At 35.1% G+C, this 72,089-nt stretch overlaps 3 protein-coding genes across 4 annotated transcripts; 2 read left to right on the forward strand and 1 right to left on the reverse strand.

The window, feature by feature from the left end:
* The first annotated feature begins 8,824 nt into the window (after nt 1–8,824).
* On the forward strand, nt 8,825–11,550 carry LOC112757685 (uncharacterized). Its single transcript, XM_025806242.1, has 3 exons — nt 8,825–9,262; nt 10,152–11,088; nt 11,399–11,550. The coding sequence occupies exons 1-3, from the start codon at nt 8,825–8,827 to the stop codon at nt 11,548–11,550; spliced, it is 1,527 nt and encodes a 508-aa protein (XP_025662027.1).
* Nucleotides 11,551–24,916: 13,366 nt separating this feature from the next.
* On the forward strand, nt 24,917–26,416 carry LOC140180282 (protein FAR-RED IMPAIRED RESPONSE 1-like). The gene is made up of 3 exons (XM_072220740.1): nt 24,917–25,190; nt 25,279–26,213; nt 26,300–26,416. Exons 1-3 carry the CDS (start codon nt 24,917–24,919, stop codon nt 26,414–26,416), a joined length of 1,326 nt encoding a protein of 441 aa, XP_072076841.1.
* Nucleotides 26,417–26,819: 403 nt separating this feature from the next.
* Nucleotides 26,820–32,653, reverse strand: LOC112754083 (uncharacterized). 2 transcript variants are annotated; one of them, XM_072221312.1, is made up of 21 exons: nt 32,352–32,653; nt 31,341–31,616; nt 30,725–31,227; nt 30,429–30,652; nt 30,245–30,322; nt 30,092–30,157; nt 29,945–30,013; nt 29,795–29,869; nt 29,668–29,721; nt 29,425–29,511; nt 29,276–29,344; nt 29,129–29,194; nt 28,951–29,046; nt 28,762–28,827; nt 28,194–28,677; nt 28,020–28,106; nt 27,777–27,905; nt 27,552–27,686; nt 27,304–27,416; nt 27,140–27,233; nt 26,820–27,054 (listed from the first exon to the last, which is right to left on the reverse strand). In XM_072221312.1, the coding sequence occupies exons 1-21, from the start codon at nt 32,536–32,538 to the stop codon at nt 26,881–26,883; spliced, it is 3,132 nt and encodes a 1,043-aa protein (XP_072077413.1). In that variant the 5' UTR covers nt 32,539–32,653; the 3' UTR covers nt 26,820–26,880. The 2 variants fall into 2 exon arrangements, with proteins under 2 accessions (XP_072077413.1, XP_025657464.2); XM_025801679.3 differs by lacking the exon at nt 29,276–29,344.
* Nucleotides 32,654–72,089: the final 39,436 nt, after the last annotated feature.

Below are 72,089 nucleotides of genomic sequence, written 5' to 3' on the forward strand. Positions count from 1 at the left end.
ATGATGCTACCGGTGACCTCCCCACACTTAAGACCAAGCATCGTCCTCGATGCTAAACCGGAGGATCAGCGGAAGGTACAACGGTAGCTGCTGAATCAGTCTGAGGCTGTGGAACCGGCTCCTCATGGGTCTGTGGGATCTCTGTAGTGTTAGGAGCAGTTGGAGGTGCATCCCGCTGAAGTGGCTCATCCGCATCCTCCTCCTGATGATCCTGCTCATCGGAGGTCGGAGAGTCTGGAAGCGGAGGTAACTCAGCGCCAAGGGAGATGAGTGCCTGATCCATCCGATCCAGTCGGCGTCTGACATGGAGCCTCTCGCGCTCCAAGAACCGAAACAGACGCTGAACCAGTAGGTAAGTGGGCTCGGGTGCTGAAGGAGGTGGGGCTGCTGTCAAAGAAGATGGTATAGCTGCCTCGACTGCCGCTCTAGCTCGAGAACGGCGGCTAGTCGGGGGCCTCTCGTGCACCCACACACCCCAGGGAATAGTAACTTCCTTGTCGTCGTCATCTGGAGGTGGTGGTGTCACGTCATTGTCCTCCCACGGGACATCAGCCAGCTCAGCTAAGCTAGTAACCAGTGTCGGAAACGGTAACAAGCCGCGAATATGAGCTCTCCACATGCTATGCCTAATCAGTCGGGGAAAATATACTTCCTTCCCCTCCATGACACACCCAATCAAGACTAGCATATCCATGGGAACCTCTGAAAAGTGAGTGGTAGGGAAGACATAGTGGGCAAATATTTGTTGCCAAGTCCTAGCCTCCCTAGTCAGATATGCAAATAGCATGCCCTTGGGCTTTGTGTTGCTCGAATCCATTACCCAAGAAGCATCTGGTGTAGCAATCACGTGCCTAAGCGCCTCATAGTTGAAAGTCATGAAGAGGAGAGCTACCTCTGCCTGCTGGTAGGCACAAGTCTCAGGAGTACCAACTCTGCAGAGCAGTGCATCCCTCAAGGCATCCTCAGTGATCATAATCTCTCTACCCCTCAAGTATACTAAATCCAAGCTTGGTCGAAAGAAATTGCAGTAAAATTCCTTGACCCACGAGATGTTAATCCGTCCCAAGTCCCTATCGACGAAATCCAAGCCCAGCTCAGAAATACGGGCGTTTATGGCACGCCTCACATCATTGGGAAGATTCAGCTTCTTCTCAATATTCAGATTTTTCTTTGCATAACGGGAAAGGCGTAGCTCGCAGTAGAGATTTGGAAATTTGGTTGGATCAGTGGACGGGAGTAACTGATTTTCTTTCTCCTCCTCATTCAGCGGATTCCTCGCATAGTTAGCAGATGGTGGGGGTGTAGAGGTCTTGGAGCGCTTCCTTTTTTTGGAAGCAGTGGCGATAGCTTTTCCTTTATCCGACATCCTGAAAACATAGATAATATAACATTAGCCTATAGCCAAGTAGATACAAAACGCTCAAAGCAAAGCATATTCATGAAGTGAATAAAGGAAGAAGGTTTCTTGAAATGCAAGCAACAGAATACAAAATTCAAATCGAACTTCAAACCAAGAATGCAAACCATGTCTTGCACATTATTCATTAATTGAGCTCGGAAAGCACCATATCCAAAAGAACGACATAAAGAGTTAGGAGGAAAACCAAAAGGAGTTAGTTGGTTGAACGAGTTAGACTTAGAAATCAGTTTGAAAATTAGTGATATGGTAATTACTATCTCAATTTGAAATGAGTGAACAAAACAATGCTGTAAGCACGTTCACAATCATGAATTGCAACAAGTCATTGATGATGAAATATGATATTGCTAGAAAGCAACTAATATGAAACAAAACATCAATCAATGTGAAGGATCACTAGTAATGTATAACTTCCAGAGAACTACAAGCAATGGTCAATCGAAAAGCTTATTCAACCATGCAATGCATAGAAGCAAATCAACATGAATAACAAGCAGGAATATGGAAACATGACCAAAGAACTTGTTCCTGAGGAGTTTTCAAAAACCATGTAGGCAATAGAGCACTAATTGAACAGAATTCATCAACTAGGGCTGTTACATTCATCAAATAAGTTCAATATAAAAACTGTGGTTAATGAAAATCCGGCAGCATTTCAGCAGCAAATTGGCTAATCCCCAAAATTAAACGGTCGCACAAATTCCATACGGATTCATTAAGGAATCAGAAACACAGAAATCAGGTTTTGAATTCATGTGAATGGGCGAACAAGCCAGTAATGCAGCACAAACAGCAATGAAACAGAGCAACTCCACAGTGACAGGAAAGCAAACAATGCCTAAATCCACTACTCAGCCCAGATTCGCTAACCACCTAAATCAAACTAAACTAATTAACTAACCTAATTCTAACTACATTAACAAAAATAAGAAGAAGCAGGAAAGGGAAACAGAACAGGGGGGTATGGAACCTGGGGTGCTGAAAACTGAGCGGAGCAAAAGGGAAGGAAGGTGAAGCGGAGTGGTGAAAAGAAGAACTGGCCGGAGCAGCGCGGTTGAACTTGCGCCGGCGGCAGCGGCGGTCGCGGCGAGTGGCGCTGGGCGGCACTGGGACGCTGAGAGGCAGATGGGTAGAGACAGAGAGGAAAGGTGAGTGGAAGAGAGGGGGCGATGAAGGAAGAAGGGCGAGGCAATGATGGCGGCGGCGGTCGCGGCGAGTGGCGCTGGGCGGAGGTTGCTGGGAGTTGAGTGGTGGGAGAAGAGAAATGGAACGTTAGAGGGGAAGAAGTGTGGTGCGCGAATGCGCTAGGGTTCGCGTCTCTGGGGTAAGTGAAAATTCGAATCCGCGCGCGCGCGCACTGTGCGCGTTCGCGTGAGTGGAAGGAATGAAAGAATGGCGCGGAAGCGCCAGACGCGCAGGCGCGTATGTGAAGGAATCGGGATGGGCGCGGGCGCGCAAGGTGCGCATCGGCGCGGATGTGCTGGGCTGGAGGCTTAAAAGAGGCCCAGAGTTGGCACAACTCTCGGGTCCTTTGGCCCTGGGTGATGCTAATACGCATCGACGCGCACGCGCACTGTGCGCGTTCGCGTGAGCTGCTTAATCTTATTGGATGGGTGCGGAGGCGTGAAGTACGCCAACGCGTGAATCAGCGAAACAGAGAGGGGTGCGGACGCGTACAGCGTGCGTTCGCGTGAGTTGAGTTGAGCTGGGGGCTTAAAGTTGGCCCAGATCCAGCGCAACTCTCTGGATATTGGCCCAGAAGTTCTAGCAGCGGGTCGACGCGTACGCGGCAGATGCGCGTACGCGTGCGTTTCCTTATAGCTGTATGGACGCGCACGCACGTAGTGCACGTCAGCGTGGAAGGAATTGGGCTTGGGGCATAACGCCGGCCTAAGAGAGGCCCAACTCTCTGGAAAATGGGTGATGAGGCGTCCGCTCAGGGGCGCGTGTGCGTATGGTGTGCGCACGCGTCCTTCCCACCCTTCTTCTCTCTTTTTTTTTTTTTTCAAGGAGAAAAATTATGCCCAGGAGCTCCCTAGACTACTTACAACTCTTTATTCAACCAACCATCATACAATTCACAAAAATGCAATTTGATATTATTCATCTACTACGAAACACAACATACATGTGACTAGGCTAACAATTAAGTTGTACAAACAAATTATGTGAAACATCTACCTACAATGGTAACTCAAATCACTTATTAGGCAAATTTAAAAGAGAATGGAAAGAGTTTACCATGGTGGGGTGTCTCCCACCTAGCACTTTTAGTTTAAGTCCTTAAGTTGGACATTTTGAGAAGCCTATTGTCATGGTGGCTTGTGTTTGTACTCGTCCTTGAATCTCCAAGGATCTTTGCTTCTCAATTGGTTGATAGAATTTCCAACCATGTTCATCAAGCTTGGGCACAGTTCTACCCAAGATATGAGTCCCCATAGTTGGTCTTCACATAGCGAACCGGGATCCCATATCTTGTCTTCACACCCATCCGTTAGTTGAGTTTCATGGTTTTGTCGGATGAGCGGTTGACATAAAGGTGATTGACACATAGAATTCTCTTTACTCCACCAATGCTTCCTCCTAGATCCGTATAAAGTAATCCTTGTCCCAACATCATCCCTATACCTTGAGGCCTTGGCCTTGATAAGCTTAACACCTACTTTCCAACCACTACACAACTCATTTTTACTTTTAATTCCACAAAGAGTTCTAAGTTGACCATCATTTTCAATCAAACCATATTCAAGTGAGAGATTAAAGCTCAGGGATAGAGATTTTACCCACTTAAATGTTGTATTGGATGGTAATTTGGGGAGAGAGGCTTCCCCACACTTAAACCATGCAAGGTCCACTTTCTTGTGCTTCTCTTTAGTTGTTTCCACCTCTTCACAATTCTCTTCACTTTCAACCTCATCCTCTTTGTTACGTGGCTTGGTGTTATCTTCAAGAACTTCATCTTGTTTAATGAGAGGCGATTCAATTTTGGATAGAAATTCATTGATGAACGAGGTCATCTCTTGATCAACCTCTTCATATTCTTCAATTTCAATATACACCATGCCCTTCTCATCTTCCTTGGGAGGTTGTGCACACTCTTCTATAATTTCAACTCCATGTCCAACGGGTGAGGATTCCATTGTAGAGAGCAATTCATCTATGATTGAATCCATTTCTTGATAAACCTCTTCCAAGTCTCCAACGATGATATGTCTTGGAGATTGCGCACCCTCCTCAACATCAATATCAAGCTTCTTGGAAGAGTTCTCCATGATGCTACATTCCCATGGACTTTCAACATCTCCGAGATCTTCAACCACTTCTCCCCTTTCTTCAATGATCATAGGCTTCTCCAATTGTTCCAACACAAAATTTGACTCCTCCTTCTCCACCGAATTTTCCAATTTCTCCTTCATGCTTTGCTCTTCTTTTGACTTTTCACGTGTGGTCACGGAAGTACCTTGAGTATTCAAGCATTGGTGGGCTAAAATGTGCACCACCTTGGTCAAATTGGTCACAAACTCAAGTGTATCCCGCTTCATGGCTTCTTGTCCTTGGAGTAACAAAGTGAGAGAATCGTCTATTGGGGCTTGTGGTGGGTAGGAAGGTTCGTCGTTTTGGAGAGAGAGAGTTCATAATAGGAAGGTGGTTCTTTTTGGTAAGGTTGTGGAGATTGTGTGTATTGAGGTGGTTCTTGGTAGTAATCTTGATAGGGTGGTGGTTCTAAGGGCTCTTGCTCATGATGGTCATAAGAATATGGTAGGGGTGGTTGGTTATATGAGGGGTAGGGATCATAGGAAGGTGCTTGGTATGGGAAGGCTTGTGAGAATGGTTGAGGTTCATGTTGAGGGTGAGAGTCATAGGCATATGGTGGCGGTGCTTGGAGGTCACAAGGTGATTCACCATAGCCATTGGATTGGTATGCATCATAGAATGACTCTTCTTCATAGTGCATTGGTGGAGGTTGTTGCCATGAAGATTGATCATATGCATATGGCTCCTCCCACCTTTGGTCATCCCATTCTTGATACACATCTTCATTATAGTCCTCATTTCCTACAACATGTTGATAACCAAACTCATAGCCAAGGTGAGAATTCATGATAGCAAGAAGAAAATGAAAACAAAATCAAATAAGAAGCAAGAAAATTAAATCCTAAAACTAGCAAGAGCTAACAAAAGCAAACATATTCACACTATTCACATATATACAATAACCAATAACATAACACCATTGCAATTCCCCGGCAACGGCGCCATTTTGACGAATGGATTTTTGACGGTTTAGAAATTCACTAATAAAATCTCGTTGTAAAGTATAGTTTCTAAACCAAGCAATAATCCTTTCATACAAAAAGTTGTTTGTCACTAGTACAAACCCCTAAAATTTATAAACCGAAGTATTGGACCTCGGGTCGTTCTCCCTAGGAATTACAATAAAGTGTCTCGTTATTGGTTGTGAGTTATTTTGGGGTTTTGGATAAAAGGCATGAAAAGTAAATGGTAATGAAAATAAACTAACAACTAACAAGGCTCTTGGCAAGATGTGAGAACTAGAAGTCCTATCCTAGTTATCCTTCTCAATTGTGATGAGAATTGTTCATTGCTCCCACTTAGTCAACCTCTAACCATGGAGGAAAGTCAAGTGGATGAATCAATTTGATTCCTCAAGTCCTAATCAACTCCTAAAGGAATGGCTAGCTTTAGAGGCATTCGAATCAATTAGCAACTTCTAATTATCAATCAATCAAAGGAATTAGATAACTCAAGAGTCACTAATTACTCTACCAAAGCCAAGAGGGACAAAACCTACACTAGAATCCAAACAAGCATTTTATCAAACACTTGGTAAGCATAAAAGAAAAAAAACATAGTAAATCAACAACAAGAATGAAGTCTAACAACGATTATTGGAAGGAGTTAACAACAACAATCAAAGGGAACACATTTATTATGAATTACCTTTATTGAATTGAGAGAGAGTAAAAGGAACAATACTAGATCTATAACAAAATACAAGAACAACATAAAGGAAATTGCAATAAAAGAATGGAAGAAGAATCAATGTAACTACAAGGAATTGAGATGTAGAAGTAGAAGAACATGAATCTAAATCTAGATCTAAGAACTAAACCTTATCCTAATCCTAATTCTAGAGAGAAGTGAGAGCTTCTCTCTCTAAAACTCTAAACTAAAAGTGATTATTGGTTGAAAGTGATGATGATCCCCCTTCCCCTTAATCCTTCATCCTTTTATTTCTTTTCCTTAGCAATTTGGCGCCAAAAATGGGTTCAGAAAACCTCTCAAATCACCAGGCACGTGTTGCATTAATGAGGTCATGTGCCATCATCGGCGCGTGCACGCATGGTACGCGTGCGCGTCCTTGGCCTGTTTCGCAATGTGCGCGCAAGCGCCTTGTGCGCGTGCGCGTGCATGGCTCCGATTTTGCTTCTTTGACTTTTAATGCTTCTCTCCACTTGTATGCTTCCTTCCTTGCTTCCTTTGATCCATGCCTAGCCTATTTCATCCTGAGATTACTAACAAACACATCAAGGCATCTTATGGAATCAAAGAGGAAATAAAATTCATCAAAATAAGGCTTAAAAAGCATGTTTTTACACTTAATCACAAATACGGGAGAGATAACAAAATCATGCTAATTCCTAGGCTAAATGTGACAAAAGGTTATCAAGATGCTCTAAATTCAATACAAAACAAACCGTCAAATTGGGGTTTGTCAGTGTCCCCTTCGTCGCCTTCTCTCTGCGCTGGGCCCTTGTGCGTTGTTCTTCTCTGAGGTCTTCTCCACGATTTGTCCGGCCAAGGCGTCTTCCTTCCGTCGCGGTGAAGGCCCTCGCCTGGAGTCACCGTGCTGCATGTTACCGAGCCTCCGACCACGCCTCTGCTCCATCTCCCTGCAGTCGAAGTTTCTGCAAGTAAGTGACAAAGAAAAATCCTAATTTTTTCAGTGTTAAAAGTTGATATTTATGTTATTTTTTTCAAAAAAAAAATATGGCATTGTTTGATTGTTGTTGCTGTGATGGTGGTGCTTTAAATAGATTCTACTTCTATTTTTATTAAATAGATTTTTCTTTCAATGGGAGATTTATGAAAGTGTAATGTATGCTGATGGTTTCAACTTATGATAGTCTGAACCTTTTTTTCAAATTATGTGATTGAATGGAGCTTCTATGGCATTGGATGATGAATTTTGTTTATTCTTGAATGTTGATTGTTGTGGCTGTTCCGATGTTGCTTTAAATGGATTATGTTTCTGTTTTTAATACCTGTAGGGATGGGGGACTCGGATTTTACCATAGACATACACCATGGTGGCAAGTTTCATGATTTAGGGAACATGCTAGAATATTTGGGGGGAAAGGTGTTGGAAGATATGCATTATGAGCTCGATGAATGGAGTTTGCAAGAAATAGTTAGTGAGTTGCAAAAGTTAGGGTACAAAGGGAATGCCATGATCTGGTATTGTGAACCAGGTTGTCAATTGAGCTCGGGTCTCAGAGAGTTGATGAGTGATGGAGATGCCATGAGAATGGGTAGGTTATTAGTGTCGCAAACTGTTAAGCATTGCTCGGTGTATGTTGTTGATGGCTGTAGGGAAGGTAACGGTGTTGAGATATGTTCGAATGATAAGGACTATGTGCCAACTGAAGCTGAGTACAATGAGAGTGGTTTCGTAGAAGTAGAGGTTGAATGTGAATCAGAAGCGTCTAATGAGGAGGATAGATTTGATGACAGTGCAGATAATGGAGACCACGAGGATCATTTTGGATTTGACGTTGAAGATGGAAATGATGGTGGAGTTGGAAATGCTTTTGGGGGATTTGATGGCCCTTTAAATGAACATGACAATGCTCAAACTGGTGGTGTTGATGCTGCTGTGAATGACGCCGCCGTTAGGGATGATGTTGAGGTTGGAGAGATTTTCGAGGGTTATGAAACTGAAGATATTGATAGCTATGAGGGAGATTCGGATGATATGATTAAGAAGAGAAGATATCCTAAATACAATGAGGATGAGATGAATAGGGAATATGTGTTTAAGGTGGGATTGGAGTTCAAGTCACTTGGTCAGTTTAAGGATGCTATTAGGGAGCATGCTCTATTGAATGGAAGAGATATTAGGTATATCAAGAATGATAAGGTTAGATGTAGAGTGGGCTGTAGAGGAAAGAAAGGGAAGTGTAGGTGGATGGCGTTTGCATCCAAAGTTGGTGGTTCCGATTGCTTTCGGCTGAAGACCCTTAACGGAAAGCACACTTGTGGACGAGATTACAGCGATAGGCTTGCATCAAGTAGTTGGGTGTCTCAGAAGATTGTTACCAATATTAGTAGGGGGAGGAGATGAAGATTGCAACAGTAATTCAGACCATTCAGGATAAATACATGGCTAATATTTCAGTCACAAAGGCTTATTGGGTGAGGAGAAAGGCGAGGAAAGAAGTACATGGCAGGGCTATTCTACAATATGGCAAGCTCAGAGATTACTGTGTAGAGATTATGAGGACAAATCCCGGGTCTACTACTCAGATTTTGGTTGACAGGCCTTCAATTACACACCAGCCAAGGTTTATGAGGATGTACATGTGTTTAAATTCTGTCAAGCAAGGCTTTTTGGCTGGTTGCAGGCCTATCATAGGAGTAGATGGCTGCCACTTGAAGGGTGATCATGGTCAACAACTGTTGGTGGCTGTCGGAAGAGATCCAAACGATAACTATTTTTCAATTGTTGTTGCTGCTGTAGAGGCTGAGACTAGAGACAGTTGGGGTTGGTTTATAAACCTGTTATTGGATGATATTGGAGATATCAGTAGAAGGAAGTGGGTATTCATGTCCGACCAACAAAAAGTTAGCATTTGCTATTTAAATCTGTATTAACCTGCTGTGTAAATGGTTAAGCAATCCATTATTTTTAGTTACGTGATATATAAGACCCTTTGGCCACATATACTTTCCACAAGCTTAAGGAATTACTAGTCTTATTCTTGTAGTCATTAGGTGTGTGTTCCCGTGCACATTATTTGTTATAGAATGAATGCTAACAAAATTGAACCACAAATGAAGTGTATAGTTACATAGTAGTTAATGAAAGAATGAAACACAGAAGAATATTCATATCTATAGCCAGAATGGAAATCTTCTTTGACCCCAACATGATTGTATGGTGTTAACAAGTGGCTTTTGGTTTGGATTTTGGTCTTGCAAGTTGCAAGTGGATGACTTATTAAAACAGTTTTTTATTTTTCAGAAATTATCATTGGCCACACAATAAATATTGCTATTAAAATATATCTATAGTGTAGATCTCATTAGGCACTAGAATAATGCATGTCACTTTTCTTATCAAGTTTCTTTATTTGATTTTTGAGATTATTAAAATGTTCTGTCAGTAATCATGGTGGACCCTTAAATCATAGATGTACAAGTCTCATCTCTTTTGGATCGATTCATCATTTGATTATGACTAAATTTGAAAAGTTATTATTATGGGGAAAAACAAAAACAGTGATATAAGATTTACCTTTTTTTAATTTATTTATTAATTTATTTACTTTTAATATGATATGTTGCAGCTACTGAAAATTGAAATTTAGCTCATATGTTGCTGCCTTTTATAAGTGAATTATATATGATATGTTGCAGCTTTATAAAAAGTTATTATATATGATATGATGTAGCTATATAAATCTGAATTATATATGCTGTGCTACAGGGTTTGATGCAAGTTTTTCAAGAGATGATGCCGACGTTAGAGCATCGACTATGCTTGAGACATCTGTATGCGAATTGCAAGAAAGCATATGGAGGTGGGACTGTTTTGCGGGATCTAATTTTATCAATAGCTAAAGCTACATATGTCGAGGAATGGGAGAGGAGGATGACTCAACTAATGAACATCAACCGTCAATGCTATGAAAAGTTAGCATCATTGGATCCAAAGCTCTGGTGCAAGAGCCATTTCACGTTTCTTGCTAAGAGCGACATGTTGATGAATAACATATCTGAAGCTTTCAATGGTAGGACCTTGGAGGCAAGAGACAAGCCCATACTTATTATGTTCGAGTGGATTCGGTGTTATTGGATGTCTCAGTTTGCTGAAAAAAAGAAGAAGGCCGAAAAATATGAGGGTACAATCATGCCTAAACCCAAAAAGAGGCTTGATGTCATTGCTACGCGAGCTATGGAGTGGCAAGCAAGATGGGCTGGAGGACTAAAATACGAAGTTTCTTATAAGAACCGGATGATTGTTGAGAGGTTTGTGGTTAACTTGTTGGCTGGAACGTGTAGCTGCAGATTTTGGGGTTTATGTGGAATGCCCTGTCCGCATGCTTGTTGTGCTATATTCGAGAAAAAGGACAGTCCAGAAGATTATTGCAGCAACTTCTATAGCCAAGTAGCCTATGTTGCAACTTATGGTAACTTAGTTTCTCCAATCAATGGAAAAAATATGTGGCCGAAGGTTGAGTGTGACACCATCATACCTCTCATCTTTAGGGTGAAGCCAGGAAGACCACAGATGGTGAGGATCAGAGAACCTGATGAGAACCGTTCTCAGACAAAGCTAAGGAGGACGGGTTCATCTGTTACATGTAGCAACTGCGGCCAATATGGACATAATAGAAGGCATTGTCCCAATCCAATAGTGTCAGGTATCATGCAAATCTGAACCTACAAACTGTTGTTTTACTGTTTTAAATTCGAAATTATAGGGTATTTGAGGTGTCTAGTGGATTAAGTTGTGATTAGTATAACGTATGGTGTATGAAAATTTATTATGCTGTGTTATAAATTGTTGTGAATTGATTTGGATTGCAAACAGATTATGCTGCCTTATAAATAGACTATAAGATGATTATCAATTGATTATGCTGTGTTATAAATAAATTGTAAATGGATTATAAATTCATTGAAAAAAGAGCTGAATATTCATGTTGCAATCTGCTGTTTACCTGATTTCAGAACCTGGTGTTGCTGCTGCCGCCAACGGAGAAGATCTGAATGCTACTGACACTATGCCTACTGCTGCTGCTGTTGCTGATCCTGCAGCTGCTGTTGACACTGATCCTACTGCCGACAACAGATCCGGTGTGAATATCCGCAGATCTGAGTGAATAAGGCAAACATGGGTAGGCAGGGGAAGAGGAAGGGGCAGGGGAAGGGGTAGAGCTGCATCTTCACAACCACTCCCCACCACACCTGCATCTTCCTAACAGCTACCCGCCACACCTGCTGTTGCTGTCTCCACTCAACCACCTCCCATACTTGCAACTTCAGCTTCTCAGGCTCCAACTACATCCACCGGTGCAGTGGCTCCAACCACAGCCACCTCACAACAAGCCTTACCTCTTGAAGGGCCAGCCTCCCAGCCTCTCCTAGCTGTGGTAAGTGCAAAATCTCACCAAGCACCTAAAGAATCTTCTCAACCTTTACCAAAGACAAAGGTGTTTGGTGTAAAGAGAAGTGGGCGGCTGAAGTTAGGAGTGATGAAGCAAAAAGGAGCACCTAGTCTACATATAGACCTAAGTAATGACTGAAGTCTCTTTATATTTATAGTTAGGGTTGTTGGGGTTGCTGTTAAATAGTATATCTTGTGATGAATTGTGTCTATGTGGCCACTGTTTATTATGTGGATAGGACCACTATTTTGATATTTTGTAATCAGGTTGGACCACTTTTAATTGTTGCACTTCTTGGATCTTTATTTTGGCTTAGCTATATGTGGCATATTATATGACCACTTATGTTATGATATTTTGTGTAAGTATGATTTAGAGGAACACTTAATGAAAATATATGTAGCATATTTTCTGGCCACTTCTTGCTGCAAGTTGTTGTCAATTGTGAAAATTTAAATATTCACATTGATAAAGTTGCTTCCCAACTATCATTTGTTATACACACAAAATACATCAAAGTGCAAAATTGATTCAAACTAAACTTAATTAACTTTAATTGGATTGAAGCCATACAATCTCTTATATTACAACTTCATAGCACAGATAACTCTAAACTCTTGCAAACCACATTCCAATTATTAAGACTAGCAAAAACATAAATAGCATATATTGTATTTTACATTGAATTTTCATATTGTCATCCAACCTCCCAACTTGTTCTTGGAGAATATTCAACTCATCACATAATCTACCCACACAAGCATCTATTTCTTTGGCTTCAACAATTAATCTCTCCATCTCCACGTTTAGCAGAATTTTGTGTTCCAACAACTCCAACAGCAGCAGCAGACACGTTACTTCTTGCACCAACTTCATCAACCCACTCAAAAAAGTTTGCATCTTCTGTTAGGGCAAGAAATAAATCTTCTATTAGGATTCTTTGTTGTTCCTGAAATTTGAAGACTCAGAGTGTCACCACACAAACAGTTAACCCGCCTTTCCTTTTCCTTTGGCCACTCATTCTTTGCACCGTCATCAACCTCAATCCAATCAAAATCATCAATCCACTCAAAAAAGTTGCATTTTGGTATCTTCCCACAAGTAACATACCTCCTACCATGGTTAGAAACGGCTGAGAAACGGCGGATGGTTACTGCCTCTCCACAGAAACACAGATGTCTTCTTTCCTTCGAGTACGAGCTCCTGGAAACACAGCTTTCCGAAGAGAGAATGAACGAGGTTCCTTGACTATGAGCCATAAAGTTGGAGAATATGAAAACTGAAAATGGAAAAGGGAGAAGAAGAGAAACCTCAGATACTGCAACAAGAGTGTTTATAGGGAGAAGACAGGGGTAAATAAGTCATTCCACAACTCACTAACGTTTTTTTTAACGTCAAACGTTAAAGGGACTTAATTGAAAAAAAATAAGGTACAGGGACCCAATTGAAAAGAAAAAAAGTATAGGGACCTAATTGAAAATTCGGTGAAACTATAGGGACCTGCAGAATAATTAAACCTTAATTCAACTGATTGTATTAAAGGGGTTTATCAGCAAGCTAACCTTTCTATTGAATACATCCACCGATAATGTACTGGTCCACCAAGAGTTACCTCATCAACGAGATGCACCGTGATGTGAACCATAACAGTAAAGAAGGATGGAGGGAAAATCATTTCCATCTAACATAGGTTTGCACAACATGATTCTGAAAGTCAGCAAGCTGCATAGGGTTTATGGATTTCCCATAAAATTCTCGAAAAAATGATGACAAATTTACAATCACATTGGACACTGGACTCGGAAGTGCATTCTTCACCAAAATCGGAAGTAATTGTTCCATTAGAATATGACAGTCATGATTTTTCAACTCAGACAACTTACGCTGTCGTAAATCAACACAACGAACAACATTGCTAGAGTAACCATCTGGAAAGACCATATTCTGCAGAGTCTTCAGAAATACATCCCTCTGTGAATTTGAAATCGCAAATACAGCAGAAGGATATTTACCACCTTCGTCCGGCCACAATTTAGGCCTTATGCCCATGCATTGTAAATCTCTGCGAGCTTTAAGATTGTCTTTTGATTTGCCGCTATCGTTGAAGATAGTGAATACCCCATTGTCACAGACATTTTTCTCTACATGCATCACATCAAGGTTATCACGCAACATCTGATCCTTCCAGTATAGGAGGTAAAAGAAAACACTCTTCTTTTTCCAATGAGAGTCATCTTCATCCGCATCCTAACCATTGCGTCTTTTTTTTGGATGTCACATTTGAAATCTTCCCAAATGAAATGTGCACATTAGACTGTTGCCTCAATACATCTGTTCCGGATAACTTCTTCGGTGGATCTCTACCTTCGACTTGCTCGTCAAATCTATTACGGTCTAGTCTGTATTTGTGTCCCTGATTTAAAAAGCGGCGATGGCCCATGAAACACCATTTTTGACTGTCTTTCAGCCGATGAGGCTTAGCATCCAAGTTACACTAGGACAAGCTAACCCACTGTGTGTATTCCAACCAAATAGGTTTCCCAATCCTGAAAAGTCGCTAATATTCCACATTAGTGCCGCACACATCTTGAAAATGTTTCCCTCTTTGACATCATATGTTTCAACGCCATCCCATAATTGCTTCAACTCATCTACCAAAGGCTGCAAGTAAACGTCTATGTCGTTAGCTGGCATTTTTGGCCCAGGACTAAGTGTGGATAGAATAAAAGATGTCTGTTTCATGCAAAGGCAGGGCAGAAGATTATACGAAATAAGAATCACAGGCCAGATAGAATACTTTGTGCTCATATTCCCAAAAGGATTAAATCCAACGCTTGCCAAGGCTAGGCGAACATTGCGTGAATCTTTTGAAAAGTTATTATACTTTGCATCAAACTTTTTTCATGCTTCAACCTCCCTTGGATGCCTAAACAAACCATCGTTATTACGCGCCTCTTTATGCCACAACATGTCAATTGATGTCTTGCTGCACATGAATAACCATTGCAGTCGTGGTATGAGAGGAAAGTAACGAAGAGTCTTGGCTGCTATAGGTTTTCTATTTCTCTTCACAGGTACGTTGAGCCTAGCAATAGAGCCCTTTTTAGTCTTATGGTTCCATCTTGAAGACCCACAACGCTTGCACCTGGTCAAGTTTTCAGCATCACCTCGATACAACAGACAATCATTTGGACAAGCATCTATCTTGGTGTATTCAATACCTAACTTTCTTATTGTCTTTCTGGATTCATGTACTGTCTTTGGAAGTTTTGGTTGTTCGAATGCATCCCGTAGTAAGTCAAGAATCATGGTTATTGCCTTGTCACTCACACCGCATATACACTTAATATGATAAAACTTCACTAAGAATGATAATTTGGAGTACTTTGAGCATACGGGATATAACTTCTGCTCTTCATCGAACAGTAGATCGTTAAAATCCCACGTCGTGTGACTTGGACCTTCATATAAGTACAGCAACACGTCTTCATCATCTTCGGCATGTTCGATTGTTGTTGTGTCTTCACTCCCATGTTGAAGCGTGAAATTGAATGCCTCGTTGACCATTTGGTGCATTTGATTCACTTGGGATATCAGATTTTCATTTACTCGTCCCAATCCAGATCTCTCTTCAACCGGCTTCTCACCATGATGCAGCCAAATAGTATATCCAGGGGAAAATAGTCGTAACAACAGATGGTCGTATGCATCCTTTCTTGTTTGCATAAGTTGAAACTCACATTTAGGACATGGACACTTTATCATGCCATCAGAGGATGCATTCGCAAATGCAAAGTCTAAATAACTGTTCAATCCTTACCTATATTCCACACTATTCCGTGACTTTGAAATCCAGCTTTTATCAATATCTAATATATTATCAAAATATATCGAACTAATTAATAGTGATATACGAATTATGAGAAAAAACTTGTAAAAATTTTCATCCATCAGAATGATCCCAATTTAGTTTATTGCTTTAATTAAGTTTAGCGAATTGCAGTCATTATGAAATTTACATAGGTTTTACACAATATTTAAAATGTCTTTCCTTCACTTACTACTATTTTAATGGGAATAAATGTGACAAATAATATTTAAAAAAATACAACAACCAATAGTCTTATGAAATTTTTTTTATGTTTTTAACGTTGTTATTATTTAAAATTCTGTCGATGTACGTTAAATATTTAAATGTGTACCTAATGTTTATATTAAATATTTTGTTAATTCTATTTGTTTTACATAAATTGTTTTTTACATGTCATAATACTTGGTCGTATGTATTTTTATTTTAGGTTAAGTATTATTAATTAATAATTAAATTAAACTCCAATATATTTTAAATGTCCCACTATTCATGCACCTTGATTAAAATATCTTATATTACCTTGTAGAGAAATTAATGGTACTTATTTAGGGACGACATAATAAAATTCCTAAAACAACTGACGATTATAAAAGATTTTTAGGATTTTAATTTATATGTTTCATTTGTTTAAAAACTGCATATGATAAATGTTTGATATAGGTATTATTTGGACTCGCACTAATTGACTTGGTTTTAACTTAATAAAATTATTAAGTATTTGTCAATTAAGGTAATTTTATTAGGACTAATTTATTTAAATTTTTGTTAATATTTTTGGCTGTACTTTTTTATTTCCTCATATTTGTATTGCATTTTATTTTAATATAGTTGAACTTAATATTCATTTTAATTAATCAATTATTCGGTCATATTAGCTTTTTTTTAGGATTTTTTTAAAAATAAAATAAAAAAATAATTATTTTCCAAAACCCCATTTTTTAACTTTAATTTTCTAAATGCGATTTTTTTCTATATTTAGAGCAAGTACGGCACACCGCCGACGAATTTTATAATTTTTATAGAGTTCGCCTAACTCCCGACGAACTCCACTTCAAATTCTAAAAAAAATGGCTAACTCAAATTCTTAAACTTCACAATGGACAATAGCAACCATTAATTTGTTATTATCAAAAAATAATAAATAAATTTTTAATAAATGAAATAGACCAATAACAGTATTTCCAAAATAATAAATTTAACTTTTTTATCCATAAATACATACATCTTTTAAAATTAACGTATTATTAAAACTATTCTATTCATATTTCAAATTATAGTAATTAAATTCAAAACATAATATATCTATTTTTATTTTAGAAAAAACTATAATTTCAAATCAATAAATATTATTTTACAATCCGCCATTACCTAATTTAGAATACAAGATCTAAAATGGTATCATTTGAATTTTTCAAGTATTATTTTATTATATAAAATTATATATTTTCTAATTCTATACCATTTTTAAATATAATTTAACATATGATAAATAATATAAAACAATTATTATTCATCTCTACCATTATATATAACGTCTATTCCAATTAATTTGTTGGGTAAAGATTTAATTATTACTATATAACTTAAAAAATATAGTACCGCTTAAAGAAATGAAAATATAATAAAAATATGGCCCACAACACAATAAATACACTTACTAATAAAATAATAAAAAAAATAAAACCCAAAACCCCAGCACGTCCCCTTCCCCCAAAATCCCTTCCTTTCGTGCATTTGATTCAAATTTGGTCTCGTCACCCACAAAACCTCCCTTTTCCAGAGTTGAAAAACCAAACCCTCCCCCCCAAACCCGATTGCTTCAACGTTGTCACGGCCGCCGTTCGTGGTTGTCATCTGTCTGGGGCATCGAGTTGGTCGGCATAGTCTAGTGTTGATCTTGTCGCTCGCCGTCGTCTCGCCACTCTCCACCGTTTCGCCCGGTCGCCGCCGTATCGCCGCTCGCCGCCGTATCGCCGATCGTCGTCGTCTCTGCGCTGTCATGTTCCCCGTTGAAGGTTAGTGGCATTATAGTTTTTGGGTTTTGTGTTGTTTGATGGCTGTTGGTGAAATTATTTTTGAAGATGGAGAATTTACTATGCGATTGATGTGTTTTAATTTCTATGACTTCTTTTGAAATATTTATGAAAATCAGATTTGACCATTTGTGAGTCTGCTGTTGTGAACAAGGTTTGATTTTAGAAATACGGTGCTAATATCATGCTGTTTTCAATAATGCTTCTTCAAACATTTTTCTTAGCTAATTTGGTTGCCCTAATTTATAATAAAGTCATAAAGTCATATATGTGTATCTCATACTCTCAACATTCATTCAATTGGTAATGTTTTATGCCAAATTTATTATAATAGAATTTGAGTTTTGGTCATTTGACCTAGTTGAAGTCTTACATGTTAAAGAAAAAAAATTACTATAATAGACTATAACAGTTTTCATAATTAACTTTTGGCAACAATTGAATTTAATATTATTTTAAGTTTTATTAATTTTTTAGATGAAATTTTTAGATACAAAATTAATACATTCAATAATTATTGGTGTTATACGAGGTCAAAGTTTTCATCTTTTAAGTTTCAAGCTAAATTCCAAACAATTATAATGTTATGTATTATTTATATAAAACAGGGTATCAAATAATACATACATGAGACGCAGCTAAATGTTTACTTACCTGGTTGAAGATCCATATAACTGTCTATTGGTGTGAAAATTAAGGTCTTCAAAAATATGAAAAAAAAAAAACAAATTCATCATGTGAAACCAAAACAATTTTATAAGATAAAGAAATAATTAAAGCACGAAGAAATAAACTAGTCACGGAGGTGAGGTGCATAGGGAGTGCATAGGTGAGGTGCAACCACTTGGTCAGGCATCTGGACTATTCAGTGGTTTCTTAGGGAGTTTGGGCGCCGATTATTCAAACTTTTCCATATGTGAAGAGAGTTGGAAGCATGTGAACAAATTCAAGAAGGAACATGCATACGACATGATTAAGGTACATCTTTAAGTTTTAACATATTAAGCAAATTTAGTATTCAAATTTTTTTTTTGTGTAAAAACTTTTGGATGGGTAAATTAAATTGCTGGTTAAGTTTCCATATTTTTTTTTCACATGTTTATGTCAACATATCTATATTATACGTAACTACGACTTCTTGTATTGGATTTGAGTGTTATACTTTTTTCAATTTAAAGTAGCTTGTAATGGTTGTGGATATTCTTCAAATTATCAGTATTATGCTTGTTAGTTGGTTTTAGTTAATGACAATGGAAACTAATTGCAGCGGGTCTTTCACTATGAGAACGATATCGGAGGAAAAATAAAGCGCGAAATTATGCAAAGGATAGGAAAGAACTGGAAGGATACAAGACACAACTTGTATCATAAGTGTTACAAAGAAACAAGGACTTTTGAGAAAAATCTTGAGTATCGCCCGTCAGGAATAGAAGAAAATGAATGGAAATGGTTCCTTGAATATCACCAGAAGGAAGAAACAAAGGTAAGCTTTGGTATTTTTTATTATTTCCACAAAAACATACATGTGTATACCTATTATACCCCTTAGATTTTATCTTCAACATCCCATCACTCATTTATATTTGTTCTATTATTTGTTCATAGAAAAAGTATAAACAAAACGCTTTAAATCGGAGCAAGCAACTTTACACACATACTGGGGCTCCAAAACATTGGCAAGAAAAAAGACGAAGTGGTAATAAGTAGTTATTTACATTGAGATTTTGATTAATCTTCCTGAATATGGTGTTGTTATTTATATAATTGTGTCGGTATCAATGATATAGGAGAAAGAACAAGGAAGGCCCGTAGGTAGAGAAAAGTTGTTTATCGTCACTCATAAGAAAAAAGATGGCTAGTATATCCATCCCGACTTGTTAGTGTAAGTAATGTCTGAAATTTTTAAACTTAGATTACTGTATATATCGTGCTAATTTTAAATCATGCCTTTCGAATTTCTTGTATATTTGTAGGAAGCAATTGCGAATGTTGAGAGGCAGGATGAATCCTCTAAGCACCTTTCACAAAATGATTCGTTAGCACAAGTTCTTGGAAAGGAGCACCCATGACGAGTTCGTGCCTTAGGTGCTGGACCATGTCCCACCCAAGTATTTGGTAACGCTGCTGGACAACCGTTGGGTTTTGGTGAGCCAAATCAAAAGTATGAGAGGAGGATTGCAAAATTGACTGCTAAGATAGAAGAAGAGCAGGCGAAGAAACAGTCGATAGAGAAGGTTTTGGGATATATTATCCAACAACAAGGAGGCAATTTGCCAGCTGACGTTGCTGCAGCGCTGAATGATTTGGGTAGTACACCAACCTCGTCGCGCGCAAGGCCATCTTCATCTGGCAACCATGACCCGCAACAAAAATAGTGACTTTCAATCAATGTTATTAGCCACTATTAAATTTAAGTTGGTTTAGTGGTTTATGTTTATTTTCTTCAAATTATGAAATTTTACTTTATATTGAATCATGCACTTATGACAATCTCATTATATAAGTTATGTTTGCATATATATAATTTGGTTTGTTATATTATTTAGTTGTTTTATTTGGTTGGAAATTTTTTAAATTAATCGGTAACTAATAAATTAAAGTTGAATAAACATACTATTTTAAAAGAGGCAAAATAATAAAAAAGCTAGAATTTTATTGGAAATCCTGAATTTGACGGCGGTTTCTAACCGCTACATAATAAGCATATTGTATGTTCACCGGCATTTAGCGGCGGTTTTCAACCCCGCAAAATGAACGCCATTTTCAATTCCCTGCCATTTAGCGGCGGTTAGCGACACCATTTTTGTTATGCATCGGTTATTCCAGTGGTTAGCTAGAACCGTCACTAACCGTTTACCCGCGGGCCGCAGCCTATCTTCCAGCGTCCGCCGCAATATAGCCCCAGAACCGCCACAAAATACTGGTTGTGTTGTAGTGATTAAATTGGAGGAGATAAGTTAGGCGGTATTGCTAAAATAAATTAAAATTATTTTATATATTAACTTAAACACTGATAATTATTTATATAACAATCTATTAATTAACGATAAATCTTTAAATAAATAAAATTCAGTTTTACGATGGAATAATTTTTAATCTATTCTGTTGAAAAATACTATAGAAAACCATATATGTATATCATAAATTTTATATAAAGGTTCAGGTATCAAACAATTATACTATATATGAACAACTTGTCAAAGTGGACAATCTGATATGTTCGATCTCCTCCTCCAAATGTATTCAATTCATAATATTAACTTTAATGTATTGTGATTAATTAAGTGATGATTTAAGAAATATAAGAATATTATAGCTTTGTTGCATCCCTAAAAGAAACTCCACTTTTCTTTCCCACTAAAGGATCATGAACAATTTAAAATGTTAGACAACATGCTAAAGTCACATTTTGATTAAAATTTCTACCAATATTTTAATAGAAATGAGTGATATTAAAAAGATAAAAAAAATAGTTAAAATTTATTTTATTTAATATTTATTAATTAATATAATAATTAATAAATATTAAATAAAACAAATTTTAATTATTTTTAGCTAAATTTTTTTTATTATCAAATATTTTTTAACAGAAATAATATATATTCAAGTATACATATATACATGGCTAGCCTTCTTGGAAAAACAAGTCAAATTTGAGGATATCAATTTGGGATCTAATATCAATATATAATAACACGTGGATGACCTAAATTTGCGACAAATGGATAGCATTACTATGGAAAATGTCAACTCTAAGCACTTAAAAATCTTTGGTGTTTAGGCCATGATTGGATTTGATAAGATGGGATGAAATTAGCACCACGCATATATTTTGCTAATACATTTTCCCAAGACAAAATGCTCCTAATACATTTTAAATTGCGGTCATTATAGTCTGTTTATGATATGATCTGAGGCAATTCGATGCAGACTTATAGTCTACTATATAATTATGTCGCTCTCTCTAATTATGTAATTTTAGCATCGTATCAAGATACAGTTATAGTCTGATATTGTTGTGGTGGTGGACCGCAATTTAAATAAAAATTTAATTTTTATGTCCTAATAGTGTAAAAAATTTTATATATATTATTATGTATTATTATATTATTAAAAGTAATTAACTTTTAAATATATTATTTAAAATTATTTAAATATATAAATTAAATAAATAATTATATAAAAAAATTAGTTAATATTATTTTAAAAATACTTGATAAATTTATTATTAATAAAAAATTTTAAATTTTTTATCTAATAAATATAAAATAAATATATTAAAATTTTAATTTTTTTATATTTTAATAAAAAAACTTAATTTATAATTTTAATATATATTTTTAAAATACAAAATAGATAAATTCTTAATTAGAAGTATACTATGGGCAGAGAGACATTGATGTACGTTCATCATAGCAATAATTATTTATACAGTATACAACATATTAAATTAATTAACTGAACATACGGTGGTCAATGTCTTGATTTAATCGTTTATACTTTATATATAGTTTATAATGTTCTATGTATATGTGCATTTGCATGTTCCTATGTGAATTCTGCACAAACCTAGGTAGAGAGATTCATATGTATGTAGATCGTTAGCTACATAGTCCAATGAAGTGTTTAACATGCACGTTGAAGTTATCATCGAGTGCATTTTTTCAATTTTGGATCTAGCTTAGCTAGTACATATAAATTAGTGGTGTCTAAATGGATCCCACACGTCGAATTCGTCAAAAATAACGAAGCGAATTAAAATTTAAAATCCACCAAATAAAAAAAATTCGCCAAATCCACACTACTAAATATGTAGGTTTTGCCCAAAAAAAAATTATTAAATAAAAAAATAATTAATATTATAAAATTTAATAATTATATAATTTTTAAATATTTTTTATTTTTTATTCTATTTTTAATTATTAATTTTATTTATTTTATTTTACACTTTTATATATATACTTAAATTATGTGACTTATTTTTTAAAATAAAGATAATTTTATTGACGAATATTATTTTTAACAATTTTATTGAAGTTAAAAATTTAAAAAAATATTAAAAAAATTGTATTATAATTTTATTATTTTTTATTTATATTTATTTTTTTATTTTTTATTAATTTTATTATATATTTTTTAAAAGAGTTAAACGGATTAGTCCGTTGATCTGCTAACTCGCCATAAAAACAGAATCAACTAGTATTTTGAGCTCACTTTTATAATTATTTATGTATTTTTCTATCAACTTACTTTTTTAAAAAAAATAACGGAAAAGCTCTGCATACAAGCCCTAATGGCTTGTATGCCATACAAGTTCATTAAACAATAAGATCAAAATACGCGCTGCTTCAGGTACGTTGATTACACGCGCTATATAATATCGCGCGTATATCTAACTACCAGATTTAAAATATTTCTTTCCCTTTTCGTTTTCGTTATTTTGAGATTTCGTTCTTCTTCTTCTCCCGCGTTTACCCTCCTTCTTCTCCATTGTTCTTTTCTTCTCCTTTTCTCACTAGCATCTTCTTCGTTTAGGTTACCTTTGTCTCTCTCTGCAACTCCATCTTCGTTTTCTATTTTTGATTTGTTGTTTTTCGAAATCAAAGTTTGATCTCGTTTTGAAGATAATGGATCATACAACCTCAGATTGTCATCTGAATGCAGGCGAAGTGGATTATGAGTCAGAATCTAACGAAGTCCCTGAGGTTTGATTTACATAGGATTAGTATGAAATTTCTTTCAGTAATTTGTATAGCATTGTGTAGTTGAAAAATTGCTGAACATTACTGTGAAAGTAACACGTTTACGTGAATCTGTCGATTCAATGTATTAGTTGTGATTAATTACTTGGAATTTGTAGCAGACGCTCGGGTGTAGATCAATTCTTGTTTGGGTGTACTTTAGCTAGAAGTGTGGGTGTATCTACACTTTACTGGTTTTTTGTTATTTTAATTTACTTGTTGTTGTTCAGCTGTATTATAACAGACATGATTAGGTGTGTTTTTAGAACTGTATTATATCTGCATGCTGTGTATTTACAGTTTATTGCTTTAAAAGTCATTCTGTAGTTGAGTTGTTGCGGTTAGGGTGTATCGTATTAGACATGATTGGGTGTATTTGAATCATATCTATGGGTGTATTTACAGTTCTGACACGGTGTCTTTTGCAGCCTGTCTCAGTTGTTGATGACGAGCTTGTTCCAAAGGTTGGAATGACCTTTACTACCCTTGAAGATGCTGGAAAATTTTACAGGAACTACGCCAAGGCTGCAGGTTTCTCTACAAGAGTTCGGTGCACAAATAGGAAGGGAAACGAGATTAAGAACCAACTGATTACATGTAGCAGAGAGGGAAAATGGAAATCTAAAATATCTCCGGCCGAGAAGACCAATCCGACAGCCGGTCTAAACTGTCCTGCAAGAATTTATATACACACATTGAAGGATGTCGGTGCTTGGATCATTTCAAAGGTTGTGCTGGATCATTCACACCCCTGCTGTCCAAGCAAAGCAGAGATGCTCAAACAGCACAGGGAACTAAGCATGTCCATTCGTCGTACGATAGAGAATAACGAGGAGGCCGGTATCAGACCAAGCAAAACCTACCAATCATTTGTTGCGGCTGCCGGGGGTCACCGCGAGTTAAATTTTATCGAAAAGGACGTGAGGAATTACATTACCAGGGAAGTGCGGAATGTTTCCGAACAAGAAGATGCAAAGGAATTCGGGAAATATTTGTTAAGAATGAAAGAGAAGAATCCGAATTTCTTTTTTGAGCTCCAACTCGAAGAGGATCAATCGATTAAGCTGGCTTTTTGGGCCGATGCAAGAAGCAGAGCCGCCTTTGAGTATTTCGGAGACGTCATTTCATTCGACACCACCTACAACACAAACAGGTAACAAACTGTCCCTGTTTATGATGCCAAATTAATTTATTTTTACGAATCCGCAGTAGAGGTGTATATTGGCTGTTTCATTGGGTGTATGCGAAGCATTTGTTAGGGTGTAGCTAATGATTTTGCATTCTGGACCATGGTAATTTGTTTCAGGTATAATTTGGTCTGTGGTTCTTTTGTCGGGGTGAATCACCACGGTCAATCAACACTTCTCGGATGCTCTTTGATGAAGAACGAAGAAATTGAATCATTCAAATGGTTATTTCAAAGCTGGATTCGTTGCATGGGAGGAAACGCTCCGAAAGGGTTTCTCACCGATCAGTGCGCATCCATGAAAAGGGCTTTAGAGGCCTGTATGCCAACAACAGTTCACCGCTGGTGCATTTGGCACATCATGAAGAAGATTCCAAGCAAATTAAACGGGTACAAGGGACATGCCGATATCGAACAAGAAATGAGCCAAGTTGTTTGGAACTCTCAAAGCAAAGACTCATTCGATAGGAATTGGAACGATTTTCTGCTGAATTTTGGTCTTGGGGACAACAAGTGGCTTTCAGGTAATGTCTTTTTAAAATCTGCATCAGAGGTGTAAGTTACATATTTTCTCGGGTGTATTTATAGACTGTCTTTGGGTGTATTATGCAGATCTGTACGAAGACCGTCACATATGGGTTCCTATCTATCTGGATCACCATTTCTGGGCAGGGATGAGAAGCACACAAAGGAGCGAGAGCATGCATTCATTTTTTAACAAGTATATCACCCGGAACAGCTCGCTTATTCAGTTCGTCAAACAATACGATAATTGCCTCGGAAGCAGGGAGCAAGCAGAGAGAGAATCAGATGCTGCAGATTTTCATACGGTCATACCGTGTGCAACGAAATCCTGCATTGAAGCTCAGTTTCAAGATGCATACACTCACGCAAAGTTTAGGGAAGTCCAAGCGCAATTCAGAGGAAAGGCGAATTGCATCACCAGACTGAAGAATTCCGCTCTAGGCTATTCAGTATACGAAGTCGGAGAACAAGTTTCCAGCTCAATATTCAACAAGTTCGTGGTTACTTACGACTCGGTTGCAGCCGAGGTAAAATGCCATTGCTTATTATTCGAGTCGAGAGGGATACTGTGCCGTCACGCACTAAGCGTGTTAAGCTTCGAACAAGTAAGCCAAGTGTCACCGAGATACATACTGGAACGATGGAGCAAGAAGGTAAAGAGGCGACACACACACATCAAGAGCAGCCACGACGAGCCACTAATGGAGCCAAGAAGCAAGAGGTTCGACCAATTGGTTTTTCGTTCGCAAAATATATGCGAATTTGCCTCCGAATCGGAGGAGCTGACTGCAATTCTGCACCGCGCGTACGATAACGTCATGGCCGAGATGGAAGCATTAAAAGCCAAAAGGAAGGGGACATCTTCTTTATCCCACGAAGACGCCAACTTGGAATCCGTTAACGAGCTTCAAAGCCCGCCAAGGATTCGAACAAGAGGACGTCCAAAAAACAGGCTAGGTTCAAAGCTGGAGAAACAGATCGCAAATGCCACAAAGAAGAAGAAGACGAAAGTTTTAAGCGAGGTAAAAGTAATGTTCTTTAAATTTGTGGCGATTGAGTTTATTTTTCTCGTTAATAGTTTAGGTAATGTGTGTGTGTTATATTTCAGATAAACCTGTTTGATGCTGCATCAGCGGCGCATTCAAATTGCAGCCAATATCAAGGACACGTTATGAGTTATCAGTTCAGGGTACCAGCAGCAGGGGATAACTGGTTGGGTGTATAGTTTTTCAGAATATGGGTGTAAAAGCACCGTTATTTTGGGTGTATTTTCGTTAATTCACAATTTAGATATAGACACATATATAGATATATATAAAACAAAAGCTGTAAAAATTCTCAGGTTATGGGTTTATATTTGATTTGATTTTTTTCTTCATATTTTAGTACATGTAATTCATACATTTTGAATACGGTGCAGACAGTTTGGGTGTATATTTTTATACAACCTTGGGTGTATTATTAGACTTGCGTTGGGTGTAGCAGTTTATAGTTTGTGTTTATATATGCCTTGATTTTTTCCTTCATATTTTACCACCTGTAATACAGCTTTTGAATACATCACAGACAGTTTACCAGCACAGATAATTTAACATGGAATAGAAGTTGTTGATAAATGGGAAAAAATATACATGGAATAGAAGTTGTTGATAAATGGCAAATATTTACATCATTTGTTCAATTTACAAACTACCCACTTTCTATATCAGTAGAATTAATCTGACAAAATGGACTTAATAATATAGAGGATGGCTTCGACAGCCTTATAGCACTACTCTCTCTAATTGCCTGATCTCTCTGTGTATTCATCTCACTGAATAGTATACGGGATGCGTATTCCACTCTATAGTGGTCCACCTCCTCCTACAATAAAAAAGTATATTCTGTTTAAACAGCAATATTAATTCAGTAAAGTAATACAGAGTTATATGGTTTTAAAGACAGTTACCTGTGGCCAATTATCCCATTGATACTTCCCCTTTTTGATGTTTTCTGGCTCAATTATCTCCATCCATTTCATAACGTACACAGCGCAGTCATAGCTGAAAACAAAGAATATAAATTACAAATCTCATTTACAAAAGTTTAATGTTCAGACTCACAAATTTATACCTTGTTTTTTGGCCTGATATTTTAACATATGGTGATTTAATTTCCTTCTCCCTCTCCCCTTTCTGAAGAGGTTTCCCGCCGGCATATGTTATCAATCTTGAAAATACGTATCCCTTAAATACGAAAACAAATCAGTAATACACCCGAATGAATGGACAAGATACACCCAACTGAATGGACAATATACACCCATCACAACTAACGAAATAGACCTATCTATTAAAGTAAAGAAGACAGAGGCAACTTACAGTGAATTTATTAATGGTCTTTCTCTCATCAGTGGGAGCTATTTTGTGTAGCGGGTCAAGTATTTGACATTTCCGCTTTCTTGTATTTATCAGCCATAACCACCAATGCCCGGCGTAGCAGACAGGGGCAAAAATCTGAAGGATTCCCACACATGAACAGTGTGTTATTTTATTTTGCAAATAAGTAAATAAGCGTAGTAACAAATTTAGCAAACGAAAACTTACATATGGGTGCGAAGTCAATTTTTTTCTATCTATGAAGGGAATGAAACTCGGGTAGGCTTCCACCCTGAATTCCTTTTTCGTTTTTGGTGATACGAATTCCCCGTTTGGGTGATCCGAAAGCGCCATGCACTGCAAGAATGGGAAACGAGAAATGAAACACTAAACTTACACCCAATGGAACGTGACAAATACACCCAAATCAATACAGAAAATACACCCGAAGATCGTAGAAGTAAGACTTACCACAATATCGGGGGGGAGACAGTATATTTGTTCTTGAAATCTCTTTTCATTTTTGTTGTTGAGGATGAGGCAGACGGCAGATACAATCTAGAAATATATGCCGAAATCAATTTTACATTAATAAGCATTGTAATTGACTTTGGTGTAAAAACAGTAATCTTATTCTAATATTACCTGAGATTCTATATCACTTTTTGCCTGGAGGGAAGCAAGGTGCATTCTCATCAAAATGTATTCTCCTTGGCCAATCAGAGTGCACATCTCCTCATACTCGTTAGTATTGCCATCTGCATCTTCCTTCAGTCTCGTCCCCCAGATGTAGCACTTTTGTTTCATATCATCCGTAATCTGATATAATCCCCGAGGAGTTTCAAACTTTGCAGAACTTTCTCCCCCAGTCTCCCTCTGAATTTGTGGACTTGTGTTTTTTCCCTTCGTCGCGCTGCTTGCTATTCTTTGGACCAAACTGTCCAATTGTTCTATCAAATTCGCAGCTTCTGGAGATTTTTCCATTTCTGTCTCCTGCGTTGACGCCCCCTCCTGGCTTGAATCAGTCAATCCAAGGCTGAATGATGGCACCCCTGGATCTGTTTTCGGAACATAGGAAGCTGTCCGTGCCATCATCAACAGGGCAGCAGCGTCTTCTGCGTCTGGATGACTGCGTCATCATGTATAAGAATAAGAATAAGAATAAGAATATACAGATGATAAGCAAAGATTGATTTTAGTCTGATGAACTTACACTTTAGTTGGAGCTGGGGGAACCGTGGGTGTGGTCTCTTGAAGTTGTTTGGGGGTTTCAGGAGTGCTGCACAGTTACAAAAAATTAATCACGGCATAAAAGAAACTAATCAGGAACAATATACACCCAAACTGTTAGCTAATATACACCCAAACTCCAAACAAATATACACTCAATACTATTTCTTACGTTTCTGTAGTCCCTTCAATCTGTAGCATAGGGGTTGGTTCAAAATCTGTCTCTGTGGTTGTTTGGGATGCCGGCACAAAAACCTGAATCGGGACTCTAAACAAGAAGAAAAATGAAAGGTTAACAACGCCTTTGAAAATAATAAGGTTATAAGGTTGAATATTATTGTAAAACTCACATTGCAAGCGCTTCGGACGGTGTCTGTTCCCTCACAACCATCATATTCGAATCAGACGGACTCAACCTAAAATACACCCAAAGAAATTCAAGAAATACACCCGAACAATTCAAAAATAAGACAGGCTTTGTTTTTTTGAGAACTTACATACTTGCAGTTTTTGCTTTTTTTTCCTGCCTTTTTTTTCTTGAATAAAATAATAAAGGGCTTTTTTTTCTAAAAAAAAATATATACAGAATTAGAAGTAGAAGGGTAATAGAAGAACAAAAGTAACGGTGATTTGAAAGAGAAATTACATGCTCTGTGACGGCTGGTTTACACTACTCTGTTCTGTGTTTCCTTGAGAGGAAGGAGCATCAGTTCCCAAGTTCACAGCCGGTATTCTAAGACAGATTTGATCCAAGCAACACAACAAAGTTAATATTCCAACTTATTAGACAACATACACCCAACTTGATCCACTCAATACACCCAAATGGTACCACAAGACACACCCAATTCATGATAACAAGATTTTATTAAATAATAAAGCTTCTTACGTTTCAGACGACACATAGCGACCTTCTGTCGATCGCAGGTCAGGTTGGTTCTCCCTGCAAAACAAGAAACAATTATTAGCATGCAAAACACAAAAAAATATGAAATAGACAGCCCATCAAGACATACCCCTCTGCAGCAGATTTATCAACGTTTTGCCCTAGCCATTCATCCAGTTCATCACTTGATATTTCATATGTCTCACTACATTCATAAAGGAAGATGTTAACAAAAATAATTACGACGATAGACGGTAATATAGCTTACGAGGTACTGTACCCGTCAAAGTATTGGTCTTCTTTAGGAGGTGAATCCTCCACGAGAACTTTTTTCTTTTTTGGTTGTGTTCTGGGTGGAAAAAAAAGAGTACCAATCAGAAATAAAAAATTAATTTTATCACAGAATATTATGCAAAGAAGTGCTTACTTTTTTGGTGTTGTTTTTGTTTTTTTCTTTTCCTTCTCCTTCTCTGCAGGTGATGATTCTTCACTCCTATAAGTTAATAACAGACACTTCAGTTAATACACGAAATCTTTATAATGAAGCCAAAAGAAAGGAGTAATAATTTCAGGACATTACTCATCACTTTGTTCAGATTCAGATTCTGAATCAGAATCTGGCTCCTCTTGCCTCTGCTTTCTTTTTCTGGAGTCCATTCTGGAAGGCAAACAGTGATTATTTAGAACATAATAAAATACACCCAACGTGATCAACAAGATACACCCAACTCGAAAAAGAAATTACACCCAAGTATGGTACTTACTTTTTCCCCTTTTTGATGGGGTGTTTTCTTGCTGAATCCTCCGAGTCTTGTTGACTCTCAGACTCAGAGGTAGTAGTGTCACTGTCAGTAGCTGTTTCTGTCTCCGAAGACGATGTTGGACTCGCCTTCCTTTTTTTTGTTTTTTTGATTTCTTGTGTTTTTTCTTTTTTTTCTTTTTCTTTCATTTTTTCTCTTGCTCTTGTCTCCGCCATCTTCACAATCCCCTGAAACATGAGATATTTTAGCTAGCAGCATTCAGGTAAATAAAATACAAGCAACATATTATGTTTACTTACCAAAGTTTCTTCTTTTTCTGCAGTCATTCTTTCCACCAACTTCTCCTTAGTCCAGTTGGCAATCCAAGGCTTTGGTGGTCTTTCGGCCCTCTTCTTGCCTTTGTTTTCAGAAAGATGAAAGTATATTATCATGAGGGCAAAGAGGCAGCCATCAATTGCCTTCTTCTTCTTATCCTGGTAGTCTGTGATGCCTTTGATCAAGAAGGTCAAAACATGCGCCCCCCAGTTTCTCTCCGATATGCCGTCCATCTTAAAAATTGGGGCGAGGTGCACGGGCGATATTTTGTTTATCGTCGTTGGCAAAAGGAACGCCATCTGTATGTAGAGGATGAATATCCTCTTGAACATCAGGCGTTCCTCTTCGCTGCCAACGCCGATTTCCATCATTTCATCGGTAAGACTTTTGAGGGTCTTACCCTGGAATCTTCTATAAATTATTTTGTCATCATCAGAAAGTTGCTTATAAAGTTGCTTATACTCAACTTTCTCAGGAAACAGATTTCCTACAAAAAAGAAAACAACAAAGTATCAAAATCGGTTCAAAAACACCCAAGCATCAACCTTAAATACACCCAAGCATGAACTTAATATACACCTATAATTTTGAGCTAGTTACCTGTTGCATTGATGCCAAGCGCATCACCTATTGTCTTTGGTGTTATTTGGAAAGAACCATATCCTGTCTTCAGTTTGTTCTCCCCAAGTTTGAAGTTGTTTGCCAGTTCCCTTAAGAGTTGGTGATCCACCCTTAGAGGTGGGACGTGCATCAACCCACCAAATCCGAGATCCCTGACAATTGCCTTCTTCTCCTCAGCCATGTTTCTGAACTTATCACTCAGGAGATGTGTGGCACACTTAAGGTCTTTCGTTTGGTTTCTTGCTGCCATTTTGTCTGAAACAAAAAATACACACAAATATACTCCCATTAGTAACAGTAAGATACACCCATATGTAAGAATCAGATACACCCATTGATAACAGTGAGATACACCCATTGAAATTATTCAGATACATTCATATATATCAGTCAGATATCAGTCAAACATGTTTCAATATCAAGCAACATTACAAGGTCTAATAACAGTAAGATACACCCATATGTAAGAATCCGATACACTCATTGTTAACAGGGAGATACACCCATAGATATTATTCATATAAATCCATATATATCAGTCAGTTATCACTCAAACATGCTTCAATATCAAATTAATTCAGATATCAGTAAGATACACGCATATATGAGTCAGATACACCCATTGATAAGAGTAAGATACACCCATATGTAAGAATCAGATACACCCATTGATAACAGTGAGATACACCCATTGAAATTATTCAGATACATTCATATATATCAGTGAGATATCACTCAAACATGCATCAATATCAAGTCACATTACAAGTTCAAACAGTATACAACCCCCAATCTACGGAATAAAGCCCCAAAAATCAACAACAGTAGCAAGAGAACTTAGAACAAGAATGTAGAACGACGTAAAACTTAGAAGAATGACGTAGAACTTAGAACAGTGTGACAAAGAAGCAAGAATAATAGCACAGTAAACCCTAGAGAAGAACGACGTAGAAGAAAACTAAAATTGGGAGGTTTTCTTGATGAACTTACGTTGAGTGTATTTGCTTCGTTTTCTCTTCAGATTCTTCACGTAGAGTTTGATGTTGTTTTGATGGAGGTTTCGAACAACGATTTCTATTTTTTGAACTTTGATTTTTGCTCGAAATTGGGAGCGTTTCCTTGGTTTCGAAGCGTTTTGAGAAGTGGAAGAAGTGGAGGAAGTGGAAGAGTCTGCCATACGAACCGTTTGTGTTGAGCGCGTGATTTTGACGCGCCATGTTATGCTTCCTTATGCGCGTGTCTTCGATTTGGGCTGGGCCAACTTGGAAGCTTGGATACTTGTATGTGTAGCTGGGCCCAAAAAATAATATCGTAGTATAGTATTAGAGTTTCTATGACCGAAAGATCTAGAATTCAATCTTTGTTAAATTTTAAAAGAAATAATTTAAGTATAAGATAAATATAAAAAATATATAAAAAGTAATTCAAATAAACCCAAAAGATTTTCTCGAGTTATCACTAAACCAAAAAAAAAAAAAAAAAAAAAAAAAAAACTTCTAGGACATTATTTGTAAAAGTATTGAAAGAGATGAATCGCTGAGAAAAAGAGTATGAATTGTGAATGTAACGTTGAAATTGCTATATTATTGAGTGTGTGTGATTACATATGTAGCTATCTCTCTTATATACACAATGAGTGTGAATGATGGCCACTCATAAGTAACCAACTATCAACAGATTCCATAACAGATTCTAAACTCTTAACTAACTTCCCAATGATAACTAACTCAAATAGAATTTCAAAAGGACTTTTAGAAGGTAGAATTGGTGTAGGCAATCTGTTTATTAATACACAGTAGTAATAAAGACAAAATTCCAATGTATTAGAAGTATACCAATTGTAGTTAAAAGAGAAAAATTAATTTTTGAAATATGTCTATATTTTCTTTTGATACTCTCTTATTGTTGGTGAGTATAAAGATATGATCATTTCTGAAAAATGTCATTATCTTTTTATAAATCTTGTTAAGTGAATAATGAGAGATGCGAACAATGTGAACAACAAGTTACATTTTAGGTTTACTAACCATTCAATTTTATTTTTACCCTAAACCCACCAGTTTTACTTAATTTTACTTTGACCTAATTATACCCCCTCCTAACCCAAATCCCTTTTCACCGCAGCCAACCGTCTATCACCTACCCCAGCACATAGTCCCCCTCGCCGGCGAGAAAGCTCCTAAGTGCCGCTGTCTCCCGCCATCATCAACCCCAAGTGTAGGTAAGCCGTTCCATATTAAGAATAAATATCTCATTCGTATGAAGAACAAACATTACATTCGCATAAAAAATAAACATCCTATTTGCATGAAAAATAAACATTCGCATGCACGATGGAGGCGATGGGGCAGAGGCAGTCACCGCGGTGCGATGAAGGACGAAGCTAGGCTGCTTGCAGTGGCGCGATGGAGGTGCGACGAGGCTGGGTTGCCTGCAGCGATGGGCGGGATGGAGACGTGACAAGGCTGGGAAGCCAAAATGCATGCGATGGTTCGCGAGAAATGGCGGGGGTTGTGGGGAGTAGGGGTGGGACGCAGTGTGGGTGTAGGGGAAGGGTTTGTGGTTATTGAAAGTCAAATTCAAAACAAGGATTATATCTAATTAATTCAAAATTTAATTTTTAAAATTAAATTAACTTTTTTTTAACCTATTGTTTACATTGTTTAAAAAGAAACGTTATTCTCTGTATATTCTCTTTATTAAAAATTGTGTAAAAACTTTGGACAGAAGCTCTTATCCATTATCACTCTAAAGGGCTTTAATGCTACAACAGTTTGTTTTTCAAATATAAGCTTTGTAATTTTTGAAAACTTCTAAAGCTTGACTTTTACTAACCAGAAGATATATGCAAGTAGTTTTACTATAAGCATCTAAGAAAACCAATACAGTATTTGAAACCATTAACAAAATTAAAGGGAGCAGGGTCTCAAATGTCAACGACATATACAAACTCAAGTAGCATGCTATACACTGATTCAGATGATTGAAATAGCAAATGTTGTATTTTTGCCATTGTGCAAAATTCACAGACTCTATGAGATTCATTTTTAGTTGATACACTAACCACATTCATTCATCACCAAACTTATTGTCTTTACAGTACTGTGGTCAGGCCTTTTATGCCATAGTGTAACATCACCTGAAATTTTAGTCTAAATACCAAAAGCTACAGGACAAGAGCTAGCTATGCATTTTGAATTGAAATCTTCCTTTAATTTTGCATTAACACTATTGGAAGTACCTAAAGTAAAATCAACAGAATTTAAACTCGAGATAGATAATATAGGCAAAGAATCTGATTCTAAAAAATTTCTCATTTTATTACTTGTCAAAGTATTATTGACATGATGATTATTATCAGCACTAACATATCTATTACACAGATGAATTTTTCTTAGTCTTTTGCACTATAAAGGAATCTTTATTATTTAAACTAGCAAGATTACTTTTTGAACTAAAAGGTAACAGATTAGAAGTATTATAGGTTCTTAATTAAAGTAGCAATCAACTGTATAGCTTTAGGAATAATTAGATGATCAAAGGAGTAAATTCTAAATTTATCTATGCCTTATTATAAGAGAGGTTTTTTGGTAACCTCATCACGAACCGCACAAAATTTAAGCCATAATTTAAAATAGATATGATTATCTTTTGTAAACTTTGATACACTTAGTAAATTTTGAGTAATTAAAAGAACATGAAACAAATATTGTAATATTTATTAAAAAGAACAGTAGAACTATAATGTAAAATTGGTACTCTTTGGTAATTACCCACAAATAGTTGTTCAGGAGTTTGAGAAGGGTATGAGGAGTTCAAGAAGTTGGCATGTTCAGCAGTGATATAATGGGAGGCTCCGAATTCTGCATACCATGCATTGTCATTTGCTGTTGAAGGTATGGATGTGATCATCTTCTTGGATTGGACAGTTGAGGTTTTCTTGAAAGCTCGAAGCTGAATTTTTAGGTTTTGAGTTCGAGTTCTTGATGATGTGATGAAAATATGAGTGATCATCTTTCACAATTCTGCAAAAGTTGCATATTGAACCACTTTGTTCTTGTATGTGATGTGTTGGAAATAAGTAGTACGACGACAATCTAATTTATCATGTGTCAAATAATTTGTTATTGTTATTATATTAAATGGTTAATATAATAAGGTTTTTGATTAAATTTAGAGATTTATTATTATGATAGTAATCACAATAATGAGAGATAAATCTTTTATAATTTAATCTAAATTGTTATTGGTCATAGAATTATTAAAAAGAATATTAATAATTTGGACAGATCAATGTATATATATGGTCTTTATTCACTACGAGAAACGTGGGAATTTACCACACAGGAAGATACCCATGAACGAGAAGTAGTGGCAAATCTGCATGACCGTGGTAATCGTTTGCAACGTCTTACATCTTCGTAGCCAAATTGTACGGAAATTTCCTACGTTTTTATTTGTTCGTAGCCAACTTGAGCTAGACTCTCTCAATTGCCACAGACCAAATGTTCACCGTGGCAAAGTCAAATCTTTCTACCTCCAAATTCTACGTGTTTATCAACGAGTGTTTTCTTCAATCTTTTCAAAAATTTTATAAGCAGTTTCTACTTTTTTTTTTTTTCAAATTTAAACCCTAATAATAAATTTAATTTTTTAGGATGGGTTTACTCAGTTTGCTGATAGTTAGTTTCTTCTTTCTCCTTCTTAGTGCTGCAATCTTCAATTGATAAGGTATGCATTAGTTGAAATAGTATAAAAAGAATACATGATTATAGCTCTAACTAATTGAGGATGAATGATGCAGGAGCATGTATCTTTATGTTTGTGTCATTAATTAAAGTATTCTAGTTTAACATATATTATTTTATTGTGTTATGAGTTAGTCCCACATCGCCCGAGTTATGAAAGTTTCCCCTCCCCTACTAGTATAAATATGCGTATGTACCCCTTTTGTTTATTAGTTGAATTGATTTTTATATATTGAAATAAGCTGTGTGCTTATTTTTCTCTAGGCTCTTTGAGAATAAGAGGCGCATCCTTGGTTTAGCCAATGGCTATTTTCACCATAATGTGATTATTAACCTCGCCAAGATTGGTGACCCAAGCGACGTCCTGGCATCAATGAATGTTAAAGTATAAAATTCATGTGAATTAAGCACTGAAATAGTATAAAATTCATGATTAAAAAAACACATTTTTTAATAATGTGTTCTTTCTGTCAAAATGCAGTTACAGTACCTAATTCACAATATGTATTAGTTGAAATAGTATAAAAAGAGTACTTATTTATAATTCTAACTAATCATATACAAACAATTTAACTCATTCTTTCTATTTTTTTTATTTTTATTTTTTTTACTATGCACGTCTCTTTTGTCCATAGGCAAAATGCAATTCTAATGCTTAATTCACAATATGCATTAGTTGAAATAGTACATATTTATAGTTTTAACTAATTCTATAAACTACTAATTATGATGAATTGGAATATTAACTCATTTAATTACTAATTAATAATTAAATTCATGTAGGTCTAATAGTTGAAAATAATATATTTATGTCTATTTTACATTTGTCTTTTGTTTTTAATTCATTATCCCCAGTTTTACAGATCAACCAATTAATTTCAATATTAACTTAGTTTTGATGGCTACTATTCTATGTAAAAATTATATGTTAGTATAGTTTAATTTATTTTAATAGGGAGGACGATTTGAATTGGGGTATGTGAAGTGAATCAAACTTAATGTTTTTTTATGTTTTATTTAAATTTATATATGTTTTAAATTGTTAAATGCTATAGTAGATATTATGTTATTTGGTTTGTTAACTGTTGGAGTTAATCTATAACAAGAACTTCAAAGACAAAATAACATTCTCATGTCTATTAATTTTTTAATCTTTTATTAATTTATATGAATCTGATTAATTGCCTTAATTATCAAAAAATTGACTAATTATATTTTTTATTCATAATAAATTATCTATTATGTAAAAGACAGTACTAGAAGTTCTGATGTTACTATTGGAATTCTGCTAATGGATAAAGTGACACTTCTTCGGATTAATTTGTGTGGCATCATTTTGTTTTTTATATTTTTTTTAGTCAATAATGTAAGTTAATTTTAGATCTTTTTTTTTGTTATCTCAATATGTATTCTTTCTTTTGTTGCTCGCTGTAGATAGATTCTAAACTACCAATTAATATTTTGGAAAATATTATACAACTGGCAACGGAAGGCTGCAATGCAGTTGCAAAATACATTCAAAAAGTAAGTGTTGTACCTTAATTTTTATGATCATCCTTGAAGGAGTCAAATCATGGCCTATTAATTTTTTAGCTTAATTTCTTATCTCTGTCTTGCTCATCAGATGTTATTGGAGCACACAAAAGTAACTGTGGAGTATCGACGGGGTGTATAATTTTGTGGCTGAAGTTATGTGTCTTTTTTGCTATATACATGAAAATATTTTTGTATGTGGGTTGTCTGTGTAACAAGAAATGCAGAGTTTAATAAATTCATTTTGTGTTAGTACTTTTAGGCTTTCAATTTTCTGTATCATTTTAGTAAAGTCTGATATTTGTTTTGTAATAGTTTCTTTTGGATATTTTTTTAACATTAAACCCATTTAATCTAGGATATTTGTTTTTCAATCCTAAGTATTAGTTAATTTCATATTTTTATACTATGGATAATACGTATAGGAATGTGATTTTTTTAATATTATATGATGTAATTTTATATTAAAGAGCATTTTTATTATGATATTTTTTTAATTTAACTTTTATCGTTAGCCACGGAAAAAAGTGTGGCAAAAAAGTCCGGCATGGCCAATTTTGTCACGGATAAAGTGTGGCAGAAATAATTATTTCGTTGTGCATCCTTTTATTTTTGCCACAGAAAAAAGCGTATCTAAACGTGCCAAAGTTGTGGCTAACAAAATGTTTTCACGGGGTTAAAATTATGGCTATTGGAGTAAAAAGCGTGGCTAATTAAAAATGCGTCGCCTTCTTTAGCCACGAATGTTTATTTGTTGCAAAAGCGTAATTGTCACAGTTTTTTTGGAGTTTAGTCACGGATTCTTCTGTGGCTAAACCCCTTGTTTTTTGTAGTGATTGGATGAAGATTAATAGATCTTATTTATTAAATTATATATATAGATGGTGCATGTAGATATATAGCCACTGAATTGACTCACTCTAAGAATTTCTAATGGTTATAATTATCACAAATTTGTCAATAGGATATTTTCAATATAAACATTATGGTACTAGAGTTTTTTTGACCTGCGACGATCATGGTAATTAACAATGTGTTTATCATACTTTGATTCCGGACATCTAATAGCTTTGGGTGCTAGTTGAATGGATATTGGGTATGATTTAAATATTTGTAGAATTAATGATTAATCAATATAAGAAATTCATCAACTCTCAGTAAAGAGTTTGAACTCTATGATTATAATGACGGAGATAAATAAAACTTTGGTTAAAAGAATTGAATGAATGAAAAAATAAGTTTTTTAGGTCATTCATAGTTTATTATAATAATAGTAATAAGTTAGAGTTTGACAACTAAACCATATTCTAAGGATTATCTAAGAATTGAAAAAATGAAAAGAATTATATTTTGTTTTTTTTTTTTAATTTTTAGTAAAAATATATTATCCCATATCATCGAATTGTTAAAAAATATTGTTAAATGTAAACCTTAATTAATAAATTTAGTATAACTAATTTCTTATCCGTTTCGTGTTGAGAAGATAATGAGCTAGGCAGGAAGGATGGAAAAGATCAGAATTCGGTAGTAGTGAAATGGTAGGAGCGATTCGGGTCTGAGATGGAGCTATTGCAGTGCAATCCATGTGGCGGTAATCAGAGTTCATAATTGAATGTGGAATAGAACTTTGTAGGTTGGGGTATAAAGCACAAGAAAGAATAGATGGTGTAGCAACAAGACCAACGTAGCGGAGGGATGTACGGCACCGAAGAATAGATTGGGATGATTGCTCTTGTATCTAGAGAATCCATTAAAGTGATGTTTGGGTTTATTTTAAAAACATAAAAAATTTTGTTGAAAATTACTAAATATAAAATACAGAATTATTGGGGTGAATCTATAACTATTTTTGACCGTTTTATCCGATAGAGTTCTCTATAAAAATTCTATCAAATACTTTGCTATGTATATAAACTATTTAAAAAAACAAATAAAGGCTCTCTATATATAACATTAAATATTATCATTAATTTGTTTTTCAAAAATAATATTTACTTTTTTATATTTTTTTTCAATAGTAGCAAAAATATTAATTTTAGTGACTATGATAGTGATTGTTGTGATTTGAGAGTAAAAAAAATAGAATAATAAAAGAAAAAAAAAATGATGATGATAGAAAAAAAATGTGTTTAAAAAAATTAATTTTAATTAAATGACTAAAATAAAACAAGATAAAATATTTAGATATAAAAATAAAATATTTTAAATGTTAGATAAAAAATTAGAACTTAATCAACAAAACTAAAATAATAATTTATTTTATAAATAAATTTACTGAAAACATGATACATGACAAAGCGCATGCATACGCGCACACATTATGTAAGTATGTATGCTAATAAATACTTTAAAGTTAAGAAAATGACTAAAAAGAAATAATATAAAAACACACAAAAAAAATTAAACTTTAATCGTATGCGCATTGATTGCATTTTTTAAAAAATTATGTGTACTACTATTTCTAATAATAATAATAATAATAATAATAATAATAATAATAATAATAATAGAGGATTTAATCAAAATATTAAAATTAAAATAATATTTTGCTTCGTAAATAAATTATGAACACGTACACGCGTAATCACACATATATATATGCTAATAAATACTTTAAAGAATTGGCTAACAAGAAATAATATAAAACGGGTCATTCTTAAACATTTTTTATTAAGTATAGAGTGCTGTATTTTTTGTTAATTCATCAAATTTTAATTTTTTATTTATTATATTTTATATGAATTGTGTGGATTTAAAAGATAACTTCTTAATCAAGATAACCATTTTTTTTTGTAAGTTTTGGATTTTCTTTTGTAAGTTTTAGATATTAGGCTGAAATTCAAAACAAAAAAGTATATGAATATAAAAAGCATCTGTCCAAAAAAAAAAAGCAACTGGACTTTAGAATTGAAATAAATAATACATAAAAAATAAGTTGAAAATCCATACACCAAATCCAGAAGCAGAATCTCATCACTTCGAACATCCACAACTAGCAACATCAAGTAGCAGCGGATAACATTGCTACCCAACAAGAGAGACAAGACCAGAGAGGCTCATAGGACCAAACACAGCGGCGAGAGACTCCGACACACCAAACTAGGTTTCTTAGCAACTGTTCCAATTTGGGGGAGGGTAGCGAAAGATACATGGCAAATCGATGTGTCTCTTTATCGTCGGCGGAAGTCTAATGGAGTTGGCTAACCATGGACATCGTCATTTGAGAATCAGCGCAGTCATGGCGTCTTCGAGGAGACAGGTGTTCTTCTCCAAGATCGGTTTTGTGCTTGGAGTTAGCCAGACAGCAGCGGCGACGGACAAGTGCATCTCCCTCTTCGGTGGCAGTGATTTCTTGGGTTTTAGGAGGTCATTCATGACAAAGGCAGAAAGGAGTGGATTCAAGAGCTTCTAAATCTGTAGCCACTCAGAATGATCGTCGGAGCGCTGCCAGCCAACAATAAAGATATTTGAACACTGGAGTAATAGAAGAGTTCCATCAAATCCTGCTTCGCTGGTGTAATAGTCGTTCTATATTGGACAGTGTTAAGGGTTTGTTTTTTTCTTTCTCTTTTTCTTGGTGTGTGCTTTCGTTTAGGCAATAATAATAATAATAATAATAATAATAATAATAATAATAATAAAATTTATTTAATAATCTTTGATAGTAAATTAATTTTTAAAGAGTGCTACACTCTCTATTTTATCTAAAATGTACTAGCTTTTGTCATATAAAACACCAAAAAAAATAATAAACTTTAATATTATGCGCATTAATTGCATTTTTTAAAAATTTGGTGTGAACTACTTTTTAGTATATATATATATATTTTTTTGGAAATATTTGGTTATTAATTTTTATTTTTTTTTCATTATATCACTTTTATAATTAAAAGTGGAGTTAAACTCTATTTTAATCTTTGAAATGAGCAAATTGCATTAAAATGATTTTCGACTTTTTAATTACATTACAGTAGTTATTGAGATTGAAAAAATACACTTGTAATTTCTGAAGTTGGTCCCTATCAACTTGACAGAAAAGGGGAAGGGATTGATTTGAATTGAAACTTCATTTGACCATTATTCTCTTAACGTCATTTCATTTATTTCCCTTTTTTTTATAATTTTGTGAAATATATCGCTTGTTCCACGATATATGCTCCAAAGAATCGATTATTAGTATGTTGTCGATTTTAACTGCTCTTAGATTATTGGACCTATTTGAGTCGTCCAAAACACAATAATAGGCAATGAAGAAAGCTTACAAGATTACGTCTTCTCTTTGTCTTCACTTTATCTTTTATTTTGTTGTTTTGCTTCGTTTAGGTCGACACCTTTGTGTGTTGCTACTTGCAACCAAGTAATAATGTATACGAAAAATCAACATATTGGAACTAGCTAGTGGGGTAGGGGACCGTGAATTTGTGACGATACAAAAACAATTATAGTCATAATAAAGAGGCGAGGTTGATGGATATGGGTTGGGTTTGCCAACTATACTATTTTATATTTCTTTTTCTTTAGAGGAAAGAGGGGAAATGGACGCAAAGTAATTTTTAGCCGGAAATGGATCCTCAAGCCAAATATCATTTCTCTAAATTAAACAAACTTGACCATCATTGTTATACTAACTTGGACATGGTTGCCTAGTTCCTCCAAATTAATGTGTCACCTACCTTAAAAATTGGTATCTTTTTCGCCTTGAAGCTAATCAACTTCCATATCATATGGACCATGAGTGAAGCCAACTAAGCTAATTTTTTTTTTGAAATTTAAAAAATTAGAGTAATAGGAAGTTTTTTTTTATAATGAATATTTTTTAACTAATTAGTTGAAGTTGGTTTTATGCCTAATTGGTTCTTTAGTGAAACTGTAACTAGCCAAAAAATAACAACAAAAAACTACAAAAATATTATTAGTACACTAAAATAAGCTATTAAAATTGGATTTAGATCCTCTAAATTTTAAATTTTACTTTAGAAGATAAAATGTGATCTATCACCATTTATTTCATAGGTGGGACTAAGAGAAAATATGAGAGAAAAAATATTTAATGGTGAGAGATCTCACTTTATTCTCTAAAGTGAAAATCTAAAATTTAGAGAATCCAAATTCATTAAAATTAATCACCAATGTATTTATGTATAAAGACATACGTGATTTAATTTATTTTCAATATCTATTTATATTTCAACATGTATTTTATGTTAGTAACTGACTTTGATAGCTGATTTTAGTATATACGTAGCGTAATAAAAAAAAAACTAATACTAATTAGCCATTACTCAGTGAAAGAGCTGAAGATTGATGGTTTAGAAGTTATAGTAAACTCTCGTTGCAAGTATAGTTACTAAACCAAGCAATCAACCTTTCTTACAAACGTTTTGGTTGTCACAAGTAACAAACCCTTTAAAATTGATAATCGAAGTATTTAAACCTCGGGTCGTCTTCTCAAGGAACTGCAGGGAAGTATGTTCTTATTATTGATTATGAAGATTGTAAATTGGGGTTGTGAAGATGAGGAGCAAGTAATTTAAATTGCAATTAAAATAGGTAAAAGACTGTAAAATAAATAAATAACTGTAAAATAAACTTTTGGCAAGGTATGAGAAATTGGAAGTCCTATCCTAGTTATCCTTATCAATGATGATGAAAATTGAACCTTAATTCCACTTAGTTAACATTTGCTAGAGTAGGGGAAAGTCAAGTGACTAATTAGTTAGATCTTCAAATCCTAGTTAATCCCTAAGGAAAGATTGAGATTATTGAAGTTCAATTCAATTAGCAAAGATAACAATTATCAATCATGTTGAGTTTGATAACTCTTGAGTTACTGATTTCTTAACCAAGACCAAAAAGAGAAAAAGTAAATCTACCAGAATAAAAATGTCTTCAGACTGGAAGCAACATTAATATAAATAAAAGAAACAATTGTAAACTGAAATACCTCAATTAACATTAATTCAAAGAATAATCTGTAACATAGAAGAATTCATAAGTTAAATTGAGAAGATAAATAAAAGGAATATTGAACCTGATAAAAAGAGATAATCCTGAAAGCGAATAAAATCATAAATCTAAATCCTAAAAGAGAGAGGAGAGAACCTCTCCCTCAAAAACTACATCTAAATCATGAAAAGTAACTAATTTGAGACTCTCTCTGAATGGATGCATTCTCCCACTTCATAACCTCTGATCTGTGCCTTCTGGACTTGGATTTGGGTCAAAAAGGCTTCAGAAATCACTGGGGGCGTTTTCTGTAATTTCTGGTGCGTGGCCTCTGTCACGCGTCCGCGTGGGTCACGCGGTCGCGTCATTTGGAGTTTTTCTTGCCACGCGGTCGCTTCAATCATGCGTCCGCGTCAAGCACGCGGTTAGGTCACTGCCATTTCGCGCTGGCATGCGATCGCGTCGTCCATGCGATCGCGTCGCTGCCAGTTTCTTCAAAAACTCCGTTTTATGCTTTCCTTCCAATTTTGTATGTTTCCTTTCCATCCTTTAAGTCATTCCTGCCTTAGAAGATCTGAAACTACTCAACACACGAATCACGGCATCGAATGGAAATAAAGGGTAATTAAATTAATTACTTTTTAAGCATAGGAAACATGTTTTTCACATACATCACATAATAAGGAAGGAAAAGTAAAATCATGCAATTAACATGAATAAGTGAGTGAAGGATTAAATAAATCACTTAAATTAGGCACAAAATATATCATAAAATATGGGTTTATCAACCTCCCCACATTTAAACAATAGGATATCCTCACGCTAAATTCAAGATAAAAAGAGTAAGGTAAGGTTGAAGTGGTGGAATCTCATGCAATGCAATTTATTCTAAATGCAACTACCTAAATGAATCATGCAATTCTAATTTTTATTCACTTGTATATAAAACTTACATGTAGTTGAATTAATTCACATTTCTCAAGGAATCATATATGCATAGCCAAACCTTAGATAATGATAAAGCACTTTTACAATTGAGATGGAAAAGAAAAATATTTTACAAACTTGCAAGACAATTAATAATTTAAGCACAGATATATGTTGATGAGCTATTGAACCCTGACTGAATTTTGTGTCTAGTCACTCAGTATTTATTGGGTTAATCACTCTATTCTTCTTTTTATCCTTACTTTCTATAACTTTGTTCTTCATCTAACCAATCAACAATTATAGAATATAGGCATACAAAAGTCATGAGGTCTTTAATTAAGGTTGTAATGGGGCCAAGGTAAAGGTAAGGGTATATGTATAAGGCTAAGTGAGCTAATTAAGCGAATCCTTGATTAGTCTAAGATCTCACCTAACATACATACTTTGTAAAGTAAAGCTTCTTTACCTACTTTACCCATATTTTCCCACTTTTGATGTTACATGCTCATATTTCAATTTTTTTTTATCCCATGTGCATTGCTTTATTTTTGTATTTGAGAAATTCTTTTGTATTCCCCTTTATTCAAAAAAATAAATAAATATTTTTTTTAATGCACATGATAATTCAATTATTTTGATTTCACATGAGCATGCTTCCCAAAAATTTTTATTTTGAATTATTTTATTCTTTTCAACTTTCTACCCTTTATTTTTACCATCCATGTTCCCAATAGGTTTTCCACACTTAAACAATTACACAATTTCTATCTTAAGCTAACCAAGAATTCAACTTGAAATTTTTATTTTGTTTTTCTGCTTAAGGCTAGTAATGTGGTTTGTAGAATAAGAGGGGATTTAAAGGCTGAAGGGGGCTAACAAGGGTGATGTAAAAGGTAGGCTAATTTGGGATAAGTGAGCTAAAATCAAACAATGGCCTCAATCACTCTCTTGGTATGTATTTCTATTCTATAATCGGACATATAGATTAAAACAAAGTAAAGAACACCAGAATAAATAAGAAGGGCGGAACACACAGGAATAAAAATTATGGTTTGAATGTAACCATACAATTAAGCTCGAAACTCACAGGTTGTGTATTCTCTAACTCAAAAATCATATATCAGTTATGTATGTCATGCAAGTAAAATTAAGAGTTCCCATTATTCTCAATGTAAATCTTAAGGTGGCTTTAAAGTTCTAGTGTTTCTCCTTGATGAAATGTTGTTAACTAACTAACATGGAATGCTATATATACAAGGTGTGTGGATCATTTCTATTATGTTCAAGTCTCTAGTTTACTTCCTTTTATATTTTCAATTTAAACTAAGCTATCTTATGCTAAAAAGGGTAAACTATACTAATTAATCCACATTTTCTATAACTAATAAGTTAGAATTGCAACTAAACTAACTAGCTAAAATATGAACTAAAAGTGCAACATGCAGAAATAGAGTAAAAATACATGAAAATAGTAATGTATAAGTACCGAGAAAATAAAAATAAAAATAAAAGAGAAAAATACAGAAAAAGAACAAAATAAAATAAAAAGGGTCTGTAGTGGTTCACCAAAAAGTACGCCAGAGATGGCGACCTCCCCACACTTAAAATGAAGCATCGTCCCTGATGCTCACTCAAGCAGGGTGTGAAGGGGTGTCATCACTAGAAGGGTGGGTAGTTGGGGTCTCTGTGGTGGTAGTCTGAGGATCTGCCTGCTGCAGAGGAGGTGCTGACTGAATAGGGACCTCTGGGTCTGCAGCCTGAATCTGATGCGGGGCCTCCTGATGTGAAGCAGCCTGCTCTGTGCCTGCCTGCTCAGCCTCTCTCTGTGAATAGGTCTCTGCCTCGTGATTATCCGCCTCCTCCTCAGATGGCTCTGATGGTGTGTCAGGTTCGGAGGGGATATCGCCAGATCGTATCATCAGCTTCAGGTGCTCATAGCGTCGCTTGCTGCGACGCTCAGCTCTCTCATATCGGCGCCGGTTGCGGCGCTCCATCTGGTCTAGCTGTCGAAACAGGCGGTGCACTAGGTGATAAACCGGCTCTGAGGCAGGTGGAGGTGCAGTGGTGGTAGCAGGGGTAGCTGTAGAAGAAGAGGGGCCGGCAGATGGTATGACTGTCTCATCAGTAGGAGTGAGGAATGGAGGTATGTAGCCCAAAGCCAGAAAGTTCCTGCTGTGAGGAATGATTTTCTTGCATTCTGCAGCAGGTGGCTTCTCATCAGCATCCTCCCAAGGCACGTCAGCTCGACGGCCAAGCTGTGTAATCAGATATGGAAAGGGGAGAGTGCCTCGGACGTGGACCCTGGCCATGTAGTATCGAATGAAGCATGGCAGGTACAGGTCCTTACCCTCCATCACACATTATAGGATGGTGATCATAGCGGCATGTAGCTCCGTCTCGTGAGTACTCGGCATAATAAAGTTGCTTAGGATCTGATGCCATAGCCGAGCCTCATCGTTCAAGTATGCCCGCTTGATTCCCTTAGGCATGGTGGTGTTCTGACCCATGACCCATGGAACAGTCGGGTCAAGGGCTATCCTTGCCTTGACGGCATCCCAATCAAACTTCATGAAGCGCATATCCTCCTCAGCTTTTTGATAACCATCCAACTGATCGAATTTAGGCAGAAGCTGCAGAACATCCTCTATGGCCTCTTCAGTGACCAGTATCTGCTTCCCTCTTAAGTTCACTGCATCTAGGAAAGTTTTGAAGTAATTGCAGTAGAATTCCCTTACCCAAGATGCATTAACCTCAGTCAGGTTTTTCTCCAGGAAGAACCAGCCTTTTTGTTTGATCTAATCAGAGGTGTATTACTGGAGTTCTTCTGGGATCTTCAGAGTCCGCTCCAGGTACAGGTTCCTGGAGTTTGCAAACACCGGATACTTCAGCTCGCAGTATCGGTTTGCAAACTTAATGGGATCAGTAGCAGGGAGTAGCTGGTCAGCCTTCTCCTGCGGGATTAAGTGTTTCTCCCGCCAGGAGTCATCATGCATGAGGTCCAGGATGGACATGGAGGCTTCTCCGCTCCGTGTTTACGTTTGCCAGTTGTTGCCTTTCCTTTTCCTTTTCTTTGTGTGTCTGACATCCTGAAAAATAGAAAAACCAGGATATAATAAAAACAGGAAAACAAATAGGCAATTAACAAAATAAGCACATAGTGGCAAAGGAGCAGTGGAGTAAAGAAAATGAGTTAAGTAAATGTGCATTAAAGATTGAATAGGAGGTAAAAGTCCGAGAATAAAAATTCACAATCCAAAATGTAAAAGGATTCATGTTAAGTAGGAAAAATTATCATCATGCCTTGGTTAGAAGGTTAAGGAGAATAGTGAAAAATCAAGAAGATATATTTTGAAAGTTAGGTTGGTTAGGAATGAAAAAGAGGTTAGGGAGTTAAAATTAGTGAATTAGTAAAAAGTGGATTAGAGTAAGTGGCATGATGAGCATTTCCTAAATAACGAGAATTCACAAATTAAAGCAACAGATAACTCAAATTCAAACAAGGAAGTTAAGGATGAATCAAATGAAAATAGCAAAAAGTGGAATTGAATCATCCAAGATGCAATTTATAAACCAGGAAATGAAAAAGAATAAGGAAGCTTGCCCTGTCATTCATGAATTGGTTTGGTAAAAGCTGAGTAAAGTAGAGCGCAAGTTTGCCAAAACCAAAACAGGAATGAAAATCAAAATAATTTACAGAAATTTGGGCAGCATCCCGGCTAAAATTGGATATTCCCGGAAAATAAATAGCAATCAGAATAGCTCATATGAATTAAAATATAGCTGCAATTACATAAAGGGAATATGAACATGGAAAAGCAGTGTAAAAAGCAGCATGAAATAAGAAATTACAGCATATGAACAATACTAACATCACATCAACAGCAGAATTGCGAAAATAATAAAGCAAAAAACACGAACAGCGCAATTAAACAGGCCTAAATCCACTAACCACATCCTAGGCTACCTAACAACCTAGAATCCACTACAACATGCATATCTAACTAGCCTAATGATGAACATAAACAGAAAAATATGTAATTAACTGGGAATCGAAAGAAAGGTGGCGTTTGGCGAAACCTGGAAGGCGTATAAGAGAAGGTGGGGCAGAGAGGTGGCTGGAGAATGGTGGTGGTGGCGGCTGACGCGGTGGTTGTCGGTGGTTGTGCGGCGGTGAGGGGTGGCGCGGAGACAGGGGGTTTGGGGGGTAATGTGGGTAGGGGGAAGGAAAGGAGGATGGAAGGGAAGGGGGTGTGGGTGGTGGTGGGTGGTGTGGCTGGTTGAGGGCGGCGCGGTGGGGGTGGTGGTCGCGGAGGGGGAGGGCAGTAGTGGTGGAGGGAAGAAGAGGGGAGGGGAAAAAGAAAGAGAGGGAAAAGAGAGAAGGGGGTGGCATGGCGGTGCTGTCTGGGTGGTCGTCGGTGGTGCGGCGGCGAAGGGTGGCGCGGTGGCGAAGGGAGGAGAGAGAGGGGGTGTTTGCAGGGAAGAGGAAGGAGAAAGGGTTGGGGGGCGCGATGGGTAGGGTTCGCGTGACTGGGGGGGTTAGTAAATTTGAATCCACGCGATCGCGTGGGGCACGCGGTCGCGTGGCTGGGGTGAAAATGGGGGTCGATGCGATCGCATGAGGCATTCGATCGCGTACCTGGAAATCGTGCGAAACGCATAATTCCAGCATCGTTTCAGCGCAACTCTCTGTCTCCTTTGGGGTGGTGTGCAATCCATGTGATGCGATCGCGTCGCTCACGCTGTCGCGTGGGATTGGTGTTGTGCAAGTGACACGATCGCGTCAGGGACGCAACCGCGTGGGTCGTTTTGTGCGAAACGCACAATGGCTGCAAGATTCCAGCCTAACTCTCTGGATGTTGGGGATTTACGCCGATCTCCAGATCACGCGGCCGTGTGAATGATGCGGACGCGTGGAGAGTGTTTTTCGCAACTGACGCGATCGCATGAGTGATGCGGTCGCATCGCGCACCCTCTCTTTTTTTTTTAATGCAGGTATGCAACTATGCAGTATGTAATGCGGATGAACAATATTCAGGTTCAACTGAAAAGGAAATAAAAATAAAAATAAATAAAACGAAATAAAACTGAAAAGGAAACGACCATACCATGGTGGGTTGTCTCCCACCTAGCACTTTTAGTTAAAGTCCTTAAGTTGGACATTGGATGAGCTTCCTGTTATGGTGGCTTGCGCTTAAATTCGTCCAGAAATCTCCACCAATGTTTGGAATGCCAATAGCCTCCGGAGTCCCAAACTAGGCATGTAAAGCTTCTGAGCAGCTTTAAACATATTCTCAAGCTCCTGGGGTGACGAATGTCAGAATAGATTCCAGGATCCCAAACTTTGCTTTTAAATCCGCCTTCGTCTTGATCTATATTTTTCCATCCGGGCGGTTTAGAAAGTAGATTTTTACCAAGATAACCAAACATTTTCCGAGATCCATTTGATAGATCATGATGCCAATCCGCACACTTCAAGTTGAAGCGTGGAACCTTATTGAACCTTGTGCACCAGCTCTGAGCACGAGCCATTTCCCTCTTACTCTTAAAGCCGCAGAGAGCTCTAAGCTGGCCATCTGTTTCAAGCAAACCATATTCAAGTGGAAAAGTAAAGATAAAGGTTAAGGATTGTACCCACTTGAAGCTTGTATTGGGTGGTAGTGGCCTTGGGATAGGTGTTTCCAGTGGTTTTGTGAGTTCTACTTCCTTGTGCTCTTCGGTGAATTTCTTCACTGTCTTGCAGACTTCTTCAATTGCATCTATGTCCTGATCAAAGCCTTCTATGTCTTCCTCGTCACTTAAGTCATAAACGGGAGGTTAAGAGAAATCTACCTCTGCATCGTCTTCGTATTCACTTGGGGAAGACTCTTCGATCTCAGAGAATTCACTTGCGGATGCAAGTTCATTACTAGGAGAACTTGACTTGTGACTATCATCATCAAGGAAACATGCTTCTTGGAGTATTCCGTCTAGTTCCTCATAAAAGACTTGCCTTGGGGGTTGTATACTATCCTCCTTAGCATCAATTGTAACGTCCTTGACAGAATTCTCCACAACTCTGGATTCCCATGGAGGCTTAGCGTCTCCTAAGTCTTCAACCAACTCTTCTTCTTGTATAATGACAGCTTCCTCTACGTGTTCCAGTACGAAGTCATGCCCTGTTCTGTCTACTGGAGTATCTAGTATCTCCCTCATGCTACGCTCATCATTAGATTGTCCACACGGAGTTGTGGGAGGTCCTTGAATGTTCGAACGTCTAGAAGATAATTGACTTATTGCTTGCTCCAGTTGATAAAGGGTTGTTTGAAGTTGATCTACTGTTTCCTTGAGGCGAACCTCTGATTCTCGGGGTGATGGATTTGGACGTGGCACATTGGGAAGTGGTGGTGTTTGGGAGTAATTGGATTGGAATCGGGGTAAATGAGGATCATATGGTGGCGAATGGTGAAAAGGAGCTTGTGAGTGTGGTGGTGCGAAGTTATGTTGAGAGGATGGCCTATAAGCGCAGGGTGGGGCTTGTTGGTAACCACAAGGTTGTAGAATGGTCTTTGTCCGTGATATTTTGGAGGGTGTTGTTGCCTAAAGGGTTGATCAGATTCTCTTGGCTCTATCCATCTTTGATTGCTCTAACCTTGATGCATGTTCCTGTTATAACTTTCACTCCTTTCAACAATATTAGAACCAAACTCAAAGCGAGAGGGGTGAAAATTCATAGTAGCTAATGGAAATAAAAAGAGAAAAATAAAGATAAATAAACAAGTAAAAGAAAAATATTTACAATAACCAATAATAAGGCACACGATTGCAGTTCCCCGGCAACGGCGCCATTTTGAAAGAGCTGAAGATTGATGGTTTAGAAGTTATAGTAAACTCTCGTTGCAAATATAGTTACTAAACCAAGCAATCAACCTTTCTTACAAATGTTTTGGTTGTCACAAGTAACAAACCCCTTTAAAATTGATAACCGAAGTATTTAACCTCGGGTCGTCTTCTCAAGGAACTGCAGGGAAGTATGTTCTTATTATTGATTATGAAGATTGTAAATTGGGGTTGTGAAGATGAGGAGCAAGTAATTTAAATTGCAATTAAAATAGGTAAAAGACTGTAAAATAAATAAATAAATGTAAAATAAACTTTTGGCAAGGTATGAGAAATTGGAAGTCCTATCCTAGTTATCCTTATCAATGATGATGAAAATTGAACCTTAATTCCACTTAGTTAACCTTTGCTAGAGCAAGGGAAAGTCAAGTTACTAATTAGTTAGATCCTCAAATCCTAGTTAATCCCTAAGGAAAGATTGGGATTATTGAAGTTCAATTCAATTAGCAAAGATAACAATTATCAATCATGTTGAGTTTGATAACTCCTGAGTTACTGATTTCTTAACCAAGACCAAAAAGGGAAAAAGTAAATCTACTGGAATAAAAATGTCTTCAGACTGGAAGCAACAGTAATATAAATAAAAGAAATAATTGTAAACTGAAATACCTCAATTAACATTAATTCAAAGAATAATCTGTAACATAGAAGAATTCATAAGTTAAATTGAGAAGATAAATAAAAGGAATATTGAACCTGATAAAAAGAGATAATCCTAAAAGCGAATAAAATCATAAATCTAAATCCTAAAAGAGAGAGGAGAGAACCTCTCCCTCAAAAACTACATCTAAATCATGAAAAGTAACTAATTGGAGACTCTCTCTGAATGGATGCATTCCCCCACTTCATAACCTCTGATCTGTGCCTTCTGGACTTGGATTTGGGCAAAAAAGGGCTTCAGAAATCGCTGGGAGCGTTTTCTGTAATTTCTGGTGCGTGGCCTCTGTCACGCATCCGCGTGGGTCACGCGGTCGCGTCATTTGGAGTTTTCCTTGCCACGCGGTCGCTTCAATCATGCGTCCGCGTCATATGCGTTTTGCTTAAGGCGCGCGATCGCGTCAAGCACGCGGTCGCGTCACTGCCATTTCGCGCTGGCATGCGATCGCGTCGTCCATGCGATCGCGTCGCTGCCAGTTTCTTTAAAAACTTCGTTTTATGCTTTCCTTCCAAGTTTGTATGTTTCCTTTCCATCCTTTAAGTCATTTCTGTCTTAGAAGATTTGAAACTACTCAACACACGAATCACGGCATCGAATAGAAATAAATGGTAATTAAATTAATTACTTTTTAAGCATAGGAAACATGTTTTTCACATATATCACATAATAAGAAAGGGAAAGTAAAATCATGCAATTAACATGAATAAGTGAGTGAAGGATTAAATAAATCACTTAAATTAGGCACAAAATATATCATAAAATATGGGTTTATCACTCAGCTAATAACTAACTACTTCCATTAAAACATTCAAATTTAATATCTCATTATCTCTTACACCTTCTCTCATCCATTTAAAATCAGAACCATAATTTCTTAATAATTCCATAGAATAACAGCCAAAATTCTTTTCACATTCAACTTATATTCCAAAAAAAAAATAAAAAAAATAGTAAAAAACATCCCTACTCTCACGCGCGCTCGCGCGCTTTCTCTCTCTCTTGTTCATGACTTTGGAATGTGCTAGGTAAGTTTTCTAATTTCATTCATCACTTTTGGATATGCTACACTCTCCCCATTCTTTTCCCTTGTTTCTTTTTGTTTCCCCCGATTTTGTTATATGTGTTTTGATTCTTTTCAAATGATTTTTTAGTTTTGTTTGATTGAAATAAATATTACTATTTTTTGGACGTGTTTTGATTATAAATAGAAAAAATGATGATGAAAAAAATGGTGAACTGAACCGTGATGATGAAAAAAGGAAGGGTGAATAATTACATACATTCGCACGACACATTTTGATTTATCATGCCTATCCTAACAACTTTTATTTTTTATAGGGAAGGTTACTATTTTATATATATAAGAGATATCAACACGTATATTGTTGTCATGTATACAAGGTTAACGGTCAAATAGGTTTTCGAAAGATTGGTCGATCGTTGTTTTTGTCTCTAAATAATTTTTTAATTAAATTAGTCTCTCAAAAATTTAATTTTAATCTCGTTTGTCCTTCAGTCAAATGTTTAACACATTCCATTAACAATTTTCTACATGTAGTGTTAAGTGACAACCTAACAATGATAAAACAATGTTGTTTTGTGGTATTAGTGTGTTTTGGTTAAATACAATGCCATTTCCTATTATAACTGAGATAACTCTTCATCTCCATTTAGTTATAGCTCCCAATTCTCAGTTACTCTTCTTCTTTCACTCAAAACAAACGAAACACAAAGAGAAGAGGAAGAAATCTAATCGTTGGAAGGGTAAAGGAAACAATCATCGGCGACACATAACAGACTGCAATTGCGCTTGGGTGTCTCGTTGGTCTCTAGGCCACTATTGCATCGTCGTGGTCTTCTGCTTTCAATCAAAACAAACGAAAGTCACCAAACACAAAGAGAAGGCGAAGAAGCTCCGATCACTAAAAGGGCGGAGGAACCAATCATCGGCGACGTTGTATAGAGTGTGACTGTGTTTGTTCGTCTGGGTCTCTGGGCCACCATTGCGCTGCCATAGTAGGTGGGGCGGTCTCTCGGTGAGAGGTACGAACCCTTGTGCGCGGATTTTTCTTTCCATTCTGTTGTTTTTTTTTTGGTTTTGGTGTGAATGTGTAGTTGCTGGCAGTTAGGGTTGAATGTTGGTTGTTTTGGGTTAAGATTTTTGTGCTAGACTTAGTTGTTGCTAGGATTTTGCAAGGATTCGCATGTTTTGTTGGTTGGAAAATCTGGATGCTCTTTTTTATATGGCCGAATGCAACTTTTTGTGGGTAGATGAAATTTTCGTTTTGTTTAATTTAGTTCATGTAAAGGAACTACAAGAAATGCATTGAATACTGTCGGATTAATCAAATAAATTCACCGGTAAAAAAGTTACCGTCGGATTTACCATTGTCCTTGAGTTGACGGTATAAATGTCGCCAGAAACTGCTTACCGGTGGATTTTTTGTCTGACACTAATTATCGGTGAATTTTCCGTCGGTTTTTTAATGGATTTGGCGAGATTGTGTTGATCGTTACCGTCGGATACATGTGAAGGTAACTTTGGCGCCATTTCATGTGTTTAGGCGCCAAGTTACCGTCGGATTCATCTGACCATAATATTTTTATTCTTTTATATTTTAGCACAGTTAAGCCACAATTAGTAGAATCTTGTTAACAAAATTGTTGAAAGAAATTTAAAGTTAGCAGAAATCAACAAATTACTTTATTAAAAAATAAATGGTTTGAATACAATAAAATGTTACAGATGTAGAATACAGTGAAGTAGACAAACAAAAATGCATAAAACCCTACCCTCTACAGGTTCCGATAATCTTTGTCATTGTTATTGGTGGCGTCGTGGTCACCCTGTTGAGGCGACGGAGAAGGTGCTGCCGTCGGTGCTCCACCAGCAGCGTTGCCGCTGGAACCAGCAGCGCCGCTGCCTCCAACGTGCATCTGCTGGCTGTACTCCTCCATCTGCTGTTGCAACCAATCGAGTTGCTCCAACTTCTTTGTCAGGTCTGAGCAAATGGCAACGCATGCAAGAAGGTTTCGATACCTCTGCTCAAACTGTTTCGCTTACTGGTGAAGCTTCTGTGTTAGCTTCTGCACCTCCTCCCTCAAGTCGACAACTTCCTATGAATCATCAGGGCTGGTGGCAGAGGCAGAGGAAGCCGCCAACACAGAGGAGCAGAGGCCACTGGCGAAGAACAACAACAACCCGAGGCGGCGATTCTTGTGGAGTTCAGAGACATTCTCGCGCCAAACCATATCAGGATCTACCACTGAGGTCTTGGATCCAGCTTCATTGTCCCACTAGGCGGTTGAGATTGCTGGATTGCAGCCTCCAACCTTTGCGTGTACTCCTCCTGCATCACACACGGTAATTGTGATTAGGATAATAGTTAAATAATTGACTTTAAACTAAATAAAGTTGAAAATTAGGATTAATTTAAGCTCACATAATGGCCGTAGACCGCTTGTCAGCAAATCTCTCCTTGTTTGCCTTCAAAGGATGGATATACTTAAAGGTCTCCGCCAGTGTCGCCTCATGATCCAACGACGTAGAATACAAATTAATATATCAACTAATAAAATAAACGAACAAATTAAACAATAACAGACAAATATATATGAACCAAAATACAGAAAATAGAAAAGTATATTAAATCATCATCCTTATTTATTATTATGATAATCCAAAATTCAACAACTAAGATCATCATCATATAATTCTCAAGCTATTGGCTATATATGGCTATAATAAGTATCACAACCTAATTTAACCATCCTAAATTAAAATAAACCAATATTTTTACTCAATATAAACTAGTCAAGCTGTACCAAAACCAGTTCAACTGTGAACCCATTTTATATATGGTTCAAACATTCTCTCATTATCAACCACACAAATTAACCAATTAAACCAACGAAGCAGTTCTATATTCAAAACAAGAATGCTTATAAATCAATTACATGCTTATAAAATAAATGAACAAATTAAATAACTAATTCAAGTAACAAATAAAACATTAAACAAAGTCAAGATTCTTACCAATCTGCTCTTCGTCTTCATGAAGGTCATCGACCCACCTGTATACCTCGACGACCTAGGCAAAGTCCTGTTAGCGATATTCATCAAACGGCGATGCTTGAATCCCTCGTTATCTCTAAAATAGGCCTCCCGTTCTTTCTTGATGTTTGTACATATCCATGATATTAGGTGGTCTTTTTCCTGACGAACGTTGCTCATCATCTGTTGAAGTCGTTTGGCTGCCCGGTGGTCATAGATCTTCTTGATCATGAGATTGTGTTCTGCATCCCATATGAATTTCAACTGCACAAAGTGATTCACCAAGATTAGTTAGTTGGAATAAAATACAATTTAAATACAGTTAATTAATTAAAAACAAATTGGGTTCTTACTGCCCACTTCTGAAACCATCGCTCTCTGGTTTCAGCTAGGATCTGCGTGTAGGTCGGCCACGGGTGATCATACATAGACTTAATGACCTCGGTGATCTCCTGTGTGAAAGCATTAGGATTTGGTGTAAACTTGTCAAAGAAAAAACTTCACATTAACAAACCCAAAGAAACACGTAAACTTAGGATTAAAAAATTGAATCCCCGATTGCATGCCATCAGGCCAAATCCTCAGTCGGATGACGGGCGGTGGTGGAGGGACATCCTGCTGAGGGGCACTGGAGGAATCACCCACCGCGGGCTCTATCGATGTCGTCGCTGCATCTGCAAGGGACATAGTAGAAGGAGGCACTCAGTTCGAATTTGGGACCATGATGAATTGCTGGTCCGCTGGGCCCGCCTGTGGCGTCACAAGGGTCGACGAGGTAGTCGAGGTAAAGGGCGATTACTGGGTAGTCTTAGGGGATTCGATGGAAGCCCGCCCTCTACCACGACCACGTGACCCACTCAACCTACCTCTGCTACCTCTTGTCATGTCCGTACAGTGAATATATTAATAACATAACAAACACAAATAAATAATAATATAAGAAGAAACTCAAGAAATAACAAATAATTCTAAAAGTGTTTTAATTTAGTAAATTAACCAAAAAAATTATATAGTGTTTAGTTTCAAAATAATTAAATTAAAATAAATACGTGTTTGGGTTAGTTTAGCAAACTAACAAGTGCATGTAGAGCAATGAAACACTAATTGCAAAGGAAAAAATTTTGACAAAGCATTCCCTAAAATTTGGATTTCTCCACCCTTTAAGAGGTCCATCCAAACCAAATATCCATGGGCCTTTCTCAACTTAGAATATTTTCAATCATTATTAAGGTAACATACAAATAGCTCAATCATTATTAATACAGTCAAACATTTTTCAAATAATTTCAGCAGGAGAAATCAACAAACTGCTAATTAATTCAACATTTTCCAGCAATTATCACAAATATCTATCAACCCTAAACATAATTTTAAATTTTTCAATTTCGCTAAAAATCTTATAAAAATTTCAACAGAATCTCCTTTAAAATTCGAATTTCTCCACTCTTTAAGGGTTCTATCCAAACCAAATCCATCAACCATTATCAACTCATTAATTTTTTTTAAATCATTATTAACACTACAAAAAAAGTAATATTTGTAACAAAAAAAATTGTTACAAAATATCATAATTTTGAAACTAAAAGAATTTGTAACAAAAAAAATTATTGTTGCAGTATGTCCTGTTACAAAAAATTTTTGTAACAAAAAATAAAACTGTTACAATTGAAAGTAATATTTTGTAACAAATTTTTTTGATACAAAATCAAAATTCGTTACGAAAGTGATAACAAATTTTGATCTTCAAAATATTTTTGGTGACAATATATTTTTTTCTATCGTAAAATTTTGTTACAAAATATAACTTGATTTTGTAACATTTTATTTTTTTTTAGTTACAAAAGCACAATATTTATTTTGTAACAAATTTTTTAATACAAATTACATACATAATTTACCAAATTATTTTTTTAATTAATTAATATATTAACTATTTTACTGAACAAGTCAACATTTACATAATATGTAAAAATATAGATAATTTAAATATGCTTCATTTAACTAAAATTATTTTAAAACAAAATAACATTAATGTCTACATTCATCATTAGTTCTACAAGTTATATTTCTTACATAAGTTCAACCAAAAGTTAAAGGTCTAACATAAATTAGTGTCTCTATGAATCAAAATATTTTTGAGTCATTTAGGTAGCATGTTGTCACCATTTTAGTACTCCTGTAAATGAGCGAAACAAAAAATTAGAAACAAGATATAACACCAATTATAATTTTTTCCATTAACTTCTATTCAAAATTTTTAGAAAAATTTTGGCATATCCTCTCCTAATTAAAACTTGGATATTTCCATCATCTACGGTTCCATCAATAACCACCAATTCATTACTTATTACACAACCAAAAATTTATCAAACCAAATAATAAGACATTTGTCATTTATCAACCATGACACAAGTAAAATGTAATAAATAGATCCATATATATAATTAAACTATACTAATAATATATGAATCATCTATGAATATGTATTAAAATCGTAAGCAATTTTAGAGATACCTTTAATTGTCTAGTTTCTTTCATTGTCAAAGCGCGCTACAAAAGAGTTCACAACGGCTTGTTGAGCTTCCAATTGACCTTTTACTTGAGCTAATTCTTCCTCTTGCCGTGTTAGTTGCTCTTCAAATTTTTCTTTGAGCACATCATTACACAAGAAAAATTCAAATAAAAATTTAATAAATAAATTCATTTCATTGTATCTACCAAACAAGTTAATGTATCCTCTAATTTGATCACCTTCATCTAAATTATTACATACTTAAATGATTCTGTTAGATGATTTACATGAACAAATACAGAACTTTTTTTTGTAAAATTATTTATTGATAAACAATAAATACTACTTTGCAAGGCACTCATTGCATCAATGAACATGCATTTCAACGTAAAAGAAGTCATAATGAATTTCAACTAATATCAACACATTCAAAATTGAAAAAGCTAATAATGTTACCAACAGTATACTTACATGTTTGGATGCACTTCTCTATATCCAACAGAAAGGTAAAAAATGTCTAAGATAACATCAAGAAATGTGAAAAACTGAATTAAAACTAAAGAAAAGCTCATAAAACAAAATAAGAACATAATTGTTAATAGAGTATTACAATAAACAGAAACTGAAACAAATAGTCTCACCACGAGAAACGAAGCAACAGCGATCTCTCAACAGATCAGGTGGCAGCTCTAGCAGTTACCTCCAGTAACGGCGGCTACCCGAAGCTCCGGTGGTGGATTTCCGATGACCAGAGACGCAATGACACGGTTCTAATGGAAATCAATGATAACAATATTCCCAGAAATTAAAGGAAATTGAAATCAGAGGGGAGAATTCCCTTACCGACAGTGAATTCCGGGAGGCAACGTTGTTTTCCAGTGACAGGGGATCAGTGACGCAACCCCTAACAGCGGCGACGACGGTGACTCCACGAACAGCGACTGGGCGCAGCAGCGCGAACAACGCCTCCTCCTCCTTCCTCGGTCTTCCTCTTTCTACGCGTCTGTCTCTCCTGCGTGTCCTCAGCGTCGTCCGTGATGGAAAATACGACGGCGGTGGAAGCTGGCAACGAACCGCTCGCGATGAAGACGACAACAGCAGTGGCTTCCCTCGGCGACAGCAGAACGCGAAATGACGGCGGCGACGGAAGCACAGTGGTGCTCCTTCCTCGCGCAACTCTTCCTCTCGCTCAACGTCTTCCCCTTCCGACGGCGACACGACGGCACGACGGCAGTGATGTTCGTCGGCGCCGTCCTCCCTCCTCCCCCTCTCCTTCTCTTGCTCTCTGATTCCAACTTTCCCCCTTTCTTTTTCTTTCTTTCCCTCTCCATTCTTCCCTTTCTCTTACTGTGTGATTGTGTGTTTTTGTGTTGTGTGTGTGCATTTGGGGAAAGGGGGTTAGGATAAAATTAGGGTTAGAATTTTTAGTTTGAGAATTAGGGTTTGTTTTCGAGAAAACTGTAAAATTAGAGATTTTTTGATAAATTGAGATTTGGTAATTTTAATTAAATTAGGATATAGAGTATTAAATATTTAGAAAAATTATATAAGTTTTAATTAATTTTAAACTCAAAATCTCATCACTTTAATTTTATAAAAAAATATGAAATAATATATACCATTTTTAAAAATTAATCATGTAATCTTTAATATTTTATAAAAAATAATTAATTAATACAAATAATATTTTAAAAAATTAAATTTTTAAAAGAAAATAAAACTATCTTAAAGATTTTACTATTTTAAAATAATTTTTTTTAGTTACAAAAATTCTTATATTTTGCGACAAATAAATAATTTGGTACAAATAATATTGAATTTTGTGACAAATGAATTTTTTGTTACAGAATAATTTGAGTTTTTGAAACAAATGAATATTTTGTTATAAAATATTTTGAACTTTTGCAACAACTTCATCTTTTGTTATAAAATATTATAAAATTTTGGAACAAAACATTGGTTCGTTACATAAGCCAATATAATTTGTAACAAAAAAATCAAATCGTTACAAAATAACAAAACGTTTTGTAACATTATATTGTTGTTACAAAAAAATAACTTTTTGTAACAATTTTAAATTTGTTACAAAGCTTTTGTTACAAATATTCCATTTTCTTGTAGTAACATACATACAGCTCAATCATTATTGATACAATCAATCATTTTTCAAATAATTTCAGCATTAGGAATTAGCAGACAACTCAATAATTCAATATTTTCCAACAATCTCAGAGCCTAATCTAACCTATTCTAACCACCTAAATCCACTAAAATAGAAAATTAAACTAACTAAACTCCACTAACTAATTAGTGAACTTCTAGTAACAGAATTTGAAATAAACAGAGTTCAAACAAAAAACCTTAAATGAGAAACAAGAGAAAACGAAGAAGAGCGGTGGAGGTACAGTGGCGGTAGAAGCAGAAGCAGCAAGGGCATTGCAGCAACGGCAACAGGGGTGTTTGCAACAGCGGCAGTGAGTGTTTTCGACAGCAACGGCGACGTTTGTGGCAGCGGCGGCGGAGGAGGTTGACGGAGAGGAGAGATGAGAAGGTTAGAGAGAAAGAGAGGTGAGAGGTTAGAGAGAGAGAGGGAGAGAGTGAATTCGAAATGAAGGAGGAGAGAGTTCCCGGTTCCAATTTAGCACACGGTTACCGGCGGATATTTTCGACAGTAATGCAGTACAGATCACCAAAACACAGTGTTCCATTAAACGTGTCTATTGTAGGATTCTTCCGCTGGTAATTCCAACGCTAAATTTAACACCTATTTGTTGTGTTTTCCCGCCAAAAGTTACCGACGGCTTTACCGTCGGAAGTGGCTATATGTCGGTAATTATTTAGCATGATAAATTCCACATCAAATTTGTCGTTAAATCCAATGGTAAAACTGATGCTAATGTCCGACGGTAAATCTGACAGTATTCAGTGCATTTCTTATAGTGAGGACAAAACTTGTTGAGATGGTATTCTTTTAGATTAAGACAGTGATTGGGATTTTGTTGTTGAGACATGAATAAATTGTTTACAAAAATAAAAGTAATGCTCCACGTGGATAACCATTGATAGAAACTGTTACTCCAGAAATAGAAGGGCAAATGAAATTGATGTTGAATCTTTAAAGGACTAATTTAATTAAAAAAATCATTCGAAAATGAAAATAACGATTAGTTAATTTTTCTAGGATTAATTTAACCATTAACCCCATGTATATACTTAATTGAATACTGTTACCTGCCAAAATGTGTGTGTTAGTTATGGCTAATTGCATGTTGATTTGTCATATGTTAGAATTAAGAGTAATTTGCCAATTTTAGTTGAAAATCATAAACAACATATGCATATATAATTGCTGTTCTAAAATATTTGATGTCTCTATATATAGTTTTTTTGCAAAGCACATGACATGAATGAATTGTTTCTAATTAAAATTCTGGCTCTTCTACTTGGTCATGGGATATTTCTTTGTTATATGTGCCTCAAACGACAAATATGATAACAGATCAAGTTGATAAGAATGGACGTTTTATGCCAACATTTCTTTTCGGTGATCAATAATCTTCCCAATAGGATGCCTCCTTTGTTTGAATACGAGTTGTGCTAGTTTATTTTACTTTTAGTTGTTGCGGCTTTCACTGTTTTTCCAAAAAAAAGAAAAAAAAAAAAAACATCATCATTGACATCTCGGCAACTTGGGTCTTTAGGAAATGCTTCAATCTTTGTCATGACCACATCAACTTCGATCCGAATCTACTTTTCTCCTACATTTGGTTTTTACTTTAATCTTATCGCTATCAAGTATCAAACCTTCTAACATATGGGTGTAATTGGTAAAGCATTATTAATATAAAGTCAAGTTTGCAAGTTCACACCCAGAGGCATCTATCATGGACTGATTTCATGGCACTCAATTTATATTTAAAAGGATAGATCAATCACAACTCACAACTGTATATATACTTCTATAGTAATTCCTAATTATTCCTTTTTTTTTTTCTCTTTTTAACATTGAGTAAGAGGAAGAGGCTAAATTTTTTATTATGGATTACATACCGTGTAATTTGTGTAATTTATTAAGAGAAATGTTAGGAAGTCATCCGAAATTATTTTTGACTATTACTTTATCATTAATTTAATTTTTTTAGTATAATTCTTTTAGTCTATTAATCCAACAATATATTTTATCTTATACTTTTAAATATTGATGGCTAACTAATAATCAAAAATAGTAAATTTTGATAACTCTTTAGTCTTTTTCATTCATTAATATAATTTTTTTGTTTTTTTTATTATCGAGTATATTTTCTTAAAATACTATTTAAACAAACCGTATGGTAAAATTTCTCTTCGTAATTAAAAAAATTAGAAAGAAGATTTTAAAGATTTTTGAATTATAAATCCGAAATTCCGATTTGTGTGTTGCAATTAATTTTTAAATTTAAAATTTTAAAATCGAATGGCCTGATTTTTATATTTAATATAAAAATTGTGATGGTTTTTTAAACTCTACTTATTGCACTCTTACTCTCCTTTGTAAATTTTTGATACTGAAGAAAGTGATTGCAAAGGAGTCCTTGTGAGAGAGATGAAGTAATGTTTCTCACATGCATGCAACACCTGTCTAAGAGCACAAAACAATATTTTCACCTGTCTTAAAAATTTCACCGTCTGATTTTTTATAATCTCTTACTCTATGTGATTCTATAAATGAAGTGTTATCAAAAGGATTAGAAGCAGCGCTATAATTCCTAATAGAAGAGAAAATTAAAACTATTTGGAAGAGGAGATAATATAGTGCTAATAACGAGTTACAAAAGTATAGTGGAATTGGCCAATGGTGAATTGAACAAACAACTATTAGCTGAGAGCAAAGATTTTTGAGGAACGAAACACTTGAAATAAAAATGCTTATTTCACAATTTGGAACTGATTTACAAGTGTGGCAATAATAGCTTCAAATTAAGGAATAATCAAGTGTTCGCAGAATTGAATATTACTATGGGGGAATGGTTAGTGTTTTTATTTACTTGTAACTTATGAAGGTGTTATGTAATTCTTAGGAATAGTGCGAGTAGCTATGATTCTTTCTTGTAGGTCAGCATATTGTTAGCTAAGGATTTTTTTGGATAAGTTTTTAAAAAAAATATTTTTTTTAGAAAAATAAAAATAATTTTATGTTTGGATATTTTGTGTAAAAAGATTTTTTTATTTATTAATTATGTTTGTGTATAATAATATAAAAGTATTTATTTATTTATTTATTATGTGAAAATTTTTTCTTTAAAAAAAATAGAAATTATAGTTTTTCAAAATTTTTATTTTTAAAATATTTTTACTACTAGAAATTTACCAAATATAGTAAAAAATAAAAAAAAATTATTTTTATTAAAAAAATATATTTTTCTATCAATTTAATAGCACTCAAACAAACACTAAATAAGATAAAAAGATTATCAATAGTAGGTAAAAATGTGTTTTACAATTTTTTTTTTTCAATTCTGCTAGGGAGACAATAAAAAATCTAAACAATGTGAATAATGGGTTCCGAATTTGGCCCAATACAAGGGAAAAAAAGGTAAGAAAACTCTCCAAATTATCTAAGTTAAAAAACCCAAACAGTTATTTCAAAAAATTAATCATCTCAACCCTAATTTACTAAAGGAATTCACCCAAATACCCTCTTCCGATCCCCCAAAGTCCCAAACCGTCTACCACCCCACCCTCATCAATCATCCCACCTCTCTGGCGTTAGAAGCTCCCTCACCGGCCATCATCGTCCACCCCTGTAGCCCCCCTCCTCCATCACTGTTGCGGGATCGTCATCAAATAACCATCCACGTAGATATTAAAATAATCATCTGACTACCTAGTGAAAAGACCATCCAGCATTTGTTAATTGTATATACTTAAACTGAATCGAACAAAGTATTCATCCAATTAAGAATTAAAATAACCATCTACATACCTAGTGAATTGAACATCCAGCACATTTGCGGGGTGGAGAGAGTCGACGGCGACGCATGGAGGCAAGGGAGGAATTATCGTCAGTGAATGAAGATGGGACAGTACAAAGTGGTTCAACTAAATCGGACTCCATTTACATGTATGTGAGGGGTGATGAATGTACGAAAATGCAATCGCGTATGACAATGTATGTTGATCATATCTGTTGTGAGTGGGCAACACAAAAGATGTTGTCCGGGGCTTGGCGGTGCGATCGCACGTTTGCGGAGAGGTTGTGCGGCGTCGGCTAAAGGATGGGCGGCGGTGGCCAGAGTCTGGGCGACAGCGGGCTGCTGGGGAGGCTGCACAGCCGATGGCGGGTGGGCAGCGCGAAAGAGGCTGTCCGAGACTTGTGCGACGCGATCGGACGTTTGCGGAGAAGTTGGGCGACGGCGGTGGCTGGAGTTTGGGCGGCGTCTGACCAGAAAGCGGAGAAGTAAAGCAGCAACTGAATTACTCTGTAGAACAGAGTTTACGAATAGAGGAGGGAGGTTAGCATGATAATAAGTATATCTGCATGATTTGTGATTTGGTTTAATTTAAAATTCTTATTTTTAAATTTCAAAATCTAAAATTATTAATAAAAAAATTTATCATTTTAATTATATATTTTTTTATTATTTATATTATTTATTATTCTCATTGTCTCTCTATATTTTTTTTTAAAAATTAAAGAATCTCGTATTTATGAATACCAAAGTATACGCACTTCGAAGTATTGATAGAAAATGTGAAGTACATGTTTCTAAGAACAGTAGGCAATTGAAACCCTTAATATTAGGTGACTTGAAGTCAACGGCATGTATGTTCAACTTATATATGTTCGATTACCACATTTTTCCAAGCTACATTTTCACACGGAAATATTCAGCTGACCAAAACATATACGCCAATTTTGGAATATTTCATTTGATATCTTAGTCACTAATTCCATCATCACATTCTGACTAATCAAATAATAGCTCCTCATTCATGTTTTGACGTGCACTTAGTAAGTGCTGTCAGAATCTTCTTCAGCGTAGCACGATCTTATTCTATGCCTTCACCTTTCTTAACAGAATCAATATTCCTCAACACCACTAGTCAAAAATCAAAATACATTTTGGCCCATCCAATAATTCATTCCATTAATTACATCTATATGTCAGTCACTCAATCTATACAGTAATTAAAATATATAAAGAAGATTACTCCTTTATTATATATTATAATTCTGACTATACAAGGAAATCTCAACCAGTTTAAGGTTCATAACAAAAGTTATATTCTTAAGTAAAAGAAAGCAACAACATAATACATGATTAGGCAACAATTTTAACAGTTGCCTCAAAACGAAAATGTCGTAATACATCCTCCCTGAATTTGAACTAGTGCAACACATTGCTCGGCATTTTTTTCCAAGGCCTCTTCCGTTCTTGTAAGATGAACTCCATTTAAAAATTTATCATTGACCAATAAATTAATGTATACACAAAGCATAATTCAAAATTTTGACACTTACTTAAATAGATTAATGAGCGTTCTATTAGACCAACTCAAATTGGTTGATAGCTTGACAGCTTAGTAATGGCAAAGCGCCAAAGCAAACAAATCCGGCCCCACCCACCCATTATTTAGTAAACAGTGAACATGAAAACACTCTAAGGGCATATCACCTTCTATGATCACCTCGGCAAAAATTTCAACCTCTTTAAAGATAGGGCCTTAGTCTTACCGACGAGAGGCAGCTAAGAAACGCAGCCCCACGAGAAAAAGCATAATTGAATGGCCCATTGAAGAATAGACCTATTGTATGTAAATTATTCACCAAAATATATATATTGAAATATAGATGAGTAGATTTTTCATATTTAGAATCAAATTTTTATAAGAATAAAATATTATTTTAGTTTATAAAGTTTGAGTTAAATTCTAATTTTGTCTTTAATATTTTAAACATCATATTCAATTCCAAAAAATTTTAAACAGATTTAATTTTGTCCTATCATTAAATTTGATTTGAATAATTAACGAAAAATTTTTATATTAATGATTATTGATAGATTGATTTTACTTATGTACTGAATCGACTATTATATTAATTTTTAAATATGTTAATTGTTCATATTAAATTTAACTATAAGACAACATTAAACCCGTTTAAAATTTTTTGAGATTAAAATAAGACATTTGAATCGTTAGAGACTAAATTAAAATTTGCCCCAAATGTTAAAATCAGAAGAGTACTTTATCCTTTTTATAAATATTATAATCAAAATTTATAAATTATGTAATAAAACTTAATTTACATTTAAAAGGTAAGCTCATAAATACTACAATTAAATCGATTTTCATTTATAATAAAAAAATGAATATATAAAAATATAAAAATAGAGTGGATGTTATTATGTTTTCTGTGAAAAGTTTGTCTATTGTATTGTGAAATATTTGATTATTTTGATAGCAGATCACTTTGTTAGAGAAATATATTTAGTATATATAAATATACACAAATATATATAGTACTTTATTTGTTTTGTTCATGAAGTATTTTTATTCCTAAACTACAAAGACATGTATAACGCTTAAAAAAGTTATCCATAGTATAATAATCGGCCACTATAATAATCAAATTTTTCATAACTTTAATTAATCATATCTTCATGTCATAGTAATAAAATATTTTCACAGTAGAATAATCCAACTTTTTTGTGAATAAAAAATTAGTTGTTACTATATTTTTATACTTTTATCCTTATTTTAATTATAAATATAAATCTAATTTAATTATATTATTTATGAATTTTGATTTTAAAATAAATCAAATTTGATTATATTATCTATAACGTGTGATTATTATAAATATAAATATCTAGTGTTTTTAATCTAACGTGTAGCATTATATATATACTAATTGATTAGTAATTGATTTTTAATTTTGCGAGGTGTATACATTTTTTATAATAAACACTATTGACACAAGTATTTTTTTTTTTTAATAATCAAAGACGTATTTTCTTTATTTGTTAATTAAAAAATAATTTAAATAATTAGTTAATTAATAATAACTCTGTTTTTATATAGAATATCAAGAGTGTTTAGTCTATGAGTAATATTTAATGAGAAAGTCTAGAGGGCCTGTATTTTTATTAACATTTGGCCAGTACTTAATCAGCAAACAAAGAGTGAATAATTATACACCATTAAACATAATTTCACAACATTAAAAATATTAATAAAAGTTAATTAATAGTTATAAATTACGAAACTTGCTTACCCCTAAAACTCCTCATATTTAATATTTCTCCTTGATTTTGAATATAGTAGCATATTTTCTTTTTTTCTTTTTTTTTTCTTTTTTTTTTTGGTTTTTGGTCCATAGAAATGAAATGATTGTGCGGTTATGCACTAGTATAATCCGAAAAAGGGGGTTCTAGTTGTGGGCACAAGACAAGACGAAGAACCTACTAATGAGGCTGTGTTTTATGCCGTACAGCGGGCTCTCCTTGTTGAACTAGATTCCAATTTTTTGCTAGTAAAAAGTGGGCACCAGATTCGGCTTCTCAACAATGTTACTCTGTTTCCAATTCCAATTTGATTAGGATGGTTGGATTTAGTGTCGGTCTCTACTCTCTTGGACCAATATCACGTGAGATTCAACCGTGGCAGTGCTTTTGGGGCCAACACAAGATTTGCATCATAATCACACCATAATCCACACCTTAATATAGTGGGGGTACAAAATGGGACTTCAAACATCACATGCAATTAGCTAGTCAACAACCACAAATTTGTCCATAATCAAACGGTGAAATCAAATATACCAAAAGGACGATATGCTAGATCATACTCATGTATTTATTTATTTTTCCAGATAATTAGTTCATGTCAAACTTTGGATTATTTTCATGTCAATCGTAATAGCTGGGTGTGCATGGTGGTTGGAGTAGTTTTGGAGTTTGGTGGTGCTTCTAGTGGTTGGAGGTGGCTGATGGGCACTGACAGGGATGATGATGATGATGGTGTAGTAGTGAGTTGGATAGGAGACCAGGAGAGACAAATGGGTTTGATGCACCTTGTATTATTAGGGTTTTTGGAAAGGGCTAACTTCGTAAAATCACATTTTGACTTGACGTTTTCTATTTCATGATATTTCATGGGGAAACCACTTTTCAACTTGTGTAACTAAAGTCTAAAGTTGCAATTCTCTTTCTTCAATATATACCTATGATGCACGGACACTGACACGGACACGGGACACGACACGACACGGGACACGCCGACACGCGAATTTTAAAATCTTACATGACACGGGGACACGCATACGTATAAAATATAAAGTATTTTTTAGATAAACTGTAATAATATTTTAATATTTTATTGATATTAAAATATAAATTAATTTTTTAAATTATTTTTAATGTCTTATTTTAATTATATCAAGTATTTAAAATATTTTTTATTTTAATAAATAATAATATATACTATATCTAAATTTATTTTAACAATATATATTAAGAATAAGACCGGACACGCTGACATGTGATAGTATTTAGGTGTGTCCAAGTGTGTCCGGAGAAGAATTTTTATTTTTTATTGAGACACGGTTTGGACACAGCAGACACGCGTGTCGGACGAGTGTCGGTGAGTGTCGTGTCCGAAATGTGTCCGACACGCAGACACGGCAACTCAGCAAAGTGTCCGTGCTTCATAGATATATACTACTTTTTGCCAAACTAGATAAAATACCTTAGGAAGAATCTATTAATTAAAAATAATATATTAATTCAAAATTAACGGTTAAAATCACATAAATATTGGTATTTCAAAAAAACTTTAAAATTTTTCAATACTTTATCATAGCAAGTGAGTTTTTATGAAATAATTTAATTTCTTTTTATATATTTTTGACCAACTTGTTTTCTTTCACAACATATTTACTGTAACTCTTTAACTTTTGGGCATATTTGACTTTTGACCTATATTTGAAAATTATTTCCAAATACTTTGTAAAACTGAAACGTTAGTTTAATCTCTTTAGTTTCGGCGTACGGATGTGTTTTGAGAAAGTGGATGTCCAATAGAAGTCCAGTTAATCTCCAAACTTCAGTTGCCTTTTAAATTGAAATTGTGTTTTGGTGCAGCTCAACTTGACATTTTTGGATTCTTGTCAACCCACTGTGGTGGAAGACTTTACAATATGTTACGTATACACTCATTCTTTCATCTTGACCATTTCATATTTATATACAAGTATTTTAGTTTATCTTTCTTTCTTTGACATCGTCAGTACCTTTTTGCAAGACTTTTAGTCTATCTCAATTTCCTTAGTAATATCTAGGGATCCCAATGGGTTTTTATGGGATAGAAAATTAGAAATTCTTCTCCCATCTCTCGTTTATGTTTAGTAAAATATTTTCGTCTCCATTTTATCTTTTTTACGGATCTTATTTATTTTTTTCAGGGATATCCACCGGTATCTGTAGATAATTAAATATTATTAAATTTTAATTTTTAAAAAAAAAATAACACAACCAATAAAATTTTATATAATTTAATTAAATATATTAATTTAACATAATTTAAACACAAATTTAACATAATAATATATACATAAAATTTTTAATATATAAATTAAAATAAAATAAATTAAAATTACTTATTTAACTTATATACATATAAAGATATTTAAGTAAAATTTTTTTCATAAATTCCTAAGACAGATACCTCAATCTCCACCCATCCTTATTTATTCGTGGGATAGAATCTTTTCATCGCGGATAATACCCATAGATATCCATGGATACGATTTTTTTTTCTTTTTTGTAATTCCTAATAATAACGTAGAAAACGATCTTATCATTTTCCCTTTTCTCTTAACTTAAACATATGAGAAGGTATTTGGTTTTGGTGTTCAATTTAAATTTGGCCTTATGTTGGTCCACGTGTCCTTTGCAACAAGTTTCTTTCTCATGTTAAGCACAAAATATCATTATTTAGAAAAGTTATTTAAGCAAATAGATATAAGTTAAAATTATTGTTAATTTTTGTTGTATTATTTAATTTCAATAATTTGGTTTAAATTATATTGATAAATAATTGAATGGTCCAATTTATTAATTAATACGTTCAAAAAAACTCTTCAATTGACACTAATAAGATATCAGAATCAATTTTAATTAAAATTTGAACTAAATTCTTATGAAACATGTCATAGATATCTCAAAAATATTCTCAGTTCCTCTAATATTATTGAGTAAAATTGAAAAATTTTAAGTATTTTTTAAAAATTTAAACTAAAACACATATACTCTATTTTATATTTTAATTAAAATTCTTTATTTTCATTTGTTCTTCTTTGTCTACTTGCATCTATTTTAATTTTATCTATAATATTTTTTATTTTTTTATCTTTAAATTTTACTTCTTTAATTTACATCAACACTATAATTGAAACATTAAAACACCTATAAGAGTCATTTATGCTCCCTGTACTAAGATAGTAAAACAAACTTGAAAACCGTTAATTTATTTGTTATTAACAATGAAATAAAAACTCAAATAAAAAACTAAAAAAAAAAAGAAAAAAAGTCAAAAACGTTGTACCGGCAAAAACTATAGAGAAAACCAAAACTAAGAATCTCAGGGTGATGTGGATAGTAAAGACTTATACATTATTATGAACATTATTAGTAGCATTTTAGTTTTATTCTATTTTAACTTCTTGTACTACTCTTTATGTCACCGTATCAAATAGAACTTGTACAAACTCTATTTTATTTCTAGTACATTATCTTTTGAATTTACACCTTGTTTAAAAATTATTGACATCTTGAGACTGAACACTGGAATTCAACTCTAAATTTCATGGCATCATCTAGTAGCAACTTGCCATCAGATCTCTCCTTTTTACCAAAAATGGTCGGTTCTGTCGAATTCATTGTTAAGAGTGGACAAACCTTTGCTCTTAAACTAAAAATGTCAAAATCAGAAATTTGAAAATCTCAAGTGCTAATTTCATTTACCACTGACGGTATAAATTCAGCTTTTGTTGGTCTGTTTATCTCTCTTAATGCTATAGATAAGATTAAACATTTCTTTCTAAGTCACTCTAAAAAAAAGATCATAGCTTTTCAAAGTTTCATTCCTATTGAATATTTTGACTCCCCAAAAGAAATTAATTATTTCGTAAACACCTTCCTCCAAAGAAAAAAAAAAGGTTAATGTTGATAAACCGTGCTTGATTTGATCCGATTGAAGAAAAAGATGTCAACTTAAAAGGAAGTTAAAATATATAACTTAATTCAGCTTAATAGATATACGTACACTATCAGACTTGATGGGAGGTATATTGTACTTTTGGGACAAATCCATCTATACCTTTCACATATCATATAGTATGATCACTCTATTCCTTTAAATGTGATAACTATAACCAGCTAACTTTTTTTTAGGAGTAGAGATATTAGTCACCACCAAGTCAAAAACAAAG

The sequence above is a fragment of the Arachis hypogaea genome, chromosome 16 (assembly GCF_003086295.3).
Source record: "Arachis hypogaea cultivar Tifrunner chromosome 16, arahy.Tifrunner.gnm2.J5K5, whole genome shotgun sequence".
In the NCBI taxonomy this organism is placed as follows: Eukaryota; Viridiplantae; Streptophyta; class Magnoliopsida; order Fabales; family Fabaceae; genus Arachis; species Arachis hypogaea.

Bases quoted from the DNA above. Each gene is read 5' to 3' on its own strand.
- LOC112757685 (XM_025806242.1), top strand. From the start codon at position 8,825: ATGGCTAATATTTCAGTCACAAAGGCTTATTGGGTGAGGAGAAAGGCG. The intron at 9,263-10,151 runs GTATTCATGTCC...GCTGTGCTACAG, and splicing joins ATATCAGTAGAAGGAAGTGG to GGTTTGATGCAAGTTTTTCA. The intron at 11,089-11,398 runs GTATCATGCAAA...ACCTGATTTCAG, and splicing joins TCCCAATCCAATAGTGTCAG to AACCTGGTGTTGCTGCTGCC.
- LOC140180282 (XM_072220740.1), top strand. From the start codon at position 24,917: ATGGGAGGAAACGCTCCGAAAGGGTTTCTCACCGATCAGTGCGCATCC. The intron at 25,191-25,278 runs GTAATGTCTTTT...TGTATTATGCAG, and splicing joins GGACAACAAGTGGCTTTCAG to ATCTGTACGAAGACCGTCAC. The intron at 26,214-26,299 runs GTAAAAGTAATG...GTTATATTTCAG, and splicing joins AGACGAAAGTTTTAAGCGAG to ATAAACCTGTTTGATGCTGC.
- LOC112754083 (XM_072221312.1), bottom strand. From the start codon at position 32,538: ATGGCAGACTCTTCCACTTCCTCCACTTCTTCCACTTCTCAAAACGCT. The intron at 29,047-29,128 runs GTGAGTTTTACA...CTTCTTGTTTAG, and splicing joins CCGTCCGAAGCGCTTGCAAT to AGTCCCGATTCAGGTTTTTG. The intron at 27,687-27,776 runs GTAAGTTTTCGT...GGAATCCTTCAG, and splicing joins AATTGACTTCGCACCCATAT to ATTTTTGCCCCTGTCTGCTA.